The sequence below is a fragment of the Pipistrellus hanaki genome, assembly GCF_964339955.1.
Source record: "Pipistrellus hanaki genome assembly, chromosome: 2".
NCBI classification, from domain to species: Eukaryota; Metazoa; Chordata; class Mammalia; order Chiroptera; family Vespertilionidae; genus Pipistrellus; species Pipistrellus hanaki.
Genome location: NC_140504.1, coordinates 191,491,692 through 191,559,822, shown reverse-complemented (window position 1 = coordinate 191,559,822; position 68,131 = coordinate 191,491,692). Strand labels below are relative to the sequence as shown.

Below are 68,131 nucleotides of genomic sequence, written 5' to 3'. Positions count from 1 at the left end.
TCTTAATATTTCGTTTCTCAACTTAGGATATGGTGCACAGATATTCAATACATGAGTCTCTTATCTTTTTGACTACTTTTTAAAATGTAAATGATGACATTGTCTTATGCAGTAATATATACCAGTGTTCCCGAAATTCCATTATTGGCATCCCATTACTTTTGTCATATCAATGATCTACCTAGACTCCTATTTATTCAATAGCCTTCTTTAAATAAAGTTTATTTCTAAATCTTGAACAACAACTTAATGACATTATTATTATTTAAATGTGCATTAAGCATATGGACTGTCTCTGAAACCTTCAGGTTTCGTTTCATTAATCAATGCCATTCATTATTCCATATCTATTTCATGGGTAGGCATTTTAATAATAATGAGGATAATGATAATAATAAGGCACCAACACTATAAACTAGGCACTGTGTTAAGACTTTACATTTAAACTTTACAACAATCCGACGAAATTGCTACTATCGTTACTATTGTCCCATTTTACCCTGTGCCCTTACCAGCCCTCTCCTCTCACTTGGTGGATTTCAGAAATCTCCTTGAGGGCAGACATCACCCGCACCGGCAAAGTGAAGCCCGCCAAAGCCGGGAAGAGCCAGGTACCTCAACCTTGACCGACAGGCAAAATGCTCCCTGCAAAGCCACTGGGTTCTCCTCTGGCGCCCCCTAGTGGTGATGGGGTGGCTGGCGGTCTGCCTCACATAATCCCGAGTTCCCTGGAAGTCACAATTTAGGAAGAACCAGAAAAAGAAGGACGTGGAAAACGCCATGATCACTTTGGTTTACATATTTCCCACCTCTTCGACTGCGGGGGGCTATTTCTCTGTTTTCCGTGTCCATCTCCATCACGGGAAAGGAAACAGTCAGGTTCCTGAGTGGAGGAGCTGGGGATTAAGAAATTAGAGAAAGAAAGAAGAGACCAAGAGGCAGAAATTGATTCATCAAGCTGGGTGCCAGGTGGGCGCCATCTTCTCTGATGGAGAAGCAGCAAGCAAGCACCCAAGCCACGCAGCAGGTTTATTTACAGCAGTGTTTCCCAAACTTCTCTCATGATGAGAATCACCTGGTGGAGTTGTTAAAACACAGATCCCTGAATCCCAACTAAGAAGTGCTAAACTAGAATTTTTGGGAACATATAGGTAAAATTGTATACTTAACTAGTGCTCTAAGACAGATTCTATATACAGAGCACTAAGTTAGGTATGCAATTTTACCTATATGTTCTCAAAAATTCTAGTTTAGCACTTCTTAGTTGGGATTCAGGGATCTGTGTTTTAACAACTCCACCAGGTGATTCTCATCATGAGAGAAGTTTGGGAAACACTGATTTACAGGGTTGAGGGAGCTTATTTGCATTCTTAACTAGGCCCTAGCATTACTGGATTTACATATCTAGACCGGCCCTTGCTGACACCTGGACAAAGGTAAGGCAGACACTGAATAACACCCCCAGCCCTCTTGGGAGGGTGGACATGGACTCTGCCAGTGCCTCGGGCTCAGCTGGCCATTTAAAGGATGTCCATGTGCCTTCTCATTCGTCCCTCTACATTCTACAAAACTAGGTTTTCCACCGGCTGTGACTTCAGTGATCATGCTGCCCTGCAAACTGGAGACCAGAGTCACTCAATGAATGTGCCGCAGAGAGGAAATTCTGCAGGCAGGTCTCCACTCTGGCACCACGTCCCCCGCCCCAGGCTTTATGCCTGCTAAGGGAGAGTCAGTCCCATGATGCTGCCCACAGGGGGTGGATGACAGAGAAAGGGAGAAACGGCAGGGCCAGGGGTGAGAAGGAGCGGGGCAGGGCGAGGAGTGTATGTTACAGGAAGAGAGGGGTGGGCCTGTAGGTGAGGGGGGTCTTAAGTATAAGGTGACCAGACGTCCCGCTTTTGGTGGAACAGTCCCGATTTTCAACAATTTGTCCCACATCCCGCGGCGTCTTTAAAAAGTCCTGATTTTTTTTTTTTTAATTTTTTTTGTTGTTGTTGAAACCGGTTTGGCTCAGTGGATAGAGCGTGGGCCTGCCGACTGAAAGGTCCTGGGTTTGATTCTGGTCAAGGGCATGTACCGTGGTTGTGGGCACATCCCCAGTAGGGAGTGTGCAGAAGGCAGCTGATCGATGATTCTCTCTCATCGATGTTTCTAACTCTCTATCCCTCTCTCTTCCTCTCTGTAAAAAAATCAATAAAATATATATATATTTCAAAAAGTCCCAATTTTTAACAGTTTATCCTGCGGGACTTTTTTAAAACGCCGCGGGACAAATTGTGAAAAATTAGGACTGCCCCCCCAAAAGCGGGACGTCTGCTCACCTTATTTAAGTGGGGTGCACAGAGAGACCCCAGGGAAGGACTGTCCCCCCCCCCCCCAGACGCTGTGCTCACATCAAGAGGAAATGACCCGTCCAAGGCTTAAGATCCCTTTGTGGGTTCCGTCCCAAGTGGGGAAAGCATCCTGCCTCTGAGAGTGGGATCCATCTTCCGTCCCACCCCACACGCAGCCATTCCCACCCACAAAAGACATCATGGCGACCAGCGCCTGCCCCAGGGGGCTGCGGAATGCGCTTTAATCTTCCCCAGACGGCCACTGGCTGCCAAGAATGGTGCCCATACTTGGGTGAGTGAGTCACTAAAAGTTCGCGTCAAGAGTAACTATTCAGATTAGAATCTTGGCCCAGACACTCAGCTCCGTTTGGGATGCCAATCCAGCCGCTTTCATAGGCTGTGGAAACCAGTTGTCCTGTCCCGGGCTCCTTGTTTACAGTAGATGGATTGCATTTTTGGTGAACTTGGTCATGGCTTTTGGAGCAGAAATCCGCCCTTGGCGACCAAAGAATGACCGAATGTGGGAGCAAGAGCCGTGCCCTGTGCGAGGCCCCGGGGATGCTGGGAACTGGTGGCTCTGCTCTCCTGGGAGCTGCAGAGACACACCCGGTGCTAAGGGCGCCCCATCTCTGCTGGGTGTCCACAGAGGACCTGGACCTGGGGCCCCCGCGGGCAGGGCGCCATCCTGCTGGTGAACTGTGACCGAGACAACCCCTGTACCTCCGCCATGGACTGCGCCGATGACAAGGTGCTTGTCAGAGCAGGTAAAGTAAAAACCCCCGGGAGGGATGGGAACAGAGCGTCGTCACTGAATAAAGCCCGTTGTCCGAGCCTCGTACCCGCCCTCAGAAATCGGGGCTGTTGGGGGCGTGTTCTTGTTGGGGTGTCCACGGTATAAGAGAAGTAAAAGATGAAATAGAGAGGGCACCGGAGACCGGCATGCCAGGACACAGGCTTTATTGAAGAGAAGAGTAGCACTGGCTGCTTCCAGAGAGAGAGAGCAGAAGAGAGTGAGGGGCAGGGTGCACCACCTTTGAAGGGGAGGAGAGGGGATGGGGCTTAGGGCACTCAGCACATGCTGATTGGTGGTTTCATGGAAGGCCTATGATTAGGGACCTAGGGACTTAATCTCGGGCCTAGGGTATTTGGCAGGTGCTGATTGGTGGTTCAGTGCTCAGGAATGTCCGGCTGCAGGTGGAGTTTATGTCACTCTCCATCCATCAGTTGGAGGAAGGGAGGATCTATCAAGAAGGCAAGTGATCTGCTCAAGGCCACACAGCAGCCAGAGAAGAATTAGGAGCAACACACTGCACTGAACCCCAACGCCTCCTCCAGGCCCCAGTGCCCATGCCCCCCACATGCTACCCAACCCAAAGTTCTGCTTTTGGGTCAAAACCGGGGCCCGAAATAATTCAAAAGGAACGCTTAGCTACCTCCCCAAAAGCAGGTCCGAGCAGCCCCGAGGCCCTGCGTGTGCGGGTCCCGGCTCTGACAACTCAGAATTGTCCATTCGTTCGCTCCTCTTACACAGGCTGAGAAGTGAGTGCTGTCTTCCTCCCCACGTTACAGAGGGGGAAACTGAGGCCTGGGGAAGTTGAGCAATTCCCCCAAGGTCACACGGCTAGTTAAGTTGCAGGCTCAGGATTTGAACCTGGGCATCCCGACACCAGGCCTGGTTTAGGGGCACGAGGATGGTGATGGGGCCGGATCTCACCGGCACACCTCTGAGGCGTGGCAGGCGGAAAGCTCATTGCCCGTCTTCCCTGGAGAAGGGGGCTCAGGGGGTGAGGCCAGCCAGCGAGGGGAGCGGCTGTGGGCTTCCCAGGGAATTGGTAGGATAGCATGGCCACAGATGCTTGCAGGGGGGCCTGGCCTGGTGCCGGGGAGCAGCCTGTGCCCGGTGCCCGGCACACTGGGAGCTGGTACCTTTGTGGGCACTCCCAGGGCCTGGGTGCTGTCATAAGCCCGTTATGCAGATGACCTCAGCCTTCCCTCTGGGTGGGCACTACTCCTAGCCCTGTTTGCCGATGAGGAAACAGGAGCCGAGCGCTGAAAGAACTTCCCCTAAGCCCCCCAGACCCAGGGTTCAAACCCCGCCCACCCAGTGCCCTTCGCCCATGACTATTGTCCAGCCCCGCTCTCCCCACACCTTGATGATTCTGGGTGGTTCACAGACTTTGCTTCTTGCTCAGGCCCAGGGGACAACTCTTTCCACATCTTCTCTTTCTTCTTCTCCTTCTCCTTCTCCTCCTCCTCCTTCTTCTTCTCCTCCTTCTCCTTCTCCTTCTCCTTCTCCTTCTCCTTCTCCTTCTCCTTCTCCTTCTCCTTCTCCTTCTCCTTCTCCTTCTCCTTCTCCTTCTCCTTCTCCTTCTCCTCCTTCTCCTTCTCCTTCTCCTTCTCCTTCTTCTTCTTCTTCTTCTTCTTTAAATATGTTTTATTGATTATTTTTACAGAGAGGAAGGGAGAGGGAGAGAGAGTTAGAAACATCACTGAGAGAGAAATATCAATCAGCTGCCCCCTGCACACCCCGTACTGGGAATGTGCCCGCAACCAAGCTACATGCCCCTGACTGGAATTGAACCTGGGACCCTCGAGTCTGCAGGCTGATGCTCTATCTACTGAGCCAAACCGGTTCAGGCAATTCTTTCCACTTATTCATCCCAGTAGCCAGCCCCTGCCCCAGCTAGTCATTGTTCTAGGTGCTTCCAGCTTGTCTCCGTTCTGGGGGCTGGGTTCAGAGCCTTGAGCAAGATACTACCGGTAGTACATAAGGTGGCGGCTATGCTAGGCTTAGCTCATCCTAGCGGGAGAAGCCCATCAGCTGGAGTAGCTTTCATTCCACAATAAGCATCCTTTGACCCCTGGGAAGGGCACAGAGAAGACGAAGCCAGGTGGCAGGGGAAGGGCGGTCGGCTGGTGGGAGGCAGGGCTCCGGGCCTGCGTCTCAGGCTGCGCCTTCTCCCCAGACGTGCAGGACATGTCCCTGGTGACGCTGAGCACGCGAACGCCCCGCGACTTCTTCTCCCAGCACCAGCTGGTGCTCCATGTGGCCAAGTCCGAGATGGACAAAGTCCGGGTGTTCCAAGCCAGCCGTGAGTGGTCCGGGCCGTCACCCCCACGCTCCCTTCCTGCCCAGCTGCGGGCACAGCCCCTTCCCGCCCGCTCTGGCAGACAGTTCCTGAGCCCCTACTGTGGGCGGGCTTCCCGGACCCACACAGGACTCTTGTTTAAGGAGATTCTTGCATCCACACTCACTGCACGTGTTAGGTTATCGGTTGCTCTCCAACATCTGACAGTAACTTCTTAGCAGCTCATGAGCACCTGCTGCTATGTAGCGCCAGGCTCAGTTCTAGGCACAGAGCAGAGAGCAAAGACCATAGCGAAGGCCCTGCCCTGGTGCTGTCTCCGTCTCAGAGGGCTGGGAGAGATGAGGAGGAAAATGATTAAGTAAACCTTCTGCCACAGATGGCGTTAAATGCGACAGGAAAGAATGGAACAGGGAAAGGGACGTGGTGACAGTGGATCTGGGACTGGGGGAGAGGAAGGTCAGGGAAGGTGTCCCCCATTGGGTGTCATTTGAGCAGAAGGAGGTATGGGAACAGCCGCATACACACCCTGGGGAAGGACAGCCCGGGCAGAGGGAACTGTGAGCGCCAAGGTCCTGAGGCAGGACAGTGCCCGGGGGCTGAGGGGTGCCGGGCCCAGTGTGCAAGGTGGTAGGTGAGGGTGGAGGAGAAAGGGCAGAGGGGCAGCCAGATCCGGTAGGCCTGGGTGACGTTGGCTTCTCCCCTGCGGGAGCTGGGAGGTGCTATCTGAGAGCTTCATGCAGGAGATGACTTGATTTTACTCACGTTCTAGACCAATGTGACTTGACTGGCATTGACTTGGTGACAAACCAACTCCTCGTCTCTGCCAAGGATTCACCTCCTCCAGGTAGCCTTCCCTGGTCCTCTGGGCTTCCCTCCAGCACAGCTCGTACTGCCATCTGTGATGCTGTCTTTGCTCCTCCCCCCTCCCTGGGGACCAGGACAGGGACGGTCTCCTTGGTCTCCCCAGGTGTCAGCTTAGAGCAGGTGCTCAGGAATGAATGAATGAGTGAATGAATGAATGAACGAACGAACAATGAATGAATGAACCACAGTGTACATGTTGGAAGTGGCTCAGGCACTCCGTCACTCCATTCTTGGACCCCAGGCTGGGGTGGGGGTTATGTCCCTGTTGGGGCTTTAGTCTCTTTCCTTAAGGGGCGGCTGGGGCCAGAGTCAGCTGTGAGGGGCCCTCAGGGCGATGTAGACCTGAGCCCCCCCTGTTTTCTCCTAGGGGGAAAACAGCACTTGGGGTACCAGGTGATCCTGGGGCCCCAGCAGCCCTCACACGCCCTGGAGCTCCCGGGCGGCCAGCACAGCACAGACTTCTACGTGGAGGGCCTCGCCTTCCCGGACGCCACCTTCCCCGGCCTCATCTTCCTCACCATCTCCCTGCTGGACACGGCCATCCCGGTAGGCCAACGTGGAGGCCCAGGGGCCCTGGGCTCAGGCAGTGGCCCAGCAGGGCAGGGGGCCGGTGGGGACCCTGGCTTCTGTGGCAACCCCTCCCCGCCCCTCTCCCTGCAGGAGCTCCCCCAGGCCCTGGTGTTCCAAGATAGTGTGGCCTTCCGCGTGGCCCCCTGGATCATGACCCCCAACACTCAGCCCCCGAAGGAGGTGTATGTGTGCAGGTGAGGGGCTCTGGGGTGCTGGGGCAGGGCATAGAGGCACCAGGGGGAGCCAGGGACCAGGAGCCCAGGGTTCTGGCTGCAGGGCCCCCATGCGCTGGCTGTGTGAATGGGGGGTGGGGAGGGAACCCCCACTGCACTGGCTGAGGGTCTCAGCCTGTCTGGGCCCGCTCAGAGGCAGGGCGGTCCCTGTAGTTGTCTGTGCAGTGGCTGCTGGCCCACAAGCAGCCTGAGGGTTGTTTCTAACTCCCAGGGCCTGAGGAGGCCGCGGGACCTGCAGGATGAGGGCCCTGAGCCGTGAGCTGCTCAGAGTGTGGCCCTTGGACCTTCTGCCACAGGAACTGCTGGGGCTCAATTAAAATGCTCCTTCCCAGCAGCCTCTGAGTTAGCAAGCTGCTCCTGGAAGCCTCGGGGTCCAGGCCGAGGCCTGGGGGCCCTTTTGAGTATGCTGGGGTGCCGGGGCCCCTCCCTTCTCCTCTTCTGATTGCTTCAGGGGAGGAAGGGGTGAGAGTGTAACCTGGTCATCAGGACACAGCTGGAAGCCAGGGAGGCCTGGGTTCCAATCCCAGCGCCGCCCCTAGACGGCATGGCCTTGACCGTTGACCTCCCGCTCTGTGGAAGAGGATACCCGTTCGTTTCTTTCACTGACGGTCACGGGGGTTTAATGCGATGACATTTGCTAAGAGCGGAGAGACGGGATGAGCCAGGGGTCTCTTCAGGCTGCAGCATCTCCTGAGCGCCCACTGTGTGCGCCTCCCCAGTTCTGGCCAGGCCCGAGCTCTTGCTCCAGCCGGGGGGCCCTGCAGGGGTGCAGCTTGCCCCCTCGATCTGGGTTCGGAACAATAAGGCCTCTCGTCTCTGCTCTTTCCAGGACATTTGAAAATGAAGACTTTGTGAGCTCACTCACCGCTCTGGCCAAGAAAGCCAGGTGCAAGCTGACTGTGTGCCCCTTGGAGGATAGCAGGGAGGACCAGTGGATGCAGGTTCGTGGCCCCGTGGGGTGAGCAGAATGGGGGGGCGGGGGTAGGATGAGTGAACCTTAGGTCAAGGGTCACTGGGGGACCCAGGCTCCAGGGGGCTCAGCCTAGTGCCTTGCTGGCCACCCTTCCTCATGTGGGCAGGAGCTGGAGCCTCTGAGGGTCCTGGCATAGGGGACGCGGGCAACTCATTTGCCTGACCTTGGCTGGGCTGTGCATGCCCATCGCAGTCACCAGGATGAAGGCCACCTTCTAGGGTAGACACTCTCAGACGACCTCCGGACATGCCTCAGAGCTTCTGGGCTCAGCCACCAGACCGGGCCACCCCTGCTCCAGCACCTGCCATGGCTCCCCTCCTCCCCTCCTCAGCCTGCCTCCAAGGCCCTCCCACTCTGGCTGCCCCCGGCACCAGTCTGCCACCATACAGGCGACATGGTGGCACCATTCTGTTTCCATGGCCCATCACGCCCTGAGCTCCCTGCAGGCAGAGACCACGTCTCCTTCACCTCAGCGCCCCAGCGCCTGACGTTGGGCAGTGCCCATGGGCTGTTGGTGGGCTGAACCAAACTTCTTTTCTGTGCCCTTGCTTTGCCCCGAGGCTCTGCTGGTCCAAGCCTATAACCCCCTGCAATCCCCCCTGCCTCCATACACACCTCTGCCTACGCTGTTCCTTCTCTCCGACCACCCTCCCCATTCTCATCCCCACGTCCACGTCATGCCTGCCTACTCCCAGGCTGAGAGCTCCCCCTCCGTAAATGTGCCCAATCCCCATGGAAATTCATCCCTCTTTCCACTACCCCCCATACACACACACCCTCTCTTTCTCTCTCGTCACTCCCTCTGTGTTAACTCAGGGTGAACCACATGGAACAGCTGATAGGCCTCCAATCTTGACTACAGGAATGGCAATCTCATATGGGTCAGCTTATCTCCCCGGTGGTCTAGTGGTTAGGGTTCGGCGCTCTCATATGGGTCCGCTGAAGTGACTTCTGCCCAACAGCGCGTCTGTCTGCTGGAACCCAGGCAGGCTTCGCACCGATTCATTTCTGGTCCTTCCCCTGGCCTGTCCCCTTTGCGGGAGGGCCATTCCTACGCCTGCCCTCCAGACTCGGCTCAGCAATGCTCCCCATGATCTGTCCCACCCTCGCAGCCCTTCCTCCCTGTTCCCACAGACCCCTCCCTCCCTTCCCATCACCTCCTAACCGGATGGTTCATCCTCAGCCCCCTGGATCTCAGTCCAGGACAGTGTCCGGGGTTCGCTCAGGATGAGTCCCCAGAACCCAGCGGGGCATCCCCGAGGAGGGGCGGGAAGGACACTCAGAATTTCACAGCACGTTGGTGCAAACCCAGGACCATAAGCTCTGCTTTCTCAGAGCCACTCCCCCAGGGTCCAGCGTCCTGCAGGGACTTGTTCTTGGTCGCCACGGGGAGAGGCGTGGAGGGTTCTCCCCGCCCCTCCCCAGGGCGCAGGCTGGAACCCAGGCAGCGTGTGACCAGCCTCCCTCCCGCTCGCTGTGCCCAGGATGAAATTGAGATCGGCTACATCCAAGCCCCACACAAAACCATGCCTGTCGTCTTCGACTCTCCGAGGAACAGAGGCCTGAAGGATTTCCCGGTCAAGTCCCTGCTGGTAGGTGCTGCTGGGGCACCGGAGGCTGAGACCCCTGCCTGAGGCCTCCTTCTTCATGGCCTGTTTCCCCACACCCCGTCTCCGGCTGAGTGTCCAGTTCCCCCGGGTGCAATTCCTGCCCAAGCAGCAATCATGCAGGTGCACCGTGTTATCTATATATATAAAAGCCCAATTGACCGTCTGACCATTCGACCATGCAACCGGTAGCTATGGTACGCAATGACCACCAGGAGGCAGACACTCAATGTAGGCGCTGCTGAGCAACAACAACTTTGCAGAGTGCCCTCTCATACTCAGGGACCCCTCGAGGGGTGTCGGATTGCTGGTTTAGGCCCGATCCCCACAGGCCAGGCCAAGGGACTCCACCTGCCGGAGGGACCCTGCTCAATCCACAGACACCCTTCGAGTCCTGGCACCACCTTAGGTGCAGCAGGTCGGGGAGGGACCACAGGAGGTTGGCTCCAGGGTGTGTCTGGCACATCTCACCCAGTTCCGCCGCACCAGCCACCTTCCAATTAATTTACTTTCAATGTGCACGAATCCGTGCACCGGGACTCTAGTTTCGTTATGACCACAGTGGGATCTGGCTCTTTCTTTCCCAAAGCCCTTTCCAGCCATGAGCTCACCTCGTCCTTAGGATAATCCTGCTGAGGACGAAGTTCAGGCTTGGCATCCTCACTCCATGGAAGATGTTCTTGCTGCAAGGTGTTGTGGATATTATGCCCTAGTTCCAGGATCTGCAAACTGTGGCTCGAAAGCCACGTGCGGCTCTTTGGCCCCTTGAGTGTTGCTCTCCCACAAAATACCAAGGCCTGGGCAAGTCTATTTTGAAGAAGTGGCATTAGAAGAAGTTTAAATTTAAAAAATGTGGCTCTCAAAAGAAATTTCTATCATTGTACTATTGATATTTGGCTCTGTTGACTAATGAGTCTGCTGACCACGGGCCTCGTTAATAAACTGGGCTTACCAGGCAGCTGGCAGGCACTCGGGACCCAACCAATGCTCATACCTTTGCTTGCCCACCCGACCCAGTGAGCCTTCGACAGTCCTCAGTGATGATGGTGCCTGCGATGGACCAGCCGCTGAGGGTTACCGTAGTCCTCCCGGCGACCACGCCAATCTTAAAACTCAGACCCTCCCCCCCTCACCCAGGGCTACGTGCTCTGACTCTGGGCATGTGCTTCTCCCCTCTCAGGGTCCAGATTTTGGCTACGTGACTCGAGGCCCCCAAAAGGGGGGCGTCACTGACCTCGACTCCTTCGGGAACCTGGAAGTGAGCCCCCCAGTCACAGTTGGGAAGAAGAAATACCCGCTGGGCAGGATTCTCATTGGGGGCAGCAGTTACCCCAGGTGAGGAGGGGAAGGGCAGCTGGGGCGGGGGGGGGGGGGGTGCGCCAGGAAGCGGGGATGCTGGGTGAAAGCAGAGGCCTGACAGGAAGCCTTTTCTACCTGCTCCCAACCCAAACGGGCTCCACAAACTTCCAGGCATGTGAAAGGAATCCCAGTGTAGGGCCAGGATGGGGCTTAGGATCCCAACACATCCAAGGTCACCTCCCTGCACTGCCACGTACACTCTTTAGGCCAGGGACCACTCATTGCACACCTACTGGGTGCCTGGCGCTATGCAAGGAGGCGGGAAGGATTGCAGCCATGAGCACGACAGACAAGTCCCTGCCACTAACGCAGCGGGGGAGACACAGAGAAGTAAACCAATAAAGAGACTTCAAATAGCGAAGAGAATGTAAAAGAGAGGGCCGAGGAGGTGGGGCTGTGATCGTCGGGCGGCCAGGGAGGGTTCCCCTGGGGAGGAGGCTATTGAGCTGAGTCCTGATGACAAGAAGGACAGGACTGTGCAAAGACCTGGGGAAGAGGGTCTCTGGCAGACGAAAGAGCATGTGCAAAGGCCCCGAGGCAGGGATGTGCTTAGCATCGTTAAGAAAGCCCGTGTGGCTGACACAGACTGAGCAAGAGGAAGAGCAAAGGGCTGGATCCCAAAGGACCCTGGAGGCCAGAGCAAGGAGAAAACGGGAACTTAGAAAGGCACAGGCACATCCCCAAGACCACACAGCTAAAAGGAAATCACCAACACCAGGGGCGGGGATCAGCCCCAAACCTCATGTTTATTCACACCAGCATCGAGGCTGGGTCAATAGGCAGTGCTTTCTGAGGTTAAGCTCTGGTCCTATTTATCTTACTGGCTCCCTGCCTCAGTTTCCCCAGTTAAACTGTGATGAAAATGCCTAAATCCCTCTAATGTTAGAGGATGTAATACAAGCATCCCAGGCTCCTGAATCCCTTTCCTGACTCCTTGGCCAATCCCCCAGTCCCACGGAGACCTCCCTGCTAAAATTCCCCCCCCCCCCCCCCCCCCCCGCTCCCCTAACGCTCCTCTCCTCCTGTGCGGCAGCGCCAAGAGCCAGGAGATGCACCAGGCCCTGCAGGACTTCCTCACGGCCCAGCAGGTGCAGGCCCCGGTGAAGCTCTACTCCGACTGGCTGTACGTGGGCCACGTGGACGAGTTCCTGAGCTTTGTTCCCACACACAAGGTGCGGTCCGGTGGCTGCGGAGGCCACATGCTCCTCCCTGAGCCCCAGCACAGCTCTGCACTCTGTCTCTCCCCGCCCCCGCCAGGAGGGGGCATGGAGGAGGCGGCCTGCTGGGTCCCAGCCACACCCCCTGCACTCTCCGAAGAGCCCTCCTCCGTGGGAGCCCCCTGGGCAAGGCTGACCTCTGACCCCGGTGTTTCTGCCTCCAGGGCTTCCGGCTGCTCCTGGCCAGCCCCAGGTCCTGCTACAGACTGTTCCAGGAGCAGCTGAAGGAGGGCCACGGGGAGGCCCTGTTGTTCGAGGGGGTCAAGAGTAAGTGGGCCACGCCTTGTTCTTCCACATGGGCACCTGCCTCTGCCTGCGCAGTGCCCACCTGTGCCAGACGGAATCACTCAGGGCTGGCCAGCTCTGAGCACCAGAGGTGTGCCAGGCACTGTGCTAGGCTCTGGGGCTGCTTCATGCACAGGGCCTCGGGATTCACAGTCCAGGGGAAGTGAGGCAAGAAAACAACAAGAAAGAAAGAAAGGAAGAAAGAAAGAAAGAAAGAGAGAGAGGGAGGGAGGGAGGGAGGGAAGGAGGGAGGGAGGGAGGGAGGGAGGGAGGGAGGGAGGGAGGGAAGAAAGGAAAGAAAGGAAGAGAGAGAGAGAGAGAGAGAGAGAGAGAGAGAGAGAGAGAGGAAGAAAAAAGAAAGAAAGAAAAAGAAAGAAAGAAAGAAAGAAAGAAAGAAAGAAAGAAAGAAAGAAGGAAGGGGGAGGAAGGAGGGAGGGAGGAAGGGAGGAAAAGGGGAAGAAAAGAAAGAAATAAAGAAATAAAGAAAGAAAGAAAGAAAGAAAGAAAGAAAGAAAGAAAGAAAGGAAAGAAAGAAAGGAAAGAAAGAAAGAAAGAAAGAAAGAAAGAAAGAAAGAAAGGAAAGAAAGAAAAGAAAAAAAGAGAGAAAGGAAGAAATAAAGAGAGGAAGGAAGGAAGGAAGGAAGGAAGGAAGGAAGGAAGGAAATATGGCAAAGGGCCTCTGGGGGTGTCTGGAAGGAGCTCAGGAGGGCTCCCTGGAGGAGTCAAAGACTAAACAAAAGCACGTGAGATGCGCAGGAGCTGGCCAGGCATTTGGGCGGTGGGATGAGAGGAAAGGAGATAGTCCAGACAGAGGGAACAGTGACTGCAAAGGCTCAGAGCACGGAATGAATTCCTTTTTTCCCCCAGTAAAACCCACAGACACAGGCCAGGGTCAGAGGCTGCTCTCACCTCACACCTGTGGTGTGCCATGTGGCTTTGGGCAATGGCCTGACCTCTGCCCCTCGGTGAGCAGATCCCTTTGGAGAGAAGAGCCTCTGAAGGAGTGAGAGCAGCACTGCTCATGGGAACGTACCCTGAAGAAGCGTGTTCTCACAGCCTGGCCTCCCAGAGGCTCACCACGAACCTGTGTCAGGAAGTGCTGCTCCATTGCATGGGTGGGAAAACTGAGTCCCCGCTGCCTACTAGGGAGAGGGACGTGTGGGATCTGATTCATCTGCGTGTTTTTTTCCTTTTTCTTCATGACAGGAAAGAAGCAGCAGAAAATAAAGGACATTCTGTCAAACAAGAAGTTGAGGGAACATAACTCGTATGTGGAGGTACCAGCCTGGGTGCCTGGAGATGCTGCAGACCAGGCAGAGCTGACACCCCCCCACCGCTTCCCTGAGATCAGAGCTGACACCCCCCCAGCCCCCTTCCCTGAGATCAGAGCTGACCCCCTGCCCCAGCCCCCTTCTCACAAGGCAGAGCCTCCCGGGCTGCATGCTGGCTGAGGGGGGACGGGCCCTAGGATGTGGGTAGCTACAGGAAGATGGAGACCTCGTCAGGCACACACACAAGGGGGTGCACGGAAGAGAGAAAGTCAGGGAGACAGGTGCACTGCTCAGGAACAGGGGGGCACGGGCAGGAGCGAGGCTGGGCGCTGCGGTGACAGGGACTGGGAAACAGGGACACGGGGGGAAAGAGGGAAGGAGAGGAGGCGTCTGTGACCCTGCCCTGTCCCCCCTGGCAGTCCCCACCCCGCCAGTGTTGGCCCTGGCCATGCCCACCACCCTCCCCTCCCCCTCTCCCCAGAGCTGCATCGACTGGAACCGGGAGGTGCTGAAGCGGGAGCTGGGCCTGCGGGAGCGGGACATCGTGGATATCCCGCAGCTCTTCAAGCTCCGCATGGACTACACGGGGACCCTCAAGGCCGAGGCCCTTTTCCCCAACATGGTGAGGACGTGGCCTTGGGCAAGACAGGCCAACTGGGCTCTGGGTGCGGCCACGGGGCTTGGTGTCTCCTCATGCCGGGGGTTTTCATGGCCATTGGCTTCCAGCGCCCGTGGGCATCTCCACGGCACCCTGGGAGTCCGAGACGATGGTCACCCCCACTGACAGAGGAGGTTCGGTCTCCGTCACAAGAACACTCAGCTTGCGAGAGGTGGGACTCAGCCAGGGGTCCACGGCAGAGCCCACGCTCTAACCATTAGGCTGAGACAGGATTCCTGAGGGGGGGAGGGGAGATGGGGTAGGAGAGGGCTGGGGGACACACACAGCAAACAAAATGCTCCCCAGTTGGGTTAAGCACCAAGGAGGCAATACAGGTGGGGCCCCTGATCAGACTGGGTGGCCAGGAAGGCCTCTCTGAGGAGCTGACGTTGGCGGTGCCGGCCCGGCACTCGCCTGTCTGACGGGTGGACTTGAGGGTCCCACCTTTTGTGAGAACTTTTCACTGTGACCCAAGCCCCGTCGTACGTGGCTGGCTGTGTTTTTACCTCTCCCCGCCCTGTTACTCTGTCTCTTCAAAGTACCTTCCCCCGCTTCTACTGGGCCCCTCAGCCCCACCTCCCGTGGGAGCTGGGTTACAATTGAGAAAAAAGCACCGTGGTCTTCAAACTGGGTTCCCCGGGACTCTAGGGTTCCACGGCCGTGCCTCAAATTCAGTGGTTAAGATTTCTTCTGTTTTATATGCTCTGAAGTTCTGCAAAAGGTTTTGTTTAGAATAAAGGACTCCTTGGCCAAAACCAGGCGGGAGGGGGCACCTCCTCTCACCCCCGGAGCGGAACTCCTGGGCCCCCAGCAGTGGTTTCTCTCCCTTGTGCCCAGCCAGGTTTCCCAGCTCCGGAGAGAAGGCTGATGCCGCCTGTGGGAGGAAGGGGGGTTGGAGGGTCTCAGATGCTGTGTGCCAGAGACTCTGGGCCTGGCCGCCTGAGGCCCCTCAGGGAGGCTCTCCACAGCCGCATGGGAGGTGGCGGGCAGGGACAGGCAGAGAAATTGAGACTGTGAGCACTCGGTGTGGACTGTGTCTGAGTGCTGACAATGAGATGCCTCCTCAGCGATTCCTGAGCCCTGGAGACTGACTCTGCACCTACTGTGTGCCAGCACCCGTGTTCTCATCTAACTGTCATAGCGATGGAAACAGGGTGGGGCTCATTTTGCTGATGAGGCTCAGAGAGGGGAAGGGACTTACCTGAGGTCACACAGCTACTGAGGAGCAGAGCTGAGATCCAAACCCTGAAGCTGAGATCCATCTCACTGGGCCACCTCCCAGGATAACAGAGGAAACAGCTGTTTGCATAAGTGATAACAGACAGAACGTGTTTTAAAAGAGGTCATCACATCCATCCCGTCCACAGATAACTTATTTACTGCCTACTGTGTGCCAGGCCCTGTGCTCGGAGCTATGGGAGCATCCATGAGGAGTTTGGGGGTTCGCAGGCGCCTTCACACAGGGGGTGGCACTTGAGCTGAGCTGAGTTGAGTCACAGAGTTGGCCAGGAGGTGGTGGGTGGGGATGAAGCCTGGGTCCCAGAGTTCGGCACACGTGGGTGGAAGTCCTAGACTAGCTGGTGGTCTCCGGTAGCCCACTGTACCGTGTGGGCCTCAGTCTCCTCATCTGTGAAGTGGGGCTGTTATTTCTGAAGGCCAGAAGGGCGGGGGGCGCTGGGATAGTGACGCGGGCTGCACGCCCCGCCCCTGACCCGGGCCCTCCCCGCTCTGCAGGTGAACATGCTGGTGCTGGGCAAGCACCTGGGCATCCCCAAGCCCTTCGGGCCCGTCATCAACGGCCGCTGCTGCCTGGAGGAGAAGGTGCGGTCCCTGCTGGAGCCGCTGGGCCTCCACTGCACCTTCATCGACGACTTCACCCCGTACCACCTGCAGCACGGGGAGGTGCACTGCGGGACCAACGTGCGCCGGCAGCCCTTCTCCTTCAAGTGGTGGCACATGGTGCCCTGAGCCTGCCCCCCCCCGCGTCCTCTCCCTCGGGAAGCTCCGGGCCAGAGGCTCTGGTCCCCTGCAGTGTGGCCCAGCAAGAGTTCTTGGGGACACACTGGCTTCCCAGGGGGTGGCCCCCCTCTGGGCAGTGGCTTGCTTCTGTCCCCTGCGTCCCCTCTGAAGATCCCCAGATGGTCCTGGCATCGCAAACGCAGCTCTGCTGTGAGAAGCTGCAATAAAGGTTTATAATGATCTCTTCGTACGTGAAGTCAAGCGCCCCTTCGTTCACCCTCACCTGTTGTCATGGGTGAGAACATTGCAAACTTGAGGGCCCGTGTTCCTGCCTGCACCTGAGGACAGGATGCCGTTCACATAGTGCTTGGGGGGGAAGCAGCCGAGGGGTGATGCAAGAGCCCAGAGGGGGCCTACGGGGTGGGCTGTGTGTCTGTGTGCCCAGTGGTTAGCGAATCCGCCTTGTCCTCCCTCGATCGCTTCAGTCCACCAGCTGGAAAGCACCGTGAAGCAGGTTCCTGCTGCTGCTTTGCCACAGGCCACCTGGGAGGGGCTGCATAGCAGGAGCTGTGAGTTATTGTGGAATGGATAAATTAGTCCCTTTTCTGTGTCCTTTTTAAAAAAATATATTTTATTGATTTTTTTACAGAGCGGATGGGAGAGAGATAGAGAGTTAGAAACATCGATGAGAGAGAAACATCGATCAGCTGCCTCCTGCACACCTCCCAATGGGGATGTGCCCGCAACCAAGGTACACGCCCTTGACAGGAATCGAACCTGGGACCCTTCAGTCCGCAGACCGAAGCTCTATCCACTGAGCCAAACCAGTCAGGGCTTCTGCGTCCTTTTCGCATATTTTCTCCTATGGCCCTGGCATGGGGACTCAGGTTCCGCAGTCTATAATGATAAAAGCGTAGCATGCTAATCCGACCAGACGTCCTTCCAGACGACCTCCCGGATGAAGCTGGGGCTGCGTGGGAAGAGAAGAAAGACCCACTCTTGCAGGAATTTCGTGCATCAGGCCTCTAGTAGGAAATAAAACATGACGACCCGAGATCTTTGAAATTGAGGCCGGGTCGTGGCTCATCGAGCTGGTGGTCAGACAGACACCCAGAGGTGCCGCTGTCCCGGGGCTGGGGCGAACACGGGTGGATAAGATGGGCGGGCGAAGCCTCTGCCCTCGCGCTAGGGAGAAAGGGACCATAAACCTGGGGAAACGTGCCTGGTGCCTCGCTGGAGAGAAGCAGCTGCTCCCCGTCCACGTGCTGGGCGCAATGCGTCAGCGTTTCTTACAAAGCAAAAAATAAAAAAAGTGCTGTGCAGGAGGATGTTGGTGTGAGGCCAGCCCCAAACCTGACCGACAGGGCTGCTAGGAGCCGACAGCCTCCGAGGCCGCAAAGAGCAGAGAGAGGAGCTGGTGGCCAAAGCAGTCCTTCCACTAAGGTGACCAGATGTCCCGCTTTTGGCGGGACAGTCCCGACTTTTAACAATTTGTCTCGCAATCCGTGGTGTTTTTAAAAAAAAAAAAAAAAAAAGTCCCAATTTTTGCCGAAACCGGTTTGGCTCAGTGGTAGAGTGTCGGTCTGCGGACTGAAGGGTCCCAGGTTTGATTCCGGTCAAGGGCATGTACATTGGTTGCGGGCACATCCCCGGTGGGGCGTGTGCAGGAGGCAGCTGGTTGATGTTTCTCTCCATCGATGTTTCTAACTCTCTCTCCCTCTCCCTTCCTCTGTAAAAAAATAAATTAAATAAAAAATAAATAAATAAAAAAGTCCCAATGTTTTCCAAAAATCGGGACTTTTTTAAAACGCCTCGGGACAAATTGTTCAAAAGCAGGACTGTCCCGCCAAAAGCAGGATGTCTGGTCACTTTACCTTACACCCAGGTCAACGCAGTGAGCACCCCCAGCCGTTCATGGGGGTGGGCATCTGTCAGGGAGCCAGGGAAGCCCAGGTGGAGAGAGCCCCAGGGGTAAGTCCTTCCAGCCCCACAGAGCACGGGCCATCCTGTGCCTGCTGCCCCCCACCCCCCACCCCGAGGCCACAGGTTAGCTTCCTGCAGCTGCGGTAACAAATGACCACCAGGGGGGGAGGGAGGCTGAGAACAACAGAAATCCATTCTCTCCTGGTTCCGGAGGCCAGAGGGCCGAATTCCTCCTCACCGGGCTGACATGGAGGTGTCAGCAGGGCTGGTCCCCTCCGAGGGCTCCGGGGAGCACGTTCCTCAGCTCCTCCTCCCTCTGGTGGCTGCCAGCTGGCCTTGGCTGGCGGCCCCATCGCTCCAATCTCTGCCTGTGTGGTCACAGCGCCTTCTCCTCTGAGGGCGTCCAATCTCCTCTGAGGGTTTCCTCTCTCCTAGGCAGACTTGCACGGCATACAGGGCCCACCCAGGTGATCAGGATAAGGTCCCCACGCAAAGGTCACACCTGCAGCTTCAGTCCCCCCTGCCAAGGCTCTTGCCAGACGAGACCCGCAGGTCCCAGGGATGGGGACCTGGTACCGTTCGGGGCTGTTATTCAGTCTGCTGCAGGTCAGGAGCCAGCCCGGCCGGCTGGGCAGGCAGCAAGGACAGAAGGAAGCTGGTGCCCCCTTTCCACAGCCCCACACCTCTTCCTCCACGAAACCCCAATGGGAAAGCCTTCCCTTCGTAAACCCAAGCTGGGAGGTTTACTTTTCCAAGGGTCTGGACTTTGGAACTTCTGAACGGAGATTGTTTGGCGACCGTCTTTTTTGTTATTATTATTATTATTATTATTATTATTGATTTTTTACAGAGAGGAAGAGAGAGAGAGTTAGAAACATTGATCAGCTGCCTCTTGCACACCCCCTACTGGGGATGTGCCCGCAACCAAGGTACATGCCCTTGACCACAATCAAACCTGGAACCTTTCAATCTGCAGGTCGACGCTCTATCTACTGAGCCGAACCGGTTTTGGCATGGCGACTGTCTTATCCCTGATTCTGAGAGGAAGACTGGCCCCCAGGAGGTTTGGGGCGGGGAGGGGGCTCTCAGGAGCCACCCCTGGGAATACTATGCAGCCATTAGAAAGGAGGAGGGTGATTTTCACACACTGCTCTGAAGACCTGCTGTGTGAATTGTACTGTGACGCGAACAAAGCCAGGTAAGGAACACAGTGTAGCACAGCCTGCCATTTGTGTAAGATAAGGAGGGAGGATACACACACATGATTGCAGTTAGGGACCCAGACTCGGCCCCTTGAGCTAAGGCGGGAAGACAAGAGGAGATACAGAGACAGGAGAAAGCCCCCAACCTCCACATAACCCAGGGGCAGACCCGGGAGGCAGCCAGGCACCAGCCTCCCTGCCCAGACCCACCCCCAGCAGCCTGGCAGAAGGGTGCCCCTGTCCTCTGTCCCCTTCCTCTGAGAGGGGGGAGAGGCTGGCTCTCAAGGGCAACACACACACATTTATCTGGAAAGACAGAGAGGAAACGGATGCCACAGGCTCTGCCCCCAAGAAAGGGAACTGAATGGGTGAGAAACAGAAGAAGGGAGACTTTGACCTTGGAACCCGGTGAACACAGTACTTCCCAAGAGTCCCACAGCCCTCACTCACACGTGAAGGAACCCCGTTTTGACGTCAGCTGGTGCGCCCGGGGCTGGGGCAGCGGTTCCCGTTGCTCTGCTCAGCGAGCTCAGCGGAACGAGGCGCAGCTGGTGAACGTGGTGCCACGTGGGCTCCTCTGTTCATCCTCCCAACATTTGCCGGGCCCTGCAGGGCCCTGGCGGCCCGGGGTGGACAAGGAGCTCCCCTTCACGGCTCAGGGTGGGACATGGCCTCCCGGGCCACACCCCAGACCTGCCTGGTCCCGGATGGGTGGCGACTTGAACCAGCCTCTGTGGGCATTTTTGCAACCACCAGAGCGTCCAGAAACACGGACCCAGTCCTTTGCAGGGCTCACCTCGTCCTTTTCCAGCAAACACACCCTTAGAGCTGAGGCCCCGGAGTCTGGCGCAGCTACCACTGAGCCACCCTGACCAGCGTCCAGCACCCCTGCAGATACTTGCTCCCAACAGCTTCCCGCTGAGTCGGTCCCCAGCGCTGGGGCCGGGTTGGCCCATCCCACCCAAGCCCCTCCTGCTCCCAGCTGAAGGCCAGAGAGCTGAGTAGCCGGCCACACGTGGGCCTCGTGTCTGCAGGCCCAGCCTGCCCAGTAGGTGGTGCCTGGAGGCTCTGGCCCCACCTGCCCCTCCGCAGCCTCCATGGAGAACAGCGGTCCCACCTGGGCAGCGGCTGGAGCCTAACAGGGGCGGCCTGGGGAGGCCCCGAGCCTATAAGAGGGGAGGGTGGCAGAGCTCCGGGGGTCAGCTGCGGCTGTTGGATTGGCGAGGGCGCTGAGCGTACAGGGCCTGCCATGTCCTCCCAGAGCATCATCCACTTGTCCCTGGACAAGCCCACCCGTGCGGTGTGCATGGTGGGCGAGGAGATCACCTTGGACCTCATTGGGTGAGGAGCTGGGGCTCTGCCAGGCTGTGGGGGTGGGTCTGGGCTGGGAGGCTGGTGCTCCCTGTCCCCCCAGGTCTGCCCCTGGGTTGTGTGGAGGTTGGGGCTTTCTCCTGCCTCTGTATCTCCCTTCGTCCTCCTGCCTTAGCTCAAGGGACCGAGTTTGGGTCCCTAAGGACTAAGCCCAGATGCTGCAGGGTGCTCACCCAAACCCTATACCTGCCCCTGTGGGCTGTGGCCCCTTAGAAGCAGTGCCCCCTCCCTCTGTCCCCTTCCTCTGAGGCAGGGAGGGGCTGGCTCTCACGGGAGAGACTCCAGTGAACTGGAGCCTCCGGCGGGGGAAGAGGCCAGGTCTTCCCCGGGGTCCGAGTCCGGCCCTCCGAGTCCCAGGCCACGTCCTCTCTGCTACGGGGGTTCCTTGTGGCTCCTTCCACCTTGGGAGTTGGGGTTTATAAAAAAGACGCTGCTTTGGTCATTTCCAGCCTCCATGGAGAACAGCAGTCCCACCTGGGCATGGGTAAGAGGGTGGGGTCTGAGCAGGAGCTTGTGGGAGAGAGGACGCGGGGGTCCTTAGAGGAAGGCTGATGTTGTTCTAGGACCACCCACCCACCCACCGCCGAGCGTCAGTGAGGGTGCCTCGGCCCTCTGAGGGGGGAGAGGCCGGGAGGCCGGGCTGAGAAGGGGAGGCTCTCGGGCCCTAACGTCTGTTTCTTGGCCGAACCAGGTGTGCCCCGCCCAAGTGCTCCTACTTCGCCATCAGCAGCTCCGCGAGGGTCTCCGTGAACATCCTCCAAATAGTCCCGGTGACTACCAACAAGGAGGGCACCAACATCAAGCTGCTCCCGTGTGAGTTCATGGACGTGCTGGTGAGGATGACGGCCCCCAGCCCTGGCGAAGGGGAGGACAAGGTAGGCCGGGGAGCGGGGCGGGGCGGGGGTGGGCCGGGGGAGGCGGCAGCTCATATCACCGGGTCTCCCTCCGGACAGCTGGCATTTCCTGAGTCTGTGAAAAGTGGGAGGCCAAGTGGTTGTCATGCCTGATCTTTAAGTCTCACAACAAACCTGTGAGCTGGGCACCCCACAACCCCACTGCACAGATAAAGAAACCGAGGCCCCGAGAGGACCGGCTGCTTTGAAAAACCTGCCCGAAAAGGTGTCGGCAGCTGAGCGCCAACGTGCTGTTGGGCGGAGGCTGGTCCTCTGTAGGCAGAGGTTCTAATAAAAACTAAGTGCAAATGCTAGGCTTCGTCAACCCATTTTACAGATGAGGAAACTGAGGCACAGAGCTGTCTATTTGAACTTAATTGGCATAACTAGAGTGTGTGTTGGGGGGGCACTGATCCTGGAGTCGAGCCAAGTCTGCGCCCTCTCTCCTGAGCGAGTGTCTCTCTCACGGGGCCCCTGTGGCAGGTGGGTTGGGGTCCACCTGGGAGGACAGGCCATGAGGCTCCTTTGGGAGAGGCTCTGGTGGTGGTTTCTGGAAGGATCCGGTCCCTCTGCAGAGTCATTAGAAGCCCCAGGGACTCGAACACTCAACACCTGAGCCACAGCCCCACCAATTAAGCCAGCCTCAGGCAACTCCCCGCTCTCCAGGTGACGCCCCTGAGACGCTGAGGGTGAGAGTCACTGAGGCCTGCAGGGCTTGGGCTGCCTCCCAGCAGAGCCTGCTGGAGGAGCCCGCTGGGAGGGTTCGGCCGGGGTGGCGGGTGGGTGGTTCGTACCCACGTGACGCTGTGTCCCGGGCAGGCAGTTCCCTGGGGGCAGGTGGTACACGGAGGCAGCATTGGGGTCTCCCTGGTGAGAGCCGAGGCTGTGATGTGTCCCCGTGGAGCCCAGGCGACCCGGGACACATTCTCTGCCCGGGCTCAGCCTCCAGCGCGGTCAGGAGTGGCGTCCGGAGTGAGGGGCTTGACCGTGGAGGACACTAGCTCCCACTGAGGAGGCCACAGGCACGCAGGTGTGGCCTGAGCTAATGTCTGGTTCTCAGGTTCGGGATGAAGGCCTTGTGGTCAAGGCCAGCGGCTGGAGGGCAGGCCTTAAGCAGATCTGGCTTGGGACGCTGGAAAGACTTGAGTTCCAACTCCAGTCCCCGCCCCAGGTGTTCCACGTTCTTTTGAGGGAGTGGCTTAACCTACAGGAGGCCTCTGCCAGCCTCATGGGGTGACGGGTGAACCCCAGGAGGGGACGTATAGTGAAGAGAAGGATGTGGTTTAAAGAGTGACCTCCAGAGCCAGTGGCCTGGATCTTCAGTCCTGTGTGACCCCTTCCTGGGTGAATGTCAAGGGCAAGCCCTGCCTAAGGTCCCTCTGCCCTGGGCGTAGAGCCCGCCTGGAGGGGTGGTTCGGAGGTCTGGGGGCGGAAGTCCTTGGAGAGGTTCACGGCTTGTTGAAACGGTTGCTCTTCAGCTACTGAGTTCAAACATAATAGGCCTGTCCCGGCTCACAGCCAGACGTCAGATGTGAGGCCGCGGTCAAAGGGCCGGGGTGCGTGGCCCAGCTCTGCTCCCGCCTTCAGTGCTCCCGTGGGCTCTGGGTGCTGTCTCCACAGGTCTCGGTGAAGTTCTACCTGCCAGATTGGGAGGTCCCCATGGCCGCCGCAGAGCTCTTCCTCACCGGCCTCGGTGAGTGGGGTTCCCAGCCCTGGAGAGGAGGGGCGGGCGCGGCAGAAGCCAGGGAAGGGTCTGTCCCTGGAATGAGGTGCCTTCCACCCCCAGAAGGGTTCACACGACATGGCCACACGCACTCCCTCCTCAGAGCTCAGTCTCTTCTCTCCGCCCCCTCACTGTGGCCTAAGGCTCAGGACGGACGCAGTCTGTCCAGGTGTCCCCTTGTTTGGTGCCAACATGCCCGCCTCTGGGACAATGGAGTGTCTGGTTCAAAGTTAACTTTATCACACCAGACCCTTTCCCCGCTTGCTCACACCTAAGAGCGTCCCTTCCGAATTCTTACTGGCATAGATTGCCACTACCTCTCCCCTCTTCCAGATCAGTCCAGCACAAGCTATAATGGCTATTCTCTTAACGATAAGCCGTACCATTTATTCTCTTAAATCTGATTCTCTAGGGCACATGTGTCAAACACAAGGCCCGAGGGCCAAATCCAGCCCGCCAGGCCTTGCAATGTGGCCCGCACCTCGCTGTCATCACTGCACTCCGCTGTCAGTTTATGACATTGTCAGTTTATGACTGTTCAGTAAACCATTCGGCCCGCGATTTAGGCTGGATTTTAGATTTTGGCCCCTTCTCTGATTGAGTTCGACACCCCTACTCTAGGGTGTCCCCCCAATACATATATAGATTATAGATATAGATATAGATATAGATATAGATATAGATATAGATATAGATATATAGATATATCCCCACCCTTTGAGTAATTATAAAGGCAATGTTTATTAAAGATACATTTCATTTTCAAATTGAGCTAACAGCTGTTAAAGTGTGTATATATTTGGGGGGAAAGTCTCTATATTATCTTCAAACTCACTCCCCTGCTTCTTTGGAGCCATCTCTGCATCCTCAACTTCTCCTCCTGAATCTGTTCAATGTAGAAAACCCCCCCCCCCTTTCTCTCCTTTCTCTCTCTCCTCTCTCTTTTTCTCCCTCTTCTCTCCTTTCTCCCTCTCCTCTTTCTCTTTCTCCCTTCTCTCTCTCTCCCCCCTCCCCCTCTCCCTGCCCCCCTCCCTCCTCCTCCTCTCCCCCTCTCCCCTCCCTCCTCCCCCTCTCCCCCTCTCCCCTTCTCCCCTTATAGAGGATCCTAACAACTTCTACTCCACTGAGGCCAGTGGCCGACTCCATCTTCCTCTCCCTTGACCTCTGTCAGTGTTTAGTACAACCTTTGGATGTTTCTTTTTAATCACTCCAGGGACCCTGCCTCAGTTTCCCCACTACTAGCTGGCTGGGCCTTCTCCGATGCTTTGCTGGATTCCCCTCCCTCCTCTCCTCCTGGAGCCCTGCAGTGCCTCGGGGCTCGGGCAGCTCATCACGTGGCTCTACAGTCAGAGGTCTCCCCAACTCGAATCAGGCATCTCCCATAAACTTGGCTTGGCTAGCTGCTGACCCAACACGTCTTGAGTGTCTAACCAACACCGTAAATGTGATTGATCCCAAATTGGGCAGATCTCTCTCCCCCAAGCCCCTGTTTTTAATTCCCTCCCTCAGCACCATAGATAGTAGTCGATCCTTCTAGCTGGTCCGACCAAACACCTCGGTGCCTCCCTCATTCTCCTAGTGGCCTGTGCTGATCTGCGAGTCTTGAGCTAAACCTACGTTTAGCCGGAATCCAGCTACTCGCCACGTGCAATGCCCTCAGCCTGGTCTGAGCCGCTGTCCTCTCTTGCCTGTGTCCCTGCGGAGGCCCCCCAGTGGGATTCCCTGCTCCGTCCCTGCCCTTCCACAGGTCCAGCCTTCCCGCAGCCCCCGAGCGGCTCACCTGTGGCAGGGTATCAGCTACTGTGCCCCCGGGATCCGAGCCTCCCACTGCTTCCATGGCCTTGGATGAAATCCAAAGCCTCCCTCCCCCTCCTCCCCACTCCCCACCCCCCCCCCCATCTCCTGCCCATTACCGTTACCCACAGAACCCACAGGACCTCTAACCTGTGCCCCGTTTCTCTTCCTCTTGCTCACTCTGCCCTGGGCAGGTGTGTGTCTTTGACCCTTGAACTTGCCACCGTGCACTTCCTGTTCGATTTGCTTTTCCTCCCGATGTTAACACGGATCGCTTTCTGTCCTCCTCCGGGTCTCTGGTCGCATTTCCACTTGGAATATTCCTCTGATCATTGAAAACAGACAACCCGCTCCATCCCCTTCCTCCTCTCCATGGCGCTTTCACCATCGGACATGCATATGCTTTGCTATGTCTCCTCCCCCTGCCGCCTGTGTGCACACGCCTTCACACTCGGAGGAGGAGAAAGGGACCGTCTTGGTGCAGCTGTTCCCCTGGGACTGGAGAGGTCCCTGCTCCGCGGCTGGCACCGGGGCCTAAGCATCTGCCGGGTGCAAAGTGCACAGTGGCCGCCGAGGCCCGTTTCCATGGTGCCGACATCCCGGTTGACGCCTGGTCCTTAGGCTCTAAAGGGGCTTGCGGTGGCCAGCTCTTGAGCCCTTCCTATGTCTTAGGGCGCCAGGAGCCTTCCAGAAGGCTGGGGAGGCGAGCCTTCGGGGTAGGGGTCCCCTGGGGAGTGGCCATCAGGCACGCAGAGGCATCGTGACCACAGCGGCCTGGTTTTGAGTCCCCAAGAGGCCAGGGGAGACAGGGAGACAGGGCCGCTCCAGGCTTCTCCAAGAGACGCGGTCTGTCAGGGAGGAACGTTCTCTGCTGAGCCAAGCGCACCTGAGAGGCTGGAGGCCCTGCTGCCAGCCTTGGGCAGCCCCGGGGGTTATCCACGGCATCAAGGCTCTGTCCAGCAGTCCGGGAGCTAACCTGTCCCTCCTGTTGCAGAGGTCTCCCTGGACGTGGACATCAACCGCAGCGGGAAAGTGGAGGCGCCGAAAGACAAATGGACTAAGGTGAGGCAGTGGAGGGAGGGTGCAGGCTGGGCCCCGGAGCCAGATCCAGCAACAACCTTACCATGTGGCCTTCTTGATGTCTGTTAAAGTGCTACAGCATAGATGGAAGCTGATGAAATCGGTTCTAGCTTTTATTTTTTTTAATTTAAAAAAATATATATTTTATTGATTTTTTTTATAAAGAGGAAGAGAGAGGGATAGAGAGTTAGAAACATTGATGAGAGAGAATCATCGATGAGCTGCCTCTTGCATACCCCCTACTGAGGATGTGCCCACAACCAAGGTACATGCCCTTGACCGGAATCGAACTCGGGACCTTTCAGTCCGCAGTCCGACGCTCTATCCATTGAGCCACACCGGTTTCGGCCGGTTCTAGCTTTAAAAAGAAAAAAAACAACAACAAAAAATGAGAACTCTAGGCAACGCTGGGTTGACACCCAAGCCTGGTGGTGGGGTCAGCTGCCCCCGTTGGATGGGACGTGTCTCCTCCACTGGTTCTCAGTCCCCTCTTCCCGGAACCCCAGGCAGAAGGCTGGTGGCCCATCCCTGGGCAGCGTTCCCTTGCTCTTGGTCCACGTACCTCAGGCAGTAAGACCCTTGAGCTGGCAGATAGGGGTTCCAACCCCCTGAAGAGAGACCTGGCTCTGTCCCTGATGTGGGGGAGGGGTCACATCTGGGAGGCACAGGGTTTATTAGGACCCGACGTCTTCCCGAACCCACGTTCCTGTCGTCTTTGCAGAAGGATTGGGTCTGGGGCCCCAGTGGTTGGGGAGCCATCCTGCTCGTGAACTGCAAACCGAATGGCCATGTCCAGGACGGAGACAAGAGCAAGGAGTTCTCGTCCGAGGGTAAGAAAGGACTGGCCTGGCCTGGGGCGCTGCCACCTTCCCTCCCGGGGCTCCGCCTTGTCCCGGCTTCACAGCCCCGCCCCTCGGCAAACCGGATGCCAGGCCCACAGCACTGATCGGCCAATCAGGTCTCTGACCAATGGCTTGAAGCTTGTAAGTAGGAAGGACGAGGCCCCAGGGCCCCACAGGGAGAGCATGGGCTCGGGTGTCCTATTAACAGTTACTTCCTGGCTGTGAACTTGAGCATGTGGACGTCCCTGGCCTTGCTCTGCCATCTGTAAAATGGGCATGACACCATTGGCCTTGCAAGGTGGACGAGAAGACTAAAGGAAGGCCCAGAGGGACATGTAAGACGCTTCTGAAAACCCTCTGAGTCCGGGGCAGGAACGCTGACAGTCTCAGGCAAAAGCAGTCTGGGTCTGGTCCTGAGGTGGGGGTGGGACCTAGGTTCTGGGTCTTAGCCGGAGAACGGACGTCCTGGTTCACACCAAGGCCGGGCCTTGTTCTAGGTCAGGGGTCCTCAAACTTTTTAAAGTGGGGGCCAGATCACAGTCCCTCAGAGAGCTGGAGGGCCGGACTATACAAACTACTAATTCCTACTGTAACACCTCGGCTGCGCTCACTGCCCAAAAAACCTGGCGAGCTGGATCAGACTCCTCTGCGGGCCGCATGTGGCCCGCGGGCCGTAGTTTGAAGACCCCTGTTCTAGGTGCTTGTGGACTGCCCTGTGGGGTCAATGCCACCCTCACTCCAAGTGGACCCAGCTTCCTGTAACGTAACGCAGGCCTGGGCAGCCTGGGCCAGCACAGGGGGCGGAGGTCCCCGCACTCCAACACACAAGCCTCGTTCCCGGAGTGCTGGCCTCCAGGCACCCCGAACTTTGGCCTTGTCTCTTGCTCAGAAATAAAGACTCTGTCCCAGATGGTGCTGAGCGTCCAGGGGCCCAGCTGCGTGTTAAAGAACTACCGGCTGCTTCTCTACACCTCCGAGCACGAGGCCAGGAAGGGCAGAGTCTACCGGCGCCAAGGTGAGTGCTTTGCACCAGCTCTGCCCCCTCTCTCACCTCCAGGTGAGCTGTGGCTACAGCTACCCCCGCAACCCCCGCCACGGGGCCAGACCTGAATGCCTAGGATTGTCTGGCTGCCACAGCCACCGAACTGTCTGCACCTGTAGGTGAGGCCTTGCACCTCAGGGCCTCCTTCCCCAGTGCGGGTGCCTGTCCTGCAGGATTTTCCCATCTGGAGGGGGCGACAGGCACAATAGCTAGAAAGATAGAGATTGCCTATGCAGATAGGTAATGGCTCTCCCCGTTTCTCCCGCCAGAAGAGCGGGCTCCATTGCTGACATTTCTGAGCCAGGACCCCACTAGACTAGGTTTGCAGAAGGCAGAGGCCAGGAAGCCAGGGGCAGTGATGCTAGCATGTCCATCTCGGGCACCACGTCACACATGGCCACCTTGAGCCCTCATCAACCTGCAGACAGTGGCCTGCCCCTGTCCTAGAAAGCGGAGCTGTACTTAGCTTCAGCCAGGCCTCTGTCGAACTCGTGGTTTATATTGGACCAGCCTGCCCTAGCTGGTTTGGCTCTGTGGATAGAGTGTCAGCCTGCAGGCTGAAAGGTCCTGGGTTCGATCCTGGTCAAGGGCACGTGCCTTGGTTGCAGGTTTGATTCCCCAGTAGAGGGGGCTTGCAGGAGGCAGCCAATCAATGATTCTCATCATTGATGTTTCTATCTCTCCCTCTCTCCATTACTCTCTGAAATAAATTAAAATATATATATATCGGACCAGCTTGTGTCCAGCGTGGGAGCAGGGCCAGCTTGTGGGGCGAGGGCCGAAGGGCCTTCCAGGTAGATGACCCTGTCGTGCCTGGGTCTAAGGCTCTGGCCACTTCTCCCTCCTTATCCAGATGATGGGTATGGTAACCATAGCACCTGTCTCTCCTGGGGGTGAGTAGGCCAATGAGCCAGCAGCCTTCCCCTGTTCCTGGTACATAGCAAGTCCACAATGAAGCCTTAGCTTTGCTTTAAAACCAGCAACGAGGTCAGAGAGACGGTCAAGTGCAGAACAACTGAGAGGCCTGGTAAGGGGCTGGTAGCAGGTGAACTTGGGACACCCCCCCACACACACACTACATAGCAAAGCCTCTTGGGGCAGAGCAGCTCTGGGAACCCAGGGCCCTGGAGTGGTTGAAGGTGCTGGGTCTGCGGCAACTCGAGGGGTGGCCAGCCACGATCCAGTCTGTGCAGCTGGGAACCCACCGTGCACCAGGCACACTGGAACCCCTGCCGTGAATCAAAAGGGCTGTGCCCCTGGGCTGGCGAGCTGTGGGGGCCCTGGGGGAAGGCTCTCCTTGTACCCCCTGACCCTTCAAGGGCAGCAGAGAAGCCTCTGGAAGACCGGAAGCAGGAGGCCCCAGGAGCATGCGCAGGTGGCCCAGCCTCTGCATGGCCAGCGGCAGCAGAAGGGAGCTGTGAGGGAGGAGGAGCTGGGACCCTGGGCCGGCAGGTGAGGTGACAGCTGGTTGGTCCATCCTCCCCTCCTAGCCAACAACTCGGACACCTTCGACTTGGTGCTGGGGCCTGGCTGGCACACCCACAACTTTGCCCCCCTGGAGGGCCCCCTGAAGGAGACCTTCTATGTGGAAGCCACAGAGTTCCCGTCCGCCACCTTCTCCGGTCTGATCTCCTACTCGGTCTGCCTGGTGGAACAGTCTGAAAACTCGGTCAGTCCCCGGGGAGGCCACCGCCTTTGCAGCAGGGACTGTGTGTGTGTGGGGTGGGGGGGGGGGGGGGTGTGGAGTCTCCGCTGGGAGGAGAGGGAGGAAGGCCTGGTGGGTGGAGCTGGCCTCTCAGGGCCTCTTTGGAGGAAAGAGCACAGGTGAGCGCCCGCAGGTGGCCGTCCTGAGCAGCTGGAGGCCGGGGGAGGGAGGGAGGTGTGGATCCCGGTCACACATAGGGCCTTAACTTCCATTGCAGCTGATTCCAGAGACCCTGGCGTACAAGGACACGGTGGTGTTCAGGGTGGCTCCTTGCATCTTCCTCCCGAGCACCCAGAGGCCTCTGCAGCTCTACCTGTGCAGGTGAGCGCCTCGCGGGCCGCCTGGGCCAGGCCGCTTCCTCCCCACACCCCTTTCGTCTTTGTGTAGAGGACTAGACTTCTCCCAGGAAGTGAAGTCCTCCCCCTGGAGCTGCCTGGTCCCTGAGATGGTCCTCGATATGGGTCTGAGCACTGACAGCGCGAGGGACGGAGCCTCCCGGGTGTTAGGGAAGGCTGACAAGGGAACGGTGTGAGTTCAGGGAGCACTAAGTGTCCTACCACAAGGTAAGAGGAAGGAAGGGCAAGGACGAGGGTGTGTCCTGGGGACAGGAGGAGGCCTGCAGGGCCGGGAGAAGGCAGGCGACAGGAGGATGGAGGGAGGAAGGAGGAGGACAGGGTCAAGGTCAGCAGGGCCGAGCGGCCCCTGAGCATCGGGGCCTGGCCTCGGGCCTGGAACAGACCCCAAGTGCAATGGTTTGTAGTCCGCCGGTGCTGAGGGCCTTGCCAGGTTGACTCCTAGGGAAGCGTCCATGGTGACTGGGCTGTTTCGGGGGCTTCTGTTGTGGGGAAGCAGGAATACAGAGCCAGGTCTCCCAGGGTTGGAGGTGTGCCAGGCCAATCAGCTGAGGTGGGCGGTGGGCCAGGGTATAACTGTGACGCATCCCCAGACTCAGAGTGGGGAGGAAGGAAGGTGAAGGGACAGAGTGATGGGCATGAGAGTAGTCCAGGGCCAGAGGTGTCCCCATGAGGTCAAGCCTCTGGCCCAGTGACTGGACAGGGCGAGCAGGGGAGATGGTGTGGATGGGACTGGACATTAGATCAAGGTCTCAGGCTAGAAGGCTGAGGTAGGGCCGGTAATGAGATCTGTCAGGTCGAGGACCCAAAGAGGCCACGATGGCACAGCGGCAGCAACACATGGCAAGGAGGACCGCTGCCTCCACCAGGCCCGGGGCGTAAAAGGAAGATAGCTCTTCCAAGGGGGCTGCTGGGGAGCAGGGTCCTCGGAGGAACGGCAGGTTTCAGAATGAGAACAGAAAAGACAGGAGCTCGAGGAATGTTGCTGATAACACACGCACAGACTCCAGCTCTCCCACCTTTGTCTTTTGTATCTGAAGACATGATGTTCAGCCCTGGCCAGTGTGCTCAGTGGTTAGAGCACCATGGGTTCTATTCCTGGCCCCATATGTAGAGCCAGGTCACCAACCAATCAGTGTGCCTCTCACATCAATGTTTCTCTCCCATTCTCCCTCTCTCCCCCTTTCTTCTTCCCTCCCTCCCCTATATCTCTCCCTTTTACTTTTCTCTAAAAAAAACCAAAAAATGGAAGAAAAAAAAAAAAAAACTAAACTAAAAACATCCTCATGTGAGGATTAACCAAAGAAAACAAAAAAGACATGTTGTTGACTCACATGAGGCATCTGCTGAAACCCTGGTCTTCTGGGAGCCCCCATAGTGGTGGTATTCAGGCACGGCTTGATCCAGCTCAGCCACAGATGGCTGTGACACTGGGGCTACCGGTCCTTACCCAGCACACATCCTCCAGGCCGCCTAGACCTCCTCAGGCTGATAAGCTCTCTGCAGCCTTGCAGACCCCTATGTTATTTTTGGAACAACAACATCGAATGGGAATGCTAGTTTTATAGGTAGAACCGAGCTAGAATCCCAATGTTGATACTTCCTTGCCGGCATTCAACTCGTGAGGATCTGTGTGTGTGTGTGTGTGTGTGTGTGTGTGTGTGTGTGTTTTTAAATAAATCTTTAGTGTTCATATTATTACAAAAGTTCCTCATTTTTCCCCCCTCCACCAGGTTCCCACCCCACCCTCTGCCCTTTCCCCAACCCCCACTGTCCTCATCCATAGGTGCACAATTTATGTTCAGTCTCTTCCCGCACCCCCCTCTCCTCTTTTCCCCGAGAATTGTCAGTCCACTCCCTTTCTGTACCTCTGATTCTATTATATTCAACAGTTAATATTGTTCATCAGATTTTTTTAATTTCCTTGGTTTTTAGATTCACTTGTTGATAGTTACATATTTGTTGTTCATAATTTTTATCTTTGTTTTCTTCCTCTTCCTAAAGAACCCCCTTCAGCGATTCATATAATTCTGGTTTGGCGGTGATGAACTTGTTTAGCTTTTTTTTATTTGTGAAGCTCTTTATCTGGCCTTTGATTCTGAGTGATAGCTTTGCTGGGTAGAGTATTTTTGGCTGTAGGTTCTTGTTATTCATCACCTTGAATATTTCTTGCCATTCCCTTCTGGCCTGCATGGTTTCTGTTGAGAAATCAGCTGACAATCGTATGGGTGCTCCTTTATAGGTAACTACCTGCTTTTCTCTTGCTGCTTTTAATATTGTCTTTGTCTTTTGTTCTTGGGATTTTAATTATGATGTGTTTTGGTGTGGTCCTCTTTGGATTCCTTTTGTTTGGGGTTCTGTGCACTTCCTGGACTTGTAAGTCTATTTCTTTCCCCAGGTGGGGGAAGTTTTCTGTCACTATTTCTTTCAATATGTTTTTGGTATCTTGCTCTCTCTCATCTTCTGGGACCCCCATAATTCTGATGTTGGTTTGCTTGAAGTTGTCCCAGAGGTTTCTTACACTATCTTCAACTTTCTGGATTCTCTTGTCTTCTTGCTTCTGCGGAGAAGTATCCTCTGGCTCTTTGTGTTCCAAGTCTTTGACTTGATTCTTGCGATCTTCCGTTCTGTTTTTAGGACTGTATAATATTTTTATTTCGGAGAATGTATTCTTTATTTCTTGTTGCTCCCTTATTATTTCTTGTTGATCCCTTATTATTTCTAGTTGATCCTTTATTATTTCTACTTGATCCCTTTTCATATCTTCATAGGTCTTGTTTATTTTATTGGCCTTTTCTAGGAGATTCTTGAAAAACCTTATAAACGTGGTTTTGAACTCTATATCCAGTTGCTTTTTGTCCTCCATTTCTTTTGTTTGTGATCTGTTTCCTTGTCTCGGCATTTTCACTGCTTCCCTGAGTTGGTAGGGTGGGAGGATCAGCTGTATCTATGCCAAAAGACAGCTTTATTCGACTAGACTTGGAAAACTGCAATAGCCTCTGTGCTCAGCTTGGATGGGACAGAGTTTCAGGGTGGAGCCTACAGCCTTGTCTTCCGGTTAGCCCCGCCCTGTGAGGTTCCTGAGTCTCAGTGTTCCTCAGGGACCTTCATACTCACTGCAAGCACCTCTGAAAGAGAGGTGCCCTAGAATTTCACCTGCTACCAGACAGTCTAGTCTCTCCCCCAACTAGCCTGCAACTGGGGTTCAGTGCAGTTGGAAGTAGGGTTAAGAGCAGTCCGGAGCTTATATCTCCTTCCCGCTAGGGCAATCCAGTGGCTCAATCAACAGTCTGTCCTCTGCGCGAAATGTGCGCAACTCGGGGGCTCTGCCTTTCGCCGCTCCCCTGAGCTTCCGCCTTACAGCCCAGATTCCCTCTGTATGTGTCTGGGTCCTCAGGGTCTCACTCAGAACTGGGGTTCAGTGCTGTTGGAACTGGGGTTCAGCACAGTCCGGAGCTTTTATCTCCTTCCTGCTAGGGAATGCCAGCCAGGCATTCAGCCGCCCCTCCTCTCTGGCTCCGTCCTCTCTGCACACGCAATGTGTCTCCGTACCTTAGGCTTTTACAGCTCCTTTGATTTTCCTTCTGGTTTTCTCTTTCCTTCTCATTGTAGAATTTCCAGTCAGTCAACTTTCCTGTAGTTCTGAATAATGTCCACTTTATATTTTAGTTGTATTTTTTGAAATTGTTGTGTGAGGCTGCAGTTAGGTGGTTACCTATGCTGCCATATTGGTTTCTCGTCAAGGAGGATCTGTTTATAAAATGGGTGATCTTCTTAATCTCAAACATCATTGTTTATCTCCAACAAGAAACCAACATGCCTCATGGCACGGAGGATTGTGCTAATATCCTAGGGTTTAAGGCCAAGCCCCCGAACCCTGTACAAACATGACAGCCTCATTGGCCATCTCAAGGGGCCACTTCGCTTCTTGACTTCTCCGGGGAGATGCAGCCCCCTGGGGCGAGGAGTCGGCCCTCTGGAGGGCCTGGGACAGCTCCCCAGCCGCCTGGGGCAGGGGCGGAAGGCACTGTGGATGTGGCTGCAGGATAAGGACAGAGCCTAGGCCACCAGAGCGGGAACAGATGCTCCCAGTTCTGGCCCAGACCCTGCCATGAGCTGGGCCCTGTGATGCTGGGCCAGACGTGCTCTGAGCTGCCAGCCTGTGTCCCTAAGGTTGGGGGACAGCTCTCAGGCAGGGGCATAATCTCTCCTGACCACAAGGAGGTGCCCCCTCCCTGGGACAGCAAGGCGATGCCCCCGGGGGAGCCCCCAGGCCTTCCCAGTGCCTGCCTCTCTCCCCGCAGAGAGCTGCAGGTGCACGGCTTTGTGGAGTGGGTGACCGAGCTCAGCAAGAAAACTAACAGCAATGTGGTGCCTGTCTACGAGGACCCCCACCGCCTGGGCAGGTGGCTCCAGGTAACGCCCTGCTTGGGGGAGACCTGTCGGTGGGGGAAGGGCCGGGGAGATTGGACCGGAGCCCACACAACGGGCATCTCAGGCTCCCGGTCACCCTTCCCGGCGAAGCTAAGCCAAACTGGAGGCGCCTTTGCTCTTAGGGCTTCAGTGGATGGAGGCTCAGGTGACACGACTTGCCCACATCGTAGCCCCGAAAGCATGGAGCTTAGACTCTGCCTTCTATTTCAGAGGGCACATGGTTAGGACCACGGAACACCCTAGGCAGCTGAAGGGTCCGGTGCCCTCAGCTACGGGTCAGCAGAGCTGGCGCATGGCTCCGGGGTCCAGCCGATCTGAGAGCAGGATGTCTGTCCCCTGGTGCTCCATCCTCCACAAATAGCTGAGCGATTGCCGCATGCGGGGCACCATTCTACGTGTGAAATAAACTAGAAGCCCCCCTCTTCCCTGCCCCTGCTCTAGCAACAACACTGACCTCAAGTGCAGTAAATGCAAGAAATTAGGTATCACGAGTTACTAGCCCGAACTAGGTGGCCAGGAAAACCTTCAAACTCGGGAGACCCGGAGCTGGTCATGCAAAGATTGGGTTGGGGGGCAGGTTAGAAGCAAGAGCCCTCTGGGCAGAGCACAGCTGCCTGCAGGTCGTAATGTAGGCTGCACTATGAAAAGGGGCTGGGCGGGCCAGGTCAGAGTGCAGAGGTCACAGGCAGGTAAGTGCTGGGTCGTATGTCAGGGACCTCTTCGGCCGAGGGTAGGAAGAGAAACGAATCCAGAGCGAGCAAGGTGGGATGACATTGGAGGGCACGCATCAGGGCGTGAATGTTCTGGTCAAGTTTGAAAAGAGCCCTCCGGCTGAGAAAGAGAGCAGGTGTTGGGGAGGGGCCAGCATGGAAGAGAAGCTTAGAGGAGAGGTCATGATGGCTTCCCCACGTGGCCTCGGGGGTGTGTCCACACGGAGTGGATTTTAGAAATGAAGCTGAGGCTTGTTCCTAGGCTGGGTGAAGATGGTGAGACGAGGTGACTCCCATCTTAAACTTGATGGATGCAAGAATGACACCCCAAGCAGGGGCTATTGCTGAGCTCAGTTGGTGTTTCCCTCCCCCCCGCCCCAATATATTTTTATTGATTTCAGAGAGGAAAGGAGAGGAAGAGATAGAAACATCAATGAGAGAGAATCGTTGATCAGCTGCCTCTTCACACTGGGGATCGAGCTGGCATGTGCCTTGACCAGGAATCAAAACCAGGACCTCCTGGTTCACAGGACAAGGCTCAACCACTGAGCCAGGCCAGCCGGGCCTGAGCTGAGTTTTGAGAGCTGAGCAGGAGTTGGCAGGAAGGAAGGGGTTCTTAACTGCCCCCCCACCCCACCCCACCCCCGAGATGGCCCAGGACAGGGAGCACTGTGCCAGGTGAGCCGGTTTCGGGCTGGAAAGCAGCTGATAGAGCGAGAAGATGTCACCCTTGTTTTCCCGTCCCTCTAGGACGAGATGGCCTTCTGCTACACTCAGGCGCCCCACAAGCTGATCTCCTTGGTCTTGGACACCCCCCGGATCCCCGACCTCGAAGACTTCTCCATGAAATACTCACTGGTGTGGGGCTCGGTTTGGCTGATCTGAACTTGGTCCAACTTCTCAGGCCCGCTGCCTGCCCAGAAAGGATGGGGTGCCAGGGGAGAGGGCCCAGGTGGCCTCGGGGGGCAGGGGAAATGGGGGTCTACCCGAGACTGAATTAGGGGAAGTCTGCGGCTTAAAACCCACCCCTGCTAACACCCCTGCCCCGGCTGGGTCTCCTTCCAGAGTCCAGGGGTTGGCTACATGACCCAACTCACCGAGGATGGGAAGGTGATCACGATGGATTCCATTGGGAACCTGATGGTGTCCCCACCCGTCCAGGCCAAAGGGAGAGAGTATCCTCTAGGCAGGCTCCTCATTGGCGGCAGCTTTTACCCCAGGTGAGGGAAGAGGTCAGGGGGTGGCTAGATGCCTTCAAACTAGAGGAAGGGACCCTGGTGGCTCACCTGGCCCTGTCTGACCCTGACATGACCCAGCAGGTCCCCTGCTTAGGCCTGTTCCTTATCCTCTCTCGTGAGGATTTCGAGTCTGTCAGACACATCGGAGACCAAAAGGAGGAAAAGCAGAACAAAGGACTCGTTCTTTGAGTCGGGGTCCCGGGTTCAAATGGCAGCCTGCTAAGCTTAGCTGGCCTACTGCCCCCACAGGATGTCCCGCCACAAGAGGGGCCTCCAGGTGGGTGCCCTCCAAGCTACCTTGTTTCCCCGAAAATAAGACAGTGTCTTATATTAATTTTTGCTCCCAAAGATGTGCTAGGTCTTAAATATTGTCTTATTTTTCCATGAAGAAGAATACGGTACACATTTATTGTTGAATGAAAATAAAGGAAATTTATTACCTGTATACAGTATGGTAGTACGGTAGTTGTCAACACAAACCAGACAAACTGTGAATCCTACAGTATCAAGAATTTACTCATTTATTCAATGACAATCATGTCACCATCTTCTGGAACATCATCATAACAATCCAATTCCTGAATTTCCTGGTGAATTTCTTGTGATTCCATTTCTTTCAGAATCAGTGGACCAAATCTCTCATGTTTAGCCTGGGGGGGGGGGGGAGCGCCTTATTTTCGGGGGATGCCTTATATTTCACTCAGAAGGAATACTGTAAGTAGGTCTTATTTTCGGAGGATGTCTTATTTTCAGGGAAACACGGTAGACTTCTGGGTGGCCACTCCCCTAAAGCCAGGAAGAAAACGCTGCATCCCAGGATCTAGTCTTTATTCTGGACTCTCTTGGCTCCATCCCAAGTTGGGCCAGAGTGAGGGATTCTTTTTTTTTTTTTTTTAATTTTATTTTATTGATATTTTATAGAGAGGAAGAGAGTGGGATAGAGAGTTAGAAACATCGATGAGAGAGAATCATCGATCGGCTGCCTCTTGCACATCCCCCACTGGGTATGTGCCCGCAACCAAGGTACATGCCCTTGACCGGAATCGAACCTGGGACCTTTCAGTCCGCAGGCCGATGCTCTATCCACTGAGCTGAACCGGTTTTGGCAGAGTGAGGGATTCATAATCGCCACCCTTCCCCTATGGGCCAATCGCCCCAGCCCCAGGGTTAGAACAGCCCTTTGCCTGAAGGCAGCCTGGCAGTCGGTGGCCAGCAGTTAGCGGCCCACGAGGGCCACCCAGGCTCAGGCTGTGCCTTCCTCCTCCCTTAGCAAGGACGGCCGGGACATGAGACAGCGCCTCCGGGGCTTCCTCTACGCCCAGCAAGTCCAGGCCCCGGTGGAGCTCTACACAGACTGGCTGATGGTCGGCCATGCGGACGAGTTCATGTGCTTCATCCCCACGAAGGCCAAGGGTGAGAACAACAAGGTCTGTGCTGGGGGCTGCACGGAGAGGGGGGATTCAGGGGGGCCTCCCACCTGCTTTTGGAGACCCATGGAAGCTTCCGGAGGGGATGCTGGCATCTGGCCCTCGTTCTGTCTCTCAGGACTTCCGGCTGCTCCTGGCCAGCCCCCACGCCTGCTACCAGCTCTTCCAGAAGAAGCAGAAGGAGGGCTATGGAGACATGGCCCTGTTTGAGGAGGTGCGGGAGGACCAGCTCCTTTCTAACGGTAAGGCCACAAGCCGGCCGTGGTGCGGAGGCCGGCCCCTCTCCCCCAGACGTCCGTCCTCTCTGCACGGGCATTTTACTGTCTTTCCTGGTAGCGAGGTCCCCAGGAAGCTTGAAAGCATCGCGTGGGCTGTGATAAAGCCATCCTCCTCCAGGCAGGGCTGTTCTGGCGGGTGGTACAGGGATGGCACGGGCAGATCAGAGGTTCTGGAGTGGCTGAGGCTGCTGGGATGCGTGTGGAGGGGACTCGGCCAGCAGGCGGCTGGCTCAGGGTGGGATGGGTTTGGGAGGAGACGGATCAGATGCTGACTGTGTAGTCTCCGGAATTCTTCAGCGATTGTTAGATTCAGTACCTGGGCGCTGGGACTTCCGTGGTCTCCAGTCCAGCCTTAAGGAAGACGTAAGCGGACCAGCAGGGATGGGGTGGCTGGGCGGAGGCAGGCCTGTCTAAACGTGTGAGGGTCCGGGATGGGCTGGGTGCTGGGACTTCTCTAGACCAGTGGTTGCCAATCGGTGGTCCGTGGACCACTGGTGGCCCACGCGGTCCGAAAGGCTGGCGACCACTGCTCTAGACCAGTGGTCGGCAAACTCATTAGTCAGCAGAGCCAAATATCAACAGTACAACGATGGAAATTCCTATTGAGAGCCAAATTTTTTAAACTTAAACTATATAGGTAGGTTATTATTAACTTAATTAGGGTACTCCTAAGCTGGCCTTTGCCAAAAACTCAAGGGGCCAAAGAGCCGCAGTTTGCAGACCACTGGTCTAGACCTTCACGATGCCATGTAAGGTCTGAGGGTCCCCTGGGTACTTGTTAGAAATGCGGAATTTCAGCCTCTGCTCTCCCGAGAATCTCACCCTCCTGGAAGTTGACACTCAAAGAGTATGAGCCGCATGGCACACACCTGGTAGCCCAACTGAAGTTCCTGACGATGAGGCAACAGAATAACTTGGTCAAGGGCCCAGGTCCCCGGTAGAAGGTAGCCCAGTTGTACAGGTCACAGAAGGCATGGAGGTGCCCAGGTATGAGGTGCGTGGGGCTGAAGTCACCTGCTAACCTGTTTCAGGCTGCCTTCCCGTCCTACCGGGGACAGAGTGGCTGGTGGCAGTAAAAGTCCTGCCTGGGTTTTCATGAACCCAGGTGTGACCTTTGACCCAAGTGGGTCCCCGCAGACTAGCCAGGCCACCCACACTAGTCACTGGCCCAGGGCTTGTCGGCCGTGCCCAGGGCTGGAATCTCCCCAGCCCTGCACAGCGTTGCCTGCTCCCTGGCCTACAGGCCCGCCCGCCTTCTCCTTCCTCCAGGGAGGGAGGTCATTACCATCAACCAGCTTCTGGATGATGACATCCTGAGGAAGCAGAACGACTACGTGGAGGTAGGAGCCGGGAGCCGAGGATGTGAGGGAGGGATCTCCTCCAGAAAGTGGGGGAGGCACTGGTGGCTCCTAACTGAGCAACTATTATAGCCCGAGCATCATGCAAGACAGGTTTCTGTGATCCTCGAAATGGCCCTGCGAAGTCAAACCCATCTTGTTTATGACAGGCCCAGCTTAAGGTCATGGGCCTAGGCCAATGGGTTGGGTACCGGGTTTGAACCCAAGTTCATACTTCATCCACTGTTATTCCGTGTCTGACCAAAAATCAGTGCTGTAGCTCAGCAGCCTCTGGGCAGAGGCCCCGCTGCCCCGACTTCCCTAAGAGGCGGAGTAACAGAGGCTTAGGGACGGACGGACCAGGACCTTCTCAATGCTCAGGCCCATCGGTTCGCTGTTCAGAATCACCTAGCACCTCGGATCTCTGAAAATGAGGACCGTGGGTTGTGAGAAGCATAGGGTGGGGGGTCCCCAGGAGAGATTACCTAGCTTCTGGAAGGGCAGAGTTGTCCGGGGTCACATGGTCAGCACAAAACTGCTTTGCCCACTGGGACTTGATGGCTCCTGGCAAAGGTGTGTTCAGAGCCATAGTGTTCTAGTGACCTTTGCCAAAAAGGAAGGGAGGGCCTCCTGGCACAGCAGGGTGGGTACCGGCCGGGTATGGGGTCAGAACAGCCCTTGGCAGTGTCCTGGGTATGGTGGCCACGAGCCCTGTGTCAAACCAGGGAGATAGATGCTCAGGTGTTGGGCAGCACCAGGTCTGAGCAGGGAGTGTCCCTGGTGAGGACCACTGCTCCCGTCCTCCCTAAAGCCCCTCAGCTTCCTGCCCTTGCCCAGGTCCCCCCCTGGCCAGGCCTGAGGACCAAAGGGGGGCGGAACATGCTACAGAGTCAGGGCTAGTAACTGCCTTGGGCCTGACTAGCTAGATTGACGCCCCCACACGGCAGCAAGTGATGGAAAGGTGGGAGCTACCTCAGGCCACTCCCCCCATTGGGTGAGCTCACTCCCCGCCCCGCCCGGCCCCGCCCGCAGAAGTGCATTAACCTGAACCGAGCCATCCTGAAGCGGGAGCTGGGCCTGCTGGACAGGGACATCATCGACATCCCACAGCTCTTCTGCTTGAGGCAGCTGAGCAACGTACCCTCCGCGGAGCAGACCGAGAAGCTCTATGCCAGGCCCTACTTCCCCAACCTGGTGAGGCTCCGGGTGGGCTGCCTGCCCCCGGGGTGGGGGGCTGTTCAGCCACCTGGCTGGTCCCCTGACATACGCGGTGCTGAGAGAAGGTGGAGGGAGGACCCGCCCCCCCCCCCATGGGAGCAGTGAGGGGGGCACAGGCTGGCTGGGTGACTTGCTAAACAGTGACCATGGGCTTGGCTCTGGGCTCACCCCCAGCCTTAGGGTAGTCACTATGCAGCCACCTCACCAGGATGCTGTGCCATCACCAGACTGGAAGGGGCCGGGCAGCTCTGGCTGAGACGGGGGGTTGGGGAGCAAGGTCCCGGGACAGTGTCTTCCTGCCCACATAGCCTGTGACTCCCGGGAGCACTGCTCCTATGGAGACGAGGAGCTGGAGTTGGGGGTGTGCGTGCACCTGAGTCCCCTGCGGTGCCAAGCCTAGGCCACCTCTGGCCTGTACCTGGCCTTTCTCACACGTGGGCACTTGGCATGCTTCCTCTGAGACGTCTGGGCTGATTCCTTCAGCACGTGCAGGCCTCTCTAGGGCCCAGGGACACACGGCGACCTGTTACTGTGACAAGAGCCATGTGGCCCCCTGGGCATGACACAGGGGCCATCACAGGCCTTGGGAGTAGGTGCAGGCCCGGGGAGTTGCTTTAAGGCAGTGGTCGGCAAACGGCGGCTCGAGAGCCACATGGGAGTTCTTTGGCCCCTTGAGTTTTTAGCAAAGGCCAGCTTAGGAGTACCCTAATTAAATTAATAACAATGTACCTACCTATGTAGTTTAAGTTTAAAAAACTTGGCTCTCAAAAGAAATTTCAACCGTTGTACTGTTGATACTTGGCTCTGTTGACTGATGAGTTTGCCGACCATGGCTCTAAGGGAAAGATGCTAGAGCTGAGATGCAACAAATGGACGTTCCAGTAGAGGGAGGCAAGATGGTGAAGTGGACAGGACTGAAGGCCGGAAGAACAGATGAGGGATGGGGAACCAGGGATGTTGGCTTGGGCCAGGCAGGGTTTTGGTTTTGCTGCTGAGAATCACGAAGGGGCAGGGCCGTTGGAGGCTCAGGCGGAAGTGAGCTGGACCCACCAACATTGACTGGCCATGTCTGCATGCACGCAGACCTGGAGCAGGGCGGGTATGTGCTCGCTACAGCTAGTCTCAGCCCACGGCAGCCGGGTGTTCTCTTGCATTGAACCCAGTGGCACCTTCTTGGGTGGCGCCAGCCCGCCCATGCCTTGCCCACCCTCTCTCTCTGACAGCTGCAGCTGATTGTGATGGGCAAGAACATAGGCATCCCCAAGCCGTTTGGGCCCCAGATCAAGGGCATGTGCTGCCTGGAGGAGAGGGTCTGCCAGCTGCTAGAGCCCCTGGGCTTCAAATGCACCTTCATCAACGACTTCGACTGCTACATGACCGCGGTCGGAGACTTCCGCGCCTGCGCCAACGTCCTCCGCCTGCCCTTTGCCTACAGATGGTGGAAGATCGTGCCTTAGACCCAGCCTGGTGCTGCCAGCCCGGGCTGCCCCTCTGTGCTGGGGTGGGGCTGGAGTTGAGAAGCCCCCTTATCGTGATCCCCTGCCCCTCAGAATCCAGTGGGGTGGCAAAGGCTGCCATAGCTGCTCCCCTTTGGGTAGAGATGGAAACGGTCTTCAGCCGAGTAGTGACGAGCTACGCATTAAAGCTCTCGTTCTGAATGCATCCCGGCCGTGGCCACCTTGTCTGGGGAAGGGGCAACAGCTCAGGATGGAGCTGAGCAGCGGGGACTCCTGGGGTCAGGCCGCCCCACTTGCCTGGGCTGGCACGTAGCTGTGTGGACCCCACAACTGTAGTGGGAAGTGGTAGGAATCAGATGGTTTGAATTCTCTAGTGAAAGCATGGGACCAGCCAGGTTTGGGGGAAGCCCAGCCCAGGAGGGCAATACCTGCCTCAGAAGCAGCAGCTTCGCCACAAAGTGGCTCTGGTCTCCTTGGGGTGGCCTGAGGGACAAGGTACAGCAAGGGCAGCCCTGGCCAACTCCCACTGCGCCCGCGTCCAGGAGAAGTGTCCACTATGGGACACGAGCCGCCTATTCCCATCTGCTGTCTGTGGTAATGGCACAGATGGCTGTTAAAGCAAGTGGTTCTGAGAACGTATAGCCATGGCTGGTCCCGCCCTGCCCCTCCCCTGGCTGATGGGAAGCTGCAAGAAGTCTAGGCCCTTGGAACGGGGGCAACACCTCCTGGGAAGGGTGAGTCTGATCATGGGACAGCCAGGACCGAAGGCCCCGTGCACGGGTGAGCAGTGTTGAGAGTGGTGGTTGCAGGGGTCTGGTGGATGGTGCGAGGTGGCTCAGCCCCGTAGGCCTGGAGAAGCAGCCTGGGCAGAACAGGAACTACATGGGGTCTCTGCACACACCTGGCCTCCTGGTGCCCCCTGGTGGGTAGCTTGCCACACTGCAAGCAAGGGGGCAATGCTGGGCTAAGGGGCACATTTGTGACCTTCCCACGTTGGTGGGAAGGGTGAGAAGTGACTAGGTGTTCCGGGCACACAAAACATACCAATGTTCTGGTACTTTCCGTGCCTGTAATCCTCACAGCCCCAACGCAATAGACACACAAACTCCACTTCTGAGTTGGGCAAGTGAGGTGCTGAGCCTCCCTCCCCAACGGACAGAGTTGGGAGTGCCACACACCTCACCCCTGTGGTCAAGCCCAGAAGCTGAGAGGGCCCGCTGCCCTGGACTTGCCCCTTCCCGGGAGCCTGGGCTTGGGCAGCTGAAGGGAGGCGCGTGTGCAGGGGGGGGGGGAGAATGGAGATGATCACGCTCTTACCTTCGTTCTACTGAAAAATAAGTGCAACAGCCAAAACAGAGTAAACAATGATGTCGTTTATTTAAAATGTTTACTCCAAGAAATATATATAAAAAAAATAAGACAATTACAGCACTAAACCAGGCACCTTCGACCAAATCACCCTCCCAGGCTCCCCTTCCCTCTACGCCTCTTCCGAGGTCTCCTTCCTGTGCTGGAAGACATGGCCACGCCCAGGGTCAGCGCCAAGCACTCGCCAGCCACGTCCCTTCCTCCTGGAGCGGGGGCCCCGTTAGGGAGTTCACCTTAAACTCAGCCAAAGGAGTGATTGTGGGAGAGCAGCGGGCAGCCTCCACTGGGAAGGCAGCCCCTTTCCTGCTGTCCCTGCAAGGGCTCTAGCATGGGCTGGGCGGCCTCAGCTCAGTCCGGGGGTTGGTGGAAGCCCTGCGTGGCCGAGGGTGGCTCCTGCAGCCCGGACCAGGCTCTGCTCCCGCACTCAGTGCCTACAGGCCCGAGCGGAGCTGTGCGCGTCTGAGGAACACGGGCATCGAACCCGCTCCGAGAGAGACTCGTCAGGGAAATGGGTTCCACGTGAGGAAGCTCGAGTTAGAGATGGTGGTTTCGGGGTGATTTGGACAAATTGGGTTAGTTTAGCAGAAGCTTCTCCCCGGGACTGGCTGAGCCCAGGACAGCGGGGATGAGCAGGAAGTGAGACCGAGTCTTGGCCGCAGGCCGGCTCCTCACGCCCGGCCGGACAGACTCAGGCCCGGGCAGCGCAGACGCCTCAGCGAGGAGCGGAGGACAAGCCGGGGGAAAAGCAACAACAGGATCATTTTTGGCATTTTAACATCAAGACAATGACAAGTGGTAACAATAGCAAAACAAAATCAAAGACCATATTTAACTTTCCCATCCACCCGAGTCTCACGCTGAATTCTATCCCCCTCTCCCCCAGAAGCACCACTGAACTAAAAAGTCTATTTAAAGCACCCAAACCAGTCCAGACCCTCTCGAGGCCAAGAGCCCCAGGCAGCGCGGTCGCCTCTCTTGGGTCCCAGGGAGAGGAGGGATCCGGGAAAGGCACCTCGTAGCTCACGCAGAGCGGCCACCGGGACGAGCTGGCACAGGGCGCCTGGCGGGAGGCAGCTGGCAGTCTCAGCGTCTGCGCTGACACCGGGGACGGGACTTCTGCACGATCCCATCTATTTGGTGCCCCAGCCCGGCCAACGTGACCAGGGCTGGGTTAGCAGAACTGGAACCCGAGTCTCAGACACAGCCCGGGCTGTGGCAGCTGAACCAGCGGCGGGGGCGGGGGCGGGGGGTGATAAAAACAAGCACAAAGGCGCTAAAGGCTGGTACATAGGGCAGGTCCTTTGCAAGGACTCAGAATGCACTTTTCTCGGCTGGCAGATCAATCTCTAATGGCGAGCGCTGCGAGGCGGCCCTGGCCCCTCAGAGGAACCTTAACGCTGGTTCTTGAACCAGATACAACGTCCCCACGGCAGACGCCCCGGAGCCGCTTGGTTCCACGGTCACCTGATTTGTCACCTGGACGTCATGTACAGATAAAGTAGATATAAATGGCTAAACACATGCCCCGGAGCCCCCGCCAGGGGGGAGACGGCAGGTTCCATTAATGTTGCAGCCAAGAGGCGGGGCTTACAAGCAGCCGCGGGAGGACACGGGGACCCGGGAAGGAAGGGACCCGGATGCTTCCTAAGCACGCGGGCCTGGTTTCGGATGGAGAGGACCACCAGGGACCCCCTTTGCCGACAATGCTGCCCGCGAGGGGCACTGTTTTCTGAGCAAATGGCGATCCTCCCCAGGTGGCACCCACTCCGATCACAATGCTAATTACAATGGAAAGGAGAGAGCGCTGAGAAGTGTATTGAGGGGGTGGGGGAGAGAAAAACTTAAAAAAAAACCTGGTTGCTCAAAGTTTCTGCCTCTTGTAGGAATGGTAAGTCAACTATGAGCAAATATTTTAATCAAACATGGAGAAAAAAAAAACACTTTGGAAAGCATACAGAAAAGGTAGTTGATGTTGAATCACTTCTAAACGGAACCTCAGGGAGTCTAACAAAAATGCACCTCTGGTCGACTTGTTTAAATTCCTCGTCGGACTTCCGTCCCAGTGCACGTGGAAATGACAGCTGCCGCGAGAGGGGGCGGGGGCCCCGGGCAGTCAGAGGGTGCGCGGGTTATACTCTGGCAGCTTCTTGATCTTCTCTTTCTCAGTCTCACTCTCGTCTCTCGCGATCACCAGGGAGTGCGAGTAGCCCATGGCAACCTGGGGGGACAAATCGGGGTAGGTGTGCCAGGGCACTTTGGCACACAGGCGTGCCACTGAGTCTGGAGCAGACAGACACACGGGCAACAGGACACTAGCCGGCTGGAAGGGTAAAGGTGGGATTACGGACCAATGAAGGAAAGTGGAGTTAGAGATGCAGGTGCCTAAAAGTACTTTAAAACCCTTTTCTCAAGGTCACTGTCTCAGCGTGGCCTATCACCGACACCCTGCCAACCAGGCTGCCCGGGATGAGAGGGAGACCCGCTGAGCAGGAACTGGCGGGGACACTCGGATCACGCTCCCGGTTCTGCCCGCCTCTCTGGACCACAGCCCTGTCTGTGTGAGGCGCACCCACCATCTGTGCTCGGCAAACAGAGCCGGCAGCTGGGGGACCTAACAGAGGGAAGGGGCCTCACCCCACCGCCAGCCCCATCCCAAGGGGGTGCAGTCTGGGGGCAGCCACGGCAGCTAGGAGATGGACTCCCCCAGGGGCTGGTGGCGGTGAGTGTCGCTCAGGAGAACAGCCCTGGAGCCTGGCTGCCGGGCCTGTGTCTGTGGATGGCTGTCACCAGAGACCACGAGGGGGGATGGGGAGATGTGAGCGGGCACATCCCTCTGCTCCCGGCACCTCCTGCTCCCACAGGCGGCGGGCGGCTCACCTGCTCCGTGAAAATGCCGTCCAGCGTCTTCACCTCCTGCGCGGCGGTGGAAGACTTGGGCTTGTGGTCCCCGTAGCCCTGGCGAGGAAGCAGAGACGTCACAGACCGTGTCCCTGTGGCAAGGCCCGAAACGGGAACGAAGGCAGCCCACCAGCAGGGCCAGAGCTGGCGGGCTCTGCGACCGAACCCCGCTGCTCAGGCGGGGCCAGGCCGAGGCAGCAGAATGTACCCACAAAGCTGCCGCCTACACGGACTGGTGCTTGAAGAAGATGGACCCTAAACGGTAACCTCTGGAGATGTGACAACAGGTGCCTTTCGGGGCGTCTCGTGAGACAATACCAGCATGGGTCCCGGAGAAACGGCACTGCAGCCCTCCAGGGACCCCCGGCCACCTACCTGCCCACCCTGCGGGCCGAGACCAAATAGCTAGTGTTATTAGGAATGACACCTCGGTCCCTACCAGGGACCAAAGGGACTGGTCAAGGACTGCTGGGCGGGCAGGGGGAGCCATGTGCAGAGGCCGGGATGGGTGATCTACTGGGGATCGAGCCTGCCACCCGGGCCTGTGCCCTGACCGGAATCGAACTGTGACCTCCTGGTTCATAGGTCGAGGCTCACTCACTGAGCACGGTGGCTGGGCTCCCTCTAGTTTTAAAAGGACATTCAGAGTCTGTTTCTGAGGCCCCCTCTCTAAGAACAGGCCCTCAAAACTGGGCCAGATTCTTAGTTCAAGGCTCCACATGGGGCCCTCAGAAGCCGCCCACTGAACGTGGGTGCACAGCTGGTGCTTCCCGTCCCTGTGACGGGCCCCAGCTGAGGTGGACAGGAAGGGCTTTCACAGTACGGCTGACCCTCGAACAGCTCGGGAGCGGGGTCTAGGGACTAACGCACCCCGAAGTTGGAAATCCACGTGTAACTACAGTCAGCTCTCTGCACACACAGCTTCCCAGCTGTGGGGGTGACCCTGGGACAAGGTTTGCGCTGTGCGCGTCACCTGCCCTGCAGTCGACTGAAAACATGTGTTGTCCAGGGTCAGCTGTACTCGATGGCACAGACCGTCTCTGCAGACTGACGCACTAAGACCAGAGACTGTTACAGCCTTGATGCAGCAAAGAGACGTTTCTCCGTTCCATGTGTTTGAGGCACCGGTGTCAGCAAGCCGGACTGGGCCCCCCCTCCCGCCCGAGGGGCCAGCTTACCAGTTCCCCGAAGGTCGGTGACGGGCCCCAGCTGATGGTGCTCTCGTCCGCGGCCACGATGATGCTGCTCTTCCTGCAACAGGCAGAGGGGGTCACCACCGGCAGACGAGCTGCGCCCGACCTAGCTATGGGGTGCGTCCTGCTCAAGACGGGGGCCACCTACTCGCTTTAAAATCAGTGTGTCCCCCTGAAACTCCCCCAGGCCTCACGTCCTAGGAACTGGGCACCGGAAGGGCAAGCCCATGAGCTTGGGGCCGCCAGCAGCGGAGAAACCCCCTGCAGAGCCTCACAGGCTAGAACTCCCGCCTCCACCGCCCCGGGGCCGGGCTCTCAGGGGTGGGCGTGGGTAGGCACTTCTAAGTGGACACACTGGGAAAGGAGACCGAGTCAGGATGCAGTGGGAGCTTTTTCCCAATGGTTGGCTGCTGTTTAACCAACTCCCCACCAGCTCAATGGGCTCCAAATAAGGTGAAAATCACGGGCCTAAATTTTTCTAGCCAGAGATTCAGAGCAACGGAAACCCACCATTCCCAACTAAATATACCTGAGTCTGTAATATGAGCGGAGCACACCAAGCCTCCAAATGACAGCGAAACAAGTCCCCTCCTTGGACAAGCACGGCCCCTCCCCTCCATCAATCCCTGATGGACAGCAGACCCTCCAGGGAAGAGGCATCTCTGGGGTGCAACACCCCCAGGAGGGGGACAGTCCTGCTCACCCCCCAGACACGGCCACGTACCCACAAGCCAGGCTCCGGATTCTCCAGCCACAGAGGTCCTGCACGGTCTTCGGGTACATGGTGGACTCCCGCGAAGTGTTGGTGGCCCCCCAAAAAAACAGGCCACCTGGAGAGGCAAAGACGACCCCCTGAGTTCTTACCGTCAGCAACATCAAGGACAAAGGCGCGGGCGCTCGGCACCAAGGACAAAGGAGTGTTGTATGAGGAAGAAGCCGAGGAGATCAGGACGCCCGGCCTTGAACAGGCCCAGAGCTCTGGCTCCCACGGAGCTCTGCCAGGGAGGGAAGCCTCCGAACGCTTGGCAGCCTCCTCCCCAGGCCCGGACGGGGCCACTCACCCACTTCGCTGACGGCGAAGGAGCAGGTGTAGCCGGCGTAGATCTGGGTCGCCCCGCGTCCGGGGAAGTCGAACAGCTTCACCAGGCGGGGCACCATCTCGTCCTTCTGCTCGGCGTGGCCCAGCCGGCCGTAGCCGCCGAAGCCCCAGGAGAAGACGCGCTTCTGGGAGTCGAGGACGAGCTGTGGAGAGAGAGCGAGGGTGGGGACAGGCCTCCAACGGGGTAACAGGTCCCCGTTTCCGTCCCGGAGAAACTGGAGCAGTGGCTGACGGCAAAGGGCGCACCACTGCAGAGACCCCGGCCCGTCACCCGCCTCCCAGGACGGGGGAGGCGGCAGGAGCAGCAGTGCCAGGGCTATGCTGGCTGCTCTGCCAGGGACAGTTTCCCATTCTTTATTATTTTTGTTTGGTTGGCTTTTTTAAAACATATTTTTATTGATTTCATAGAGGAAGGAAGAGGAAGAGAGAGAGAGAGATACCAATGACGTAAGAGAATCATTGATCCTGCAACACCCCTTACTGGGGATGGAGCCCACAAACCGGGCATGCGTCCCGACTAGGAAATCGAACCGTGACCTCCTGGTTCACAGGCTGACGTCCAGCCACCGAACCAGGCTGGCTGGGCAGTTCTTCCTGGTGAGAACAGGGTTCGTCTCCAGAGCGGACCGATGCATCCACTTCCTGACAATAGGAACTGGACCTCAGAGGGAACTGAGGGGCCTGACTCCCCACCTGGGCACACAGGTGACCCACATCTTTTCTTCCAGTACCTCTGATGTTTACAGTTTGGATCACGTGAAGTACGGCCTAGTACAACAATCTAACGAAAGAGGCCTAAACAAGATCTGGGTTTACATCCCCTGGTTAGACTGATTTCAGACCTCAATAGACTGCAGTCTCCTAATCTAGTCGCGGAGCACCGGACAGGGCAGACTCCAGGTGAGGACCTGAGCCCAAGGCCACCCGCCAGTCAGCCGCCACCAGCCCAGCTGCGTCTCAGGACTCCCGGCCCCTCGCTCTTTTCTTTTTTAAAAAAGTACATTTTTGTTGATTTGAGAGGAAGGGGGAGAGAGAAACAGAGAGAGACAGAGAGAGAAAGAGGGAAACATTAATGATGAAAGGGAATCATTGACTGGCTGCCTCCTGCACTCCCCCTCTACTGGGGATCAAGCCTACAACCCAGGTATGTGCCTTGACTGGAATCAAACCAAGAACCCTTCAGTTCCCAGGATCAACTAAGCCAAACCAGCTAGGGCTACCCCTGGCTCTTTCAACAGAGAAAAAACCTTGTGCAACTTACAGGCATTCGCAGCAAAACGTCTGCAAGGAGGCAACTAAGACGAGGAGGTATTTGCAAAGCGGACTGCGTTTATCTACAGTGACCTTAAGGCAGTGGTCAGCAAACTCATTAGTCAACAGAGCCAACTATCAACAGTACAATGATAGAAATTGCTTTTGAGAGCCAAATTTTTTAAACTTAAACTTCTTCTAACGCCACTTCTTCAAAATAGACTCGCCCAGGCCGTGGTGTTTTGTGGAAGAGCCACACTCAAGGGGCCAAAGAGCCTCGGTTTGCCGACCACTGCCTTAAGGGAACCACATGGGTAATTAAAAGCTGTATAAAAACTACCCAATAGCCTGACCAGCGTGGCCCAAAGGTTTGATTCCCGGTCAGGGCACATGCCGGGGTTGTGGGCTCGATCCCCAGTATGGGGTGGCAGGAAGCACTGATCAATGATTCTCTCTCTCTGAAATAAAAAATATATTAAAAAAAACCAAAACACACACACATAAAAGTATTCAACATCTCTATAATAGGATGCCATCTACCCCCCTGGAAAGACGCCCATGGTATTGTTAGACCAGTGGTCAGCAAACTCATTAGTCAGCAGAGCCAAATATCAACAGTACAATGATTGAAATTTCTCTTGAGAGCCAAATTTTTTAAACTTAAACTTTTAGCACTACTTCTTCAAAATAGACTCGCCCAGGCCGTGGTATTTTGTGGAAGAGCCACACTCAGGGGCCAAAGAGCCGCATGTTTGCCGACCATTGTGTTAGACAGAAGCAAAGCAGGAAAACACGGTATGATCCCACCCCAGTAGCTGCTCAGCCTCGCCTACGGAAGCTGCAGAGCAGGTGCCGGACACCGGGCACGCGCACCCGCTCCACGGAGGGGAGGGGACGCTCAGGACTCACCGTGTGGTTGGCGCCACACGCCACATCTCGTACGACCACGTTGGGGACGGGCAGGATCTGCCCGTCTTTCGTCTTCTCGATGAAGATGGCCACTCGCCGGGGCACCAGCTCGCAGTCGTACTCTATCCGCTGCGCGCGGGCGATGAACTTCCCGTCCGAGTTGTGTCCTGCAGCGAGCGGAGCCAGGGGTCAGCGGCAGCCGTGGCCCAGGGCACCGTCCCCACAGCAGGGGGCTGAGCACCCGCCCCCACCTGGCTGGCTGGGGGCTAGCGGGAGACCTTTGCCAACCAAGGCAGCAATCTCTAATCTGAGGCACAGCTGGTGAGTGGCATGAAACCAATTTTGTGGTTTGAAATCGGTTACTCGATTTTTTAAATGAATAAACACCAAGTAGGACATTATTCTGTGTATGTGCATTTCTACATTCAGATTCGGCTTCAATGTGAATGTACTTCATACTGTGGCTGCAAGTGACGAAGGTGGAAGGTCCAGGTCCAGAGGAATGGGCTGTGTCCCACTTGGGGGCCTCAAGGACCCCCTGGACAAGGCCAAGGATGGACAGAAACGTTCAGCACACAGCCCCTGACTTGCGTCCTTATGCATTATTATAACCTGGATGTACCACTGTGGCTGGTAAAACAGTAAGCTGGCACGTTCTCGCCGTTGCCTTGCCTGACCCAGTAAATGTGTTCTGAGCAGTGTGTGTGCTGGTGATCTGTCTCTCCAAGGTCACACTTACGTCCCAATTCCAGGAGCGATCTCTCTGGATTTAGACAATGAGACTGAAAACAGGTTTGCAAAGCTGGCAAGTAAAGAATGACTGACTCTATAGCTATAAATCGAGTCAATCTCTCAATCCCTTCAAATGAGTATAAGCTACGCAGGTGAGACTCTGTATGACGTGCTTAAAAGGACTGGCACACAGTCCCTGAGTGTCAGCCACTTTCATCACCAGCATCACGAGCTTCTCCCTGAAGGAAGATCCCGTCGCTGACAGGCCGCCTGCCTGCAGACCCGGGGCAGCCATGGGCGGCAGGGGAGCCACACGTTCCCGGAAGCAGACAGGAACGCGCTTCTGGTGTTTTGCTCGGGGCTGGGGAGCAGCCTCTGGCAACTCCCCGGCAACCAGCCCCGAAGGTGCATAAGGGGCTGTTCTTTCTTATTCCTTTCTGACTGGAGTTATATTTAGTTTCACAAAGTCACTGTTCCCTGAAGTCTAAGGCCAGCGTGATGCTCCTCCTTCTATTTATACAGCCTCCCATCTGCCTGCTTTTCATGACGTGGAGCCCAGCAACCCAGATCCGGGGGCGAGGATCTGGAGTGGCATGCAGCACGGCGCCAGCAGAGGGCGCCCACGCCTCACCTCCCACTCGGAAGGGGCTGGGGTGGTGGGAAGGCGCCAGGAAGGGAAAAACACTTTGGTGTCAGATGGGAAAAGAAAATGGAGACCTGGTAAAATCACGCGCAGAGACATTTGCCGCTTATTGAGAACTGCTGAGAGCTGCTGTCCGAGTTTTTCTTCTATACTCAATGAACTTGAAGTAGATACGTTTTTGGAGAGTACATTCTGTTTAGGGATGAGAACGGGAAGGGATGCAGCTGCTTCTACTCTGGCTGTTTTTAGCATGTGGTTCCCAGGTATGTACAGGAATGATCGCTCAGGCCAGGGTTTCCAGAACAACCTTAACCTCAGTAAGGCCCTCGTTTCCAATAAAAGCAAATCTCTAAAAATATGAAACCCATCAGAGGTCCTTTGATCCCCTTTTCCACTGTGAAATCCTTCTGTATATAAATGAACTCCCAAGTCAGAAAAAAGAATCTTTTGTCAGACCAGAGCCCTGGCTTTTTCTTTAAGGCAAGTCACTCTAACACTCAGCACCCCTGTGAGTCACGCAAGCCCCACCCACTGAACATGAGACCCACTTAGTGGATCAAGGCTATTATCTGCGATCAATTACGCACATTTCTAGCTTGTGTGCAGCCCCGCAGACTTCGGCTCTAAAGACACAGTAAGATTACAGAGCTTTCAAAAAAATAACACTTCCATACCCAGCTGACCGTATTCAGGGCACCCAAAGGAATAGAGGTTTCCCTTGCAATCCATTATCATGCTGAATTCGGCCCCACAGGCCATTTTGGTAATTGGCTGGCCATTGTACATTATCTGAAAAGAAAAGACAGCAGACTGTCAGACATTTTATTTTTAAAGATTGATTAAAAAGTTTCTATCTCTGTTTGGTGCTGAAACAGTTACAAGAGCTTTTTTTTTTTTTTTTTTTTTTTTAATATGTATTATTGATTTTTTTAGAGGGAGAGTTAGAAACATCGATGAGAGAGAAACATCTATCAGCTGCCCCCTGCACACTCCCTACTGGGGATGTGCCAGCAACCAAGGCACATGCCCTTGACCGGAATCAAACCTGGGACCCTTGAGTCTGCAGGTTGATGCTCCATCCACTGAGTCAAACCGGTCAGGGACAGTTACAAGAGATTTAATGAGCTCAACAATTCTGAAGGCAAAAGCTTAGAATATATATACGTAAAAAAACACACTCTCGTGACCCCCACCTTCCACCAGAGTCAAGTTCAAAGACAGGTCAGGTGTGTCCCAGGTCTTTAACCCTCAAAACAACCAGCACTGTGGCTCCCACATCCTTGTGCCCAGAAACCGGGGAATTTCACTGACCAGCGCGGGCACGAGGGCAAAAGCAAGCGGGAACTCACCAACACTGAACCCTCAACTCTCCCAGGGACACTCTGAATAGGACAACCCCAACTTCTCAAAGAAAAGCTTTTGTGTTATTGCCAACCAGTAGGATGAACTATCCAACGCTCTCCTCTACTCTCCAGAAATACTTGACCAATGGTCAGAACTGCAGGTGTGAACAGGAAGCACTGGTTCAGAATTAGAAGTGAGAAGACAGCAGAGGCCCTGAGGAACTGAACGCGGGGTTGGAAACAAATCGAAGGAAGTACTTAGGGAGCGAGCTGTTTCCGGTGCCCTGCTGGGCCTGGGAGAGCCTGAGGAGGGTCAGTGATGGAGTCGGGATGGGGGCCCTGCCCGCCCCCCTGCTTCTATAGAAACCCTCACACCTGCTGCAGGGCACGTGGCTGACAACAGGGGGGCCCTTCAGAAATCCTTCAAACCACAGGCCAAGAGCGAGAGATCTGAGTCCATCCTTAACCTTAAACCCACTCATCAGGCACCATCAGCATCCTGCTGCCTTGTACTAAGTTCAGTTTTTAGGTATTAATCCCTCCCTAATGAACTCCTATTTGTGTTCTAAGCATCTGGTCGGTGACTACTGGCAGATAAACCCATCACTCACGGAAGAGTTCTTCCTTTCTTTGGGATAGAACAAGCTTAAAACGAGGCCTCTAACAAACTACTTCATTCCGAAAGGAACTGCTTTCAGGGCATTTTTAACCGTGGACGTACATCACACCCGTTTAAAGACGACGACGGAGTGTGATCCACTCAGAGCGCCCAGACTGTCCCAGGGACCAAGAGAAACCCACGCTCCTCCTCAGACAACAAGCACAGGAGGGCGAGGGGCGCGTACCTGTGCGGGGCTCGGGACTGCGTCCGTCTGGTTGCCCAGGCCCAGCTGCCCCATCTTGTTCTCTCCAAATGCGAACACGGAGCCCGTCTCTGGAAGAACGACACCCAGGAGGGAAAATCACGCTGCGGGTTCGGAACTGGATGTGGAACCAAAGGCTCCCATTCTTCCCAAAGCAGCTCCTTGGCCGGGAAGAATGGAGCGGATGGCTCAGGCACAAGCCATTTATTTCACAGCCTCGCCTCCTGGCAGCACCCGGCCCGTGCCTAAGGCTCTCCACGCCTTCCCCACAGGGAAGCACCCACCAGGCTCCGTGGGGCCTCTTTCTGATGGTGACCAAGGTCGCCATGGCAACGCTACCCCAGCGCCCAGAGAGGACCACTTGGCCTCTTGCCACAGAACCAACCCCGCTTACCGGTCAAGGCCAGGGTGTGGTTCCGCCCGCAGGCCGCCGACACGATGGCTTCGTGGCTGAGCGCCTCGATGAGCCTGGGGGCTTCCACCCTCTTGGTGTCGCCATGTCCCAGCTGCCCCTTCTCGTTCCGGCCTGCAGATGGAGAGCAGGATGGAGAGGTAGGAAAGGGCAGCAGAGCAGCTACCGGGGCAAATCTGGCTCCCAAACGTGTCCCCACTCCAGTCTGGCAACCAAGGGCCGGCTTCCGAGGCCTGCCCGGGGCACCGGGTCCCTGGGGATGTCTCTGCAGCAACCACAGGGGCCCCCGTCAATGGCTCTGACCCCCTTTCTGGGGCGGCAGCTTGGCCCGCCCTGAGCATCCCTGAGGCCTGATGTCACACCAGTGAAAGAGCTCATGGAGCCTCGCTCTCATGGTCCCTGCCAGACAGGTCCCTCACCCCGTCTACACGACAGATTTTAAGTCAGTGACCATTCCGACACCTGTCACACGCGAGCTTAATTACCTCAGTGCTCTGGGCGGCTACCGCGGCCCATCTGGTCTCTGCCTGTCACTTCTCTTCCTTTTATCTGCCCATAAATGAAGCTGCCAGAACAATGCCAGCTCACCCCCCACGGACCACCCTTCGCAGGGAACCCCAGCGATGGAACCACTCTGCACAAGCCCTGCCTCCGGAGCTGCGCTGGCTAAGGGGTCATGGCTATGGGGTCAGGCCAGGTGGTGAACCCAGTGCCTCGTCCCTGCAATGCCCAGGCCTCTGGCAAAGCCCTTCCGCTCCAAAGCAGAGCTGTGTGGGCCACGAGGAGCCTGGAACCCCTAAACCTCCCCATTTCCAACACAGGCTGCAAAACAAGCCACCCAACAGGCCAACAGCAGGTCCCTGGAGAAAAACCACACCTGATACTCAACAATTTGGGAGATCTGGAGAGGTTTTACAGGGCCAAAGGGTCAGGGCACTTCGGGGAAGGTGCTTCATACCCCTCGGAACAATGAACTTGACCTTTGGGTCATGGGAAGTGAGAGCAGGGCCACAGGACAGCACCCACCCTGGAGAGGGCTTGAGGAGGAGTTACCCGACGAAACCATGTCTGCACATGAACCCGATTTCAGCTACATCGTGTAGTGCAGGGGATGAGGGCAGGAGGCCGCCACCAGCTTCCCATGGGGCCACCCAAGTTCACTGTGAAAGGCACTGTAACACTGAACAAGGGCTGGTGGGGCTTGCTCGTGACATCCCAGCCCATCCTCATGGAACACGTCTCCGCCCCAGGGCAGGTCAGACGGGCAGTCTATAGTCATCCCCTCCCGCAGGGTGGCGGAGGGGACGTTTTTAGAAGCGCCACGGAAGTGAGAACCAGGGGAGACCGGGAATGAGATGTACAGTGGGCCTGACAGACTGCTGTGCTCAGGGCTGGAACACGAGGGGGCGGGACACACCTCCGTGCCAAGCGGAAGAAAGCGACAATCAAAGCGATGTCAGCATGGCGTCAGGAGACGGAGAGGATAAATTTGGGCCAGACAACTTGTTAGCTTTTTTCCACCGAGTGACAAAATTAGCAGGGTGCAGGGAGAACAGATGTTAATATACTTGAACTTTGGTTCAGCAGCTCATGGAATTGCAAAAAATGGTTCAAACAGGCCCAAATAAAGATGCAGTCACATGGACTAGAAGCTGGCCGGAGGGCTGCAAGCGAAGGGCAGGGAGCCGCGGCAGTGCCCGGGCAGAGGCGGAGGCCCAGCTACAGAGGGGCGTGGGGGCAAGCTGAGCCTCAGCAATACCTGGGTCATGGCATGGAGGGGAGATGGCCGCAGGCACGCAGCCCCCTGCAGGGGACACCAAAATGGGGCAGAGCCGAGAAGTGGGAATTCCCGCCCCCAACCCCCCTAACACCCAGGCAAGGAAACCCAGCAGCAGGGGAAGCCAATCAACTTGGCAAAGGGAGAGTCTCTGGGGAAACACAGAGACATGGATGCAATACGCAGCGAGATGTTCCCCCCCTCTCCCCGTGTGACCCGGGAAGAGGAACAGGGCTGCAGAGAAGACTCAGGGCTGCTGTCTCCGTGTGGCCGCTAGGAAAGCTGGTGGCATTTAAAGGGTGAGAACAGAGGTCTTTCGTCACTGCTGCAAAGCGAGAGGGGGGACTGGTGCTGGGGGAACCGTGTGCTGCGGGGACCGTGTACTGGGGGGGACCGGTGCTGGGGGAGACCGTGTGCTGGGGGGACCGGTGCTGGGGGAGACCGTGTGCTGGGGGGACCGCAGGCCCGAAATATTCAGTTCTGGGCACCTTGGTATCAGAAAGTCCCAGTCAATTAGAATGTTCAGGAAAAGGTTGCCTAAAAAGGAGGGTTCGAAGAATCAGGGGGCCGTGTAAAGACTTAAAAAGAAGAAAAGCGGAGAGTGGAGGGAGGTGATGCATCACAGGGGCGGACAGTGGGAACCAGGAAGGGGAAACGGGGGCTGCCAGCCAGCGGAGGGAGCTGTGCCTGAGGCGGCGCAGGAGGAAGCGGCCCCGGGGACTGGCTGCATGAGTCACCCCGATCAGCCCGGCTACTTACCCCAGCTCCACAGCTTCCCTTCTGTGGTGATGAGGAGGCTGTGGGCAGCGCACGACCCCGACACCACCGTCCGCACCCGGACCCCCGCCAGGCACCCGTACCTGTGGGGCCCCCACAAATTCTGACCCAGATTGCGGTAGGCAGCTGCAACGAGAAGAAGGCAAACCTGACGCCTGCAGCGACGAGCCGGGGAAGAGCACCCCAAAAGGTCCCTGGCCCATGGGGTCCTTTCTCATAGCACAGCTGCAGGGGCCTCCAGTACCACTCCCTGAGCTGGCGCGGGCCTACTCGGTGGCCACGTGGACCCTGACGTTCCACCTCCACATGCGACCGTGACCATGGAGACCACTACTGAGTGAGCCCACCAGGCCAAGTGGCCAGAAGCTGGGTGCTCACTTCCTGCTCCCCACTGGGGGGAGAGGGGGATTGGTAACCCAGGAAAGCTGGCAGTGGACCTGGGGTCTCCCTTGCCCTCCTCACTGCCAGAGGGCCCTTCCCTCCCCATCAGCCGTCTGCAGCCTGGAGACGCCTTCTGGATCGACTCTGGGCATCCCTGGCTTCACCTGCCCTCCCTGTAAGCCTATCGGGCCCAGCTGACACCTCTGCCCACCAACCAACCTCCCCCCATTAGTTTGCTCCCTTCCCAGGGATCCCCTTGTGTCGGCCAGGTCATGACCTCTGGCATTTGCTCATGTATTAACTTCCTCAGAAAACCCCTTGCTGCCCCGCTTGTTGTTCAAACCTCAGGTCACCCACGCCCTCCGGGGAAGCCCTCCCTGTGCACCAGCGCCTGGGCATCCTGTCACAGCACTGTCCCCACTGAACTCGGGCACCCCCCCTGCACTGGCCACCAGGCCGCACCAGCGCCAGCCACATGGAAGCACCAGCATTGCTAGCGGGCGTGTGGGAGGAGGAAGAAATAGCTGCCTCCTCCAGAGCCCCACCCTCGCCCTGTTAGCGGATGGGGCACTATTGTTTGCTGGATATTTTCAGTTTGGGACTCTCGAGGCCAGAAACGTGACCGCATCTCCAGGCCTCTGGTGCTGTGACGAAATGCCAGCCCCTGCCAAATCCACTGTCAGGCTGATCCAGGCGTGGGGACTGACCGAGAGGCTCATTTCTCCGTCCATTTCCTGGCTCCAGGGAATAGTGTCAGGGGGATGGTTCAGTGTCAGGCCCCATGCTGCATGCGCCCCACCAGCAGAGGGCGCTGCCAGCGTCCTCTGCTTTCATGACAAGGGGCCAGTCAGGCAATGGAGGGCAGGCTGGATCCAGGACAAGTCATCATGTCACACAGTGACAGTCCTGAGTCACCTCCCGATTACTAAAAGGCGGAAAGAAAACAGCAACTTCCCGGGAAAGGGCTAGCCTTCAGAGGTGACAGTAAAACTCTACAACCATTTGTGCGCTGTAAGCCTACAGAGGCAAGCGGCGGGCCTTTTAAATGAAATTCAAAATATTGTGGCAGTTGACTGGGTAAGAGAAACCCAAGGTCGCCAGGCTAGTGTGGCTCAGTGACTGAGCGTCGACCTATGAACCAGGAGGTCAAGGTTTGATTCTTAGGGCGTGCAGGAGGCAGCCAATCAATGATTCTCATCATTGATGTTTCTCTTTCTCTCTTCCTCTCCCTCTCCCTCTCTCCCTTTCCCTTCCTCTCTGAAATCAATAAAAATATAAACTAAACAAAAAACCCAAGGCCTATTTATCAAGAAGGCAAAACCAATGGTAGCACGGTACCAAAACCTATGCTAAGGTGACAGGTGTCATCTTTGAAGAACAGGGCAGCAGGGGGCACCCCGGAGGTAATGCCATAGGGACTAGCTGGGCAGAGGAACCCTGGCTGCAATGACCACGCTACCCTGGATGGACGGCAGCAGCCCTGGCCCTTTGGCCAGGCTGGCGGGCACGAGCTCCAGGCCTGGTCCTAAGCAGAGTGGGAGCGTCAGTCACTCATTTCACAAGATGCTTGGGCTCCGTGTGTCCAAGGGCTCTCCGTCCGCGCTGAGGGAAGGCCCCTTTTCAGTGATGGCCAGACACGGGAAATAGTGGGGTGAGGGGTGAATTCCCTTCATGTTTGGCACCCTGTCTCCCTTCCCTTTCTGCCTGCTGGCAAGGTCAGGGAGGGCCAAGAGATATTCAAAAATACTTTTAAATGTTTTTTAAAGGAGTATAAAACTTCATCCAGAGGGAGAAAAACCAAGAAAGTAATAAGAAAATACAAAAAGGCTCTCAATGAGCCCAACAAGGGCCAAACTCCTTCATAGAGCATCTAGAGGAGGCTTCCCTGCCTCCGGAGCCCGCCCACACCCGCAGGAGACGGCCAGGCTCTGCCGCCACGTCCCACGGCAGTTGACTCCCCTCCGTGGGCCCGAGAGTTATCACTGCGAGTGGGCCGCCGCGTGAAGAGCAGCTTTGAGAAGAGGCCACCCAGGTCCGAGGCTGGCAGACTTGGGCCATCACACACCGGGAGGCATTGTCTGGTGGCACCAACAGCGGGCGGGGGGAGAGGGGGTCCCGCCATGGGCCTAAGTGTGGGCACTTCCCAAAGCAGGAGAAAATGGCTGGGACCCACTTCTAATTCAGCCGGACCCCGAGCAGGCCCGGAGATCCCTGTGTTTTCATGAAAGGAGACCATTTCCAGGGCTGCGGCTCCAGGGAGTGTCAGGGTGCAAATATTTGCTCACTGGGCAAAGCTGGAAAGGCTTTGGGAACTCTCCAAATGACACCAAAAAGCCATAAACGGTGGCACGGGGCCAGCCTCCCTTCGCCACCTCGGGCCGGTCCTCTCCTGAGGAAAGACACCGATCATCAAAAAGCATCTGGGGGCTGAAGGTTCTCTGTCTCCCTACTTCCAACATTTGGCAGCTTGCAAAGCCACGTGGACTCTTCTGAAATATCTGAGTTTGACATGTGACAGATGTCTAAGACATCTCAACATCTCAACATCCCACAGGGCCAGCTCTTAGTTTAATAAAAATAAGTGACATGAGAAGGAAGATGGGAGAAATGTGTCCATGTTTATTTGAGGCTGCCATTTACATTTTTCTGTTGAACCTTAAGGGAACTGGTTTTTAAAAGGAGAATTGTAAGGTGACAGATACGCACATGAATAGGGTTCAAAACCAGCTCCATCCCTAGAATGGCTGTGTGGCCTCAGGAAAGTTACTTGGCCTCTCTGAGCAATCTTGTAAATGAAGAAAATACCTACCTGGTGGACGGTCACCAAATTCCATCTAACACCTAGCACAGAGGAAGCAAGTGAGAAAGGGGAGCATCTTACATGTTTAGAACCGTTTCTCATACCTTGCTGCTTAGGCACTTCTTTCCGACCAATCAAGTCCCAGTTCGTTGCCCCAAAAATCAAAAGCTGCCCTTTGCACTTAGACCCTTCAATTTTCTGCAGAGACACAGAGGAAAAAAGAATTAGCTTTCTCAGTCCTCCCAACAACAGCAGGAAACAAAACTAATACAACAGCAACATTCCGCCCAGCAATCGCGGCCCGAGGTGCTCAGCATCTTATTGACCCACTTCAGCGTGCTCATCCCAGTGCTGCCCAGTTATGCACGGGCCCATTTTTATCCTTTGATTTCTCTTTAAAAAAAAAAAAAATTTTTTTTTTTTGTGCCAAAAAATGACACCCCTCCCACTCTGCAAGACGCCCGCCCGTGTCACCAAGGGAATCTGCACCAGCTGTCCCTGGGGCAAAGTCTGCATTTTCTCACAAGGATGACATTCCGCACATGGACTTCAGCCTTGGGAGCCCGCGGAACCTCTGCAAGGTAATTTTGCTGGTGATTCCCCATCCTCCCTCTGCTGCCCGCTGTGCAGGAGCATCTCAGGGGAAGGAGAAGTGCCCAGCTTCTCCACCTGGTGGGGCTGGCAGGTCCCCCCCCCTCCCCCTCCAGCAGGGCTCCTCCTCCTGCTGGCCCATTAGGCGGGATCAGCAGAGCGGAACAAGGGACCACCCAGGGCCCAGCCGGCCGTAGGCGGGAAGGCTGTGAGCCAGTCCCATCCTCAAACAGTCATTGGAGGATGGGCACCTTTGAAGCCACTGCCCGCTTCTGGGTGGCACTCATTATATTTCCAGCTGTACTTCTGAATGCCCAAATACACTTTTTAAAATAGACTGCCATCCAAGATTCACTTCTGAACTAACCACTCGGTCCCACCAGGCAAAAGAGGCAGTGACCTTGCATCCCATCCCCTGTCCCCATTTCTCCCCCCCACACACACACACACAGAAGGATCAGTTTCCCTGTAACTGTTCTTGGGAGCTTAAAGAAGAAAAGGCAAACCTGCTCTGGACGCCATCATTCGTCATTCCAATCTCTAGCAGGGACTGCCCCGGTGGGACGTTTTGGCAACATGGCACATCATTTGTAAAGACAAACCCGTCTTCAGCATCACTGTCTCTTAGGACCTGTGTGACCCCACAGTGCAAGTCCCGTCACACGCGCCCGCGTGGCCGTGTTTCCCTGGCTGGAAGCTGGTCCACCTACAGGACACTCTGGCAGCGAGCATGCGAAGGAGGAGCGGACAGCCAGGGAGGGAGGCCGACTTGGCTGCATTTAAATAATTTAGAGGACGGCCTTAATCGGAGGGCAGCCCATCCCTGCAGAACCCAGACTCAGATTACTTGAACGGGAGCCGAGTTTCCCCTGGTTATCTCTCCCCTTCTTTGTGTAGCTGGCAGGCCTGGCTGGAACATTCTACAGGTCTCACAGGTGAATGGCAGCCAGTGGGTTCTGTCAGGTTCCCCGTGGAAGGGGCAGCCCTGGGCCTGGGCCATCTCAGACTTGCTCTCCAGTATTCCTCAGGTCGCAGACACAGGAAGGAACTGAGGCACCATGGGCTGAGCTACCAGGCCAGAGAATGGCTGGTGGGAAAGGGGCTGTGGGATGAGGGCAGCTCAGGTCTGGCAGGTCCCTTCTGCCCCCCCTTCCTCCCTCCCCCTGGCGGGCAGAGGCCCTGGGTGCCATGTGCAGGACAGCAGCTCCATCACCGCCTGAACGTGCTGCCAGCACCCCGGGCAGGAGCGGTCTCGACCTCTGTGACCAGCACCTGCATCAGTGGTCAGGAGGCCGCGGACACTGGTCCCATCAAGCCAGCTAAGAATTTACACAAAACCCAACCTTTCTGACCCGATGTGGCGTTTCTAAAAGTCCTTGATGAAAGAGTCTACTGCAGCGCCTGCTGTGTGGGCTGTTGTCTTATCCGGGTTTTTGTCACCGGCCTTAATTCCTCAGGCGCCAGATGGAGGGAGTTGTCTCTTTCAGAGCTGTTACCTATACCAGTGTTTCCCAAAGTGTGGTATGTGTACCCCCAGGGGTACGGGAAGAGTTTGGTGGGGATATGCACTGCACCGTGCTTAGCTGCGCCTAATTCTACGTTCTCATGAGTCCGAGGGGTACTCAGCGTTACGAAAATTATAGAAGGGGTGCACATATGTCAAAAGTTTGGGAAATACTGAATACAATCGTTTGCTATAGATTATTACCTTTATTCCTCTATAATTTAATTCTCCCCTTTATCTTCTTTGAAATTAAAAACTAAAATAAGGAGAATTCCTATGACCCCTTAAATCACAGCCTATGTCCCACGTGGTCAGAGAGCTGCATGACCCAGCTGGGAAAAACCCCGAATGCCTGGGGGCTCCATCCAGAGACCCTCGAAGACCCTCCCAGGGAGAATAGAAGCCACCTTCACTGACAGACAAGAGATTCTTTTTTGGATGAGCTCAGTGTCTGAAACGCTGCATGTGCCTAAAGTGAGAGAAGACTCAACTGGATGAATGGATCTCACTTCACCTTGCTGCCTCCTGACAACGCGGTCACGTGAGCTGGCAGAGATAAACGACCCCGACGGGAAAATGCACTGAGCTTCTTCAATCAACAAAATGGGGCTTCTGGTCCAAAGCAAGCTTTGAATTATTGCCCAAGTGCAAGGAGCATGTCTATGAGAGCGAGAGGCAACCTTTAACATATATCCGTTTGGAAGGCTGCTGCTCCCTCTCGGTGGAGGGAAGACGGTACAGAGAAATGCCAGCAACAACCAACTCCCTAACGGGCTTTCCACTCGGACTTGAAGCTCGGCTTCCAGTTGTATTTATTTGGCCTTTCAGAGGGGAGATCTCTCAGGGTCCTCAGCAACCCCACACAAAAGACTATGTTTCTAGGTTGAGCCAGGCTGCTCGCTTTGTCTACAGGATCATGAAGTTCGTAGGGAATTCAGGCTGCATCAACCCCAGACCTTCACAACGTGCTCACGTCTGACACAGAGACATATAAACCAAGGACCTTGGAGAGCCCATTTCCTGAGGCTGAAGTGAGGACATTTTATAAAAATGCACATCCTTCACTAAGGCAGCTCCCCTCAACCACACAAATATCTGGGGTTCCTCTTTCACAAGCCCAGAGTCTGCAGCTTTGCGTTAACTGAAGGCAACACAATTTCAGACGAACTCCTGGCGGCTGCTCTCACACAAGCCTCCTCCAAACGGCCCTGACTGGTGGCGAGCTGGCGGAATTCTCAGCAAAAGCCTCTTTCTGAGACGAGCTGGAGACTTGTGGGCCTGGGACTGCTTAACAGGCAGAGACCTCGCGTTTTTTCCTTTGCAGCCAGGAATCTGGGATACTGGGGACACTGGGCAGGAGGTCCGTGCAGGACTGGGCAGTGCTGACAAAGACCTGTGAGGGCAACGGGGTAGCATGGGCCTCCTGGATGCTAATAAAAAACTTAAAAAACTTGGGGCGTGCACTTTCCAGGAGGCATAAAAAAGCATTTGTTGTCCTTCAGTCTCCTGAGCCTAGGATGGTGGCTATCTCTCTCAAGATCCCAAAAGATATAAGTGTAAAATCACCTTCAATAGCAAGGGATGCCCTGTCTCCCAGTCAGACTCCTCAGTGCCACTGCCACCAGACAGGCAGCTGGTGGGAGCCCGGAGGCCCTCCCCCTCTCCCTGCCTAGCTCCTGGGGCAGGTCCCAGTGCTGGCTAAGAATCTTACCTCCTCACAAAACTCACTGCTCTCATAGGTTGACTGTCAACTCACAGGAGGGAGACCAGAGCGGAGGCAGAACCCACCTGCTCTCTCAGCTCTCCTACCATCCAGAGGCTGAGGGCAAACGTCTGGGGCCTCACACAGGGGATTCCACTGGTCAGGGGAAAAAATAAGACTGGCTATTTCCCAGGCACGGTCCCACCCCAGATAAGCCATTTTAGGGACCAGACAGCCAGGGCAGTTACCAAGCCTTTTCACAGGAACGATGTGCAGGGACGTGAGGATGATGTCAGAAAACACCTGGGCCCATGTGGAAACCCAGCTGCGTGTGATTCTGGGCTAGGCCCCGACCCTGTGCCCCAGTTTTCTCCTCTATAAAGCGGGTTATTTTTAACCATTTCAGCATTGCCAGCGCTCCTCAGGAGGCAAGCACTCTGGAACCGTTAACCCTTACACACCCTTTGCGGGGAGAGCATAGACCTTCTCCAGAGGTCAAATTCAAGGACCTACGTGGAAGTTCTTCCTCTCTCAGGATCGCCTGAGAACCTGGGGAGCTCGGACCCTCTCCAACACATTCATCTCGCACCAAACGTGTAGGTTCCCAGGATCTCAGAACCCAGGCTAAGAGCTCTGGCTCTGCAGGGTTCTGCAGGCACCTGAGTTGAGAGGGTCCCGGTGATGGGATGCTAAGCCCACTCTACGGAGCAAAGTCAAGCCCACACGGAGCCGCTTCTTGCAGAGTGGAGGGGGGAGCGCTGCCCGGAGCTCTCACCTCGCACCCGCGCCTCCGGACCCCAAGCGAGGAACAAAGCCCCAATACCTCCCAGCCGGGGCATCCCACCTCCGGGGGAGGGGGGGGGCTCTCCGGAGCATGCGCCCTCGCACCCGCCCCGACCGCCCCCGTCTCCCCGGCGGCGGCGCGAGAGCCAGTGCCGGGCCGCAAGGGGCATGCGCGGCGGCCGCCAGGCCCCGCCCCCCCGGGGAGCCGGAGCCGAGGCGGCGGGAACCTCAAAGCCCGGGCGCAGACCGCCGCTCCCCGCGGCGCGCCGGGACCCCTTCCCCGCGGCGCCCGAGTTGGCCGGCGGCCGCAGGAGGCCGGGGGGCTGCCGGGGGCCCGGGGCGTCAGGCCCCGCGCGCGCACCCCCTACTCCGGCCCGAGACAACTTGCCGAAGTCTCCCTTCCCTTCCCGGGGCGGGAGGGGGAGGGGAGCGGAGGCGGGCGGCTCGCGCGGCGCCGGGGGCGGGGCCATGACCCCCTCGCGCGGGCGGGCGGCCGCCCCTCCCCTCCCCCGCCGGGGGCTCCGGGGCGCGCGCCCCCAGGCCCAACCGCCGCGCGGCCCGGTGGCGCGCGGGGTTCGAGAGGCCACCGGCCGCGCCCGCCTCCGGCCCGCACCCGCCCCGCGCCCTTTTGTTGTGCGGCGGCGGCGGCGGCGATGATTCAGCCCGTGGCCTGCGCCGGCCCCGCCGCCCCGGCCGGAACGCGCGTGGCGCGCCGCGGGCCTCAAACACCCCCCCCCCCCATCCTCTCCCCGCCGCCCTCGGACCCCGGACCCCGCACTCACGACGCGCTCCTTGGTGTGCTCGGGCTCGGTGATGACCACCGCCGCGCCGCCCGCCTTGGGGGCCGCCGCCGGCCGCGCCGCGCGCTTGCCCCCGCCCGGCGCCCCGTCGAGCTCCAGGCCGTCCTCGTCGCCGCTGCTGCCGCCGCCGCTGCTGCTGCTGCAGCGCTCGGGGCGCTCGCGCTTCCTGCCGGCGGGGCCGCCGCGCTTCCTGGGCCCGGCGCGGGCCGTGCCGTTGCCCGAGCTGGGCTCCTCCCAGGCCGCCGCCGCCTTCTTCCTGGGCATGGTCGCGCTGGAGGGAGACACACACGGGCAGCGGCGCACAATGGACGGGTTATAAACTGCGCGGGGGGAGGGGACGCCGCGGAGCCGCCGCCACCGGCCTCCACTTCCTCCCCTGCCCGCCCCGAAGCGGCGGCCGCGGGGTGGGCGGGCGGGCGGGCGGAGAGGGGGTGAGCCGGGAGGAAATCGCGTCCCTCCCCGGGCCCGGCGCGCCTCCTCCGGGGAATCCCGCACGGGAGCCAGGGTCCCCCGACTGCCATCCGGCGAGAGAAAGAAGAAAAGAAAAAGAAAAAAAAAAATGGAGACCCCTCCCCCGACCCATCCGCAAGTTAGGCTTGTCTGCATCGCGGCACCATTGCAGACTGTGGCTCCCCAAAAAGTCAAGGGAGAGGAGCAGAAGCCTCCGGCCCCCACGTTCCAATGAGAGGAGGCGTCAGGGCACTCGGAAGAGCCTTCCCGGCCCCTCCGCGGGGAGAAAGGGGTCCCCCCTCCCAGGCCACCCCACCTGCTGCTTTTTTCTTTGGGGCCCCCGTCCCCGAGGAGCCCGCTCAATGGAAGGCGATTCTCTCCGCCCGAGTCCCAATTCCGCCCCAGCCTGGGGGTTCCGACCTCAGGCTCCAAATTCCCGATCCCTCTGGGTGGGTGGTCTGCCCCCGACGAGGGAAGCGGGGGAGGGAGGGGTGGCTAAAGCAGGTCCCCGACCCCAAACACCTGCTCGCACAGACACGAAAAATAAAAACTTTAATGGTGCCCAACTCTCCCGGTCCTTCTTCCCGGAGGTGCGCCCGGGCCGATGCCGCCGATCCCGGCTGCAAAGCGCCCGGCTCCGCGGCCACTCTCCCCGGGCGGGCGTCCCCGCGCCTGGGCCCTGGCTGCCTTTTTTTTTTTTTTTTTTTTTTATTGATTTTGAACAATGGGATCTCTGTCTGTCTCGGATTAAACCACGTGGATCCGCCTTCCTTCCCCTTTTTATTCATTCAGTCCCCCAACCCCCCTCCCTTCTCCAGTTTTTTTTTTTACCTTTTCTTCTCTTAAAAAAAAAAAAAAAAAACTTTCCCAGATCCCGCAAAACTGATCTTTGTTGATTTTTTGATTCCCAGCCCCTACCTGGTTGGAGTGATGAGAAGCCGGAGAGAAAAAGGAAGAGGAGCAACTAAAAGACGAACCCCTGGGCTTTCCCCCCGCCCTCCCCCTCCTCCTCCTCCTCCCTCCCCCACCCCGGCCCAGACGCGGGCTCCGGCCCACTCACCAGATAGACTTAGAATGTAAATACAGGCTTCCAGAACAAACGCTACACACAAAACAGAAACACTTGTGCGGCCCGGGGCGGCAGGCGAGCGCGCGGCGGGGCGGGCGGGCTGCGCGGGGGGCCCCGGCGCGCGCGCGCCCCCTGCCGGCCGGCGGACCCCGCGGCGGCCCGGCCCGCGCCCCGCACTCGCGGGACAGACAGCCGGGCCCACCCGGACCTGCTCGGGGCGCCGCCCAGCCCCGCTCCCCTCCCTCCCCGGCCCCGCAGCCCGCCCGGGGCCCGCTACGCACGCAGAGCGTCCTGCGCGCCAGAGGCTCCTGCGGGGATTCGGGAGAAAGCTAGTCTGTCTC

At 56.9% G+C, this 68,131-nt stretch overlaps 3 protein-coding genes across 9 annotated transcripts in view; 2 read left to right on the top strand and 1 right to left on the bottom strand.

Moving 5' to 3' along the window:
* PADI4 (peptidyl arginine deiminase 4) overlaps positions 1 to 16,671 on the top strand; it is a 24,810-nt gene extending 8,139 nt beyond the window's left edge. Inside the window, exons 1-15 of one of the 6 annotated variants that reach the window (XM_084875242.1) lie at positions 1,222 to 1,436; positions 1,575 to 1,669; positions 2,980 to 3,097; positions 5,300 to 5,425; positions 6,192 to 6,266; positions 6,654 to 6,832; positions 6,947 to 7,050; positions 7,919 to 8,030; positions 9,547 to 9,654; positions 10,850 to 11,004; positions 12,062 to 12,200; positions 12,410 to 12,512; positions 13,737 to 13,807; positions 14,283 to 14,423; positions 16,194 to 16,671. In XM_084875242.1, the coding sequence (XP_084731368.1) occupies positions 1,643 to 1,669; positions 2,980 to 3,097; positions 5,300 to 5,425; positions 6,192 to 6,266; positions 6,654 to 6,832; positions 6,947 to 7,050; positions 7,919 to 8,030; positions 9,547 to 9,654; positions 10,850 to 11,004; positions 12,062 to 12,200; positions 12,410 to 12,512; positions 13,737 to 13,807; positions 14,283 to 14,423; positions 16,194 to 16,427 (1,692 nt within the window). In that variant the 5' untranslated portion in view covers positions 1,222 to 1,436; positions 1,575 to 1,642 and the 3' untranslated portion in view covers positions 16,428 to 16,671. Of the gene's footprint in view, positions 1 to 543; positions 612 to 1,221; positions 1,670 to 2,979; positions 3,098 to 5,299; positions 5,426 to 6,191; positions 6,267 to 6,653; positions 6,833 to 6,946; positions 7,051 to 7,918; positions 8,031 to 9,546; positions 9,655 to 10,849; positions 11,005 to 12,061; positions 12,201 to 12,409; positions 12,513 to 13,736; positions 13,808 to 14,282; positions 14,424 to 14,527; positions 14,705 to 16,193 lie in introns of those variants that run through there. The other 5 variants (XM_084875243.1, XM_084875239.1, XM_084875241.1 and 2 more) reach the window with 5 other exon arrangements.
* A 4,121-nt stretch (positions 16,672 to 20,792) lies between these two features.
* On the top strand, positions 20,793 to 42,581 carry PADI6 (peptidyl arginine deiminase 6; the record flags this gene model as incomplete). The annotated part of the gene is made up of 16 exons (XM_084873821.1): positions 20,793 to 20,884; positions 21,606 to 21,789; positions 23,428 to 23,500; positions 26,319 to 26,386; positions 27,126 to 27,234; positions 28,136 to 28,261; positions 29,779 to 29,957; positions 30,211 to 30,314; positions 34,651 to 34,762; positions 36,241 to 36,348; positions 36,556 to 36,710; positions 37,999 to 38,155; positions 38,274 to 38,397; positions 39,703 to 39,773; positions 40,803 to 40,964; positions 42,212 to 42,581. 16 exons carry the CDS (start codon positions 20,793 to 20,795, stop codon positions 42,443 to 42,445), a joined length of 2,058 nt encoding a protein of 685 aa, XP_084729947.1. The 3' UTR covers positions 42,446 to 42,581.
* Positions 42,582 to 43,798: 1,217 nt separating this feature from the next.
* RCC2 (regulator of chromosome condensation 2) lies at positions 43,799 to 67,912 on the bottom strand. 2 transcript variants are annotated; one of them, XM_084875256.1, is made up of 13 exons: positions 67,782 to 67,912; positions 66,254 to 66,542; positions 60,996 to 61,089; positions 57,693 to 57,836; positions 55,139 to 55,270; positions 54,727 to 54,815; positions 53,213 to 53,327; positions 51,164 to 51,330; positions 48,966 to 49,146; positions 48,629 to 48,734; positions 47,890 to 47,962; positions 46,691 to 46,768; positions 43,799 to 46,031 (listed from the first exon to the last, which is right to left on the bottom strand). In XM_084875256.1, exons 2-13 carry the CDS (start codon positions 66,533 to 66,535, stop codon positions 45,927 to 45,929), a joined length of 1,566 nt encoding a protein of 521 aa, XP_084731382.1. In that variant the 5' UTR covers positions 66,536 to 66,542; positions 67,782 to 67,912; the 3' UTR covers positions 43,799 to 45,926. The 2 variants fall into 2 exon arrangements, with proteins under 2 accessions (XP_084731382.1, XP_084731383.1); XM_084875257.1 differs by lacking the exon at positions 67,782 to 67,912 and adding an exon at positions 67,640 to 67,697.
* Positions 67,913 to 68,131: the final 219 nt, after the last annotated feature.

Excerpts from the sequence above, each read along its gene's own strand:
- RCC2 (XM_084875256.1), bottom strand. The coding sequence starts at position 66,535 with ATGCCCAGGAAGAAGGCGGCGGCGGCCTGGGAGGAGCCCAGCTCGGGC. Across the intron at positions 57,837-60,995 it reads AGAAGTGCCTAAGCAGCAAG|CTGCCTACCGCAATCTGGGT; the intron begins GTATGAGAAACG and ends TTCTCGTTGCAG. Across the intron at positions 48,735-48,965 it reads CTTCGCCGTCAGCGAAGTGG|GTGGCCTGTTTTTTTGGGGG; the intron begins GTGAGTGGCCCC and ends TTGCCTCTCCAG.